Source organism: Oreochromis aureus, linkage group 14, assembly GCF_013358895.1.
Source record: "Oreochromis aureus strain Israel breed Guangdong linkage group 14, ZZ_aureus, whole genome shotgun sequence".
Lineage (NCBI taxonomy): Eukaryota > Metazoa > Chordata > Actinopteri > Cichliformes > Cichlidae > Oreochromis > Oreochromis aureus.
In genome coordinates this window covers 5,364,060-5,436,148 of record NC_052955.1, presented here as the reverse complement: position 1 = coordinate 5,436,148, position 72,089 = coordinate 5,364,060, and the positions used below count along the sequence as shown (strand labels likewise).

Here is a 72,089-nt window from a genome sequence, read left to right as displayed (position 1 = left end):
ATTGTTGCATTGATAATCGCTGTAAACACTTGTGGTGTGTCTGTGAGCAGCGAGGGTCTCGACCTCATGTCTGCTAATCTGCAGCCCGCTCCAGATGTGATGAAGACCGCACCACCCGCTGTCACGCAGAGCCACAGAGTGTCAACATCTGTAAACATCTGATGAACAACATCCTAAAATGGTGCTGCTGTCCTCGCCTGTATCACCAGAGTGATGTCATCCCACAAATCAAACTGAAACTACAAGCTTCCAGCTGGGCTTCCTGCTAATATTAGTGCGCATATCAGACGCTGGTTATTTAAACGGATTTATTATCAGCTTTAAATGTATTTTCTTACATTACATCAACACGAGAGAGAATTAAGTGAGCATCTGCCAACGTACACACCTCGGCACCCTTTATGTATTAGCTTTAAGCTAACAAGCCTGCAGACAGTCTTTATCTTTAGACCTTAAAGGCAGTATGAAATCATTGTGAGGGTGATCACAAGTTTACAGCACACAGATGTTTTTCTAAAGCACAGCTGTATTTTTTTCCATTGTGATGTTTCAGTTTTGCTTTTTCTTGTGAAAATGGTCCCCGTATCATTTTTCATTCTTTGCTCTGACTTCTTAAACAGCTCTAAAACAGGGACTTCATTTAGTGGAGTGCTTTAAAAACTCTGATAATTAAAGCTGAACAAAACACAGCAGCTCAATAATCTGTCAGTTACATGAAAACAGACAAATCCTAAAATCTGGGAACAGATATGAACATTACTGAAGCTTTTAGACGACCTATTTCCATTTAAAGTTATTTTATCAAGCTTTTCCTTATTTTCTGTTATCTTTATATTGTTACCACAGTGAATGTTCAAATTAAATAGTGAGCCAGGTTTGAAATTGTTTTATTATTATAAACACCTTACAGTACTGTCCAAAGTTCTCAAGCCACCCCTCATTTCTTTACATTTTGCCTCCAAGGGGCCGGACTTTCTCGTCAGTCTTAAACTGTTCTTGAATAATAGTTGTTTAGACATTTGGCTGCTTGTTCACTCATTTTCAGTCCAGTCCTTGTACCTGACAATTTCCAGGGGAATGTTGTTTTGTTGTTTTGTTTGTTAAGCCAATGCACACTAACCAATGAATCATTAAAACAGTTTTACAAGAACCGAACTCCAGTGATGAACCTGTGTTGTGTCTACATGTGACAGTCAGCTTAGCAAAGAAATCATTTAAAACTCTTCCCACCCACAAGCATGGTGGTGCAGTGGTAAGCATTGTTGCCTCACAGCAAAAAGGTTCTTGGTTTGAATCCACGAGCTTGACAGGTCCTTCCTGTGGGGAGTTTACATGTTGTCTGCATGGGTGAGTACTCTGGCTTCCTCCCACAGTACAAAGACATACAGTTAGTAAGGTAGGTTTATCTGGTGGTGTGTATGCCACCTCTCAACCTACGGCAGCTGGGATAGGCTTGAGGATCAGTGCCAACAGGTCTTCTGGAGTTATGAATCCACATTGCAAATTTTTGATTCAAGTAATTTGGGAGGTCAGGTGAGAGGTACAACAGTGACTGTCTACATCCAGCTGTAAAGCACAGTGGAGGCTCCGTCATGTTTTGGGCTCCATTTCAGCCAAACTTCTATCAAAACTGATGGAAATATGAATAAAGAAAAGTAGCATCAGATTTGACTGTAAAATCAGATGCAAGATCCTCTGGAAAAGCATCTGATTGGAAACGTACTCATTTTTCAGTATGATAGTTATCCCAAACACACTGCCAGGGGAGTAAAAGCATGTGAGGATAGAAGAAAACAGAATGGTCAGCCATTAGTTGGCCTCCCCAGAGCCCGGAGCTCATCGTTATTATAAAAAGTGTGAGATCATCCTGAAAAAGAGCAGAACAAAAGGCAGCCAAAGAGCTGGAGACCTATTCCTGCAGACTAATTAAATAAATGTCAAGAAAGATGCCTGGAGAAAAAAAAAAGAGGGTCATACCAAGTATCGACTTGCAAGCTTGTTGGAAATGTGCTTTTGTGTTTTTGTCTCATAAACTGTATTTTTGTGTATGTTTGCAGATGTTTCAAAAAATCCCTGCACATTATTCCGATTTTCATACTAAAGTATTAAGAAATTACAGGTGGCTTAAGACTTTTGCACAGTACTGTATAAAGAAGCAAACCCTGTGAGCTAGAAGCTCAGGCTTTAGACTGCTCCGATGCTCAAGAGAATTTTATGTTTTTACTTTTAGCTCTGGAGCTCCTGGAGTTAAAATCACTTGTGTGAAACAGGTAATGAACTAAAGGCCTGAAGAAAGGTGTAGTATAAGACAAATGTAGATTATTTTAAACTGAATCATGCAAAGCTACTCTAGCAGAGTCAAAAAGTAAAAATGTGAAACTAGAAAACAGCATAGGACCTGAAGGACACATCATTCATCCCACTGTCCGGATAAAAACTTAGAAATTAAACTCCAAACACAGAAAAATATTTATTCTTATCTTTATTGTATAAAAACAAAAACAAAAAAGTACAAAATTCATGTAGAAATTTTACAATAGAAAAAAGTTGAAAACAGCAAATACAAACTGCATGTGACTGGCCGACCGACACTGAGCTTTGCTGGTAGGAAAGAGGCGAGCGCTAAACCAGGAGAAACATCAGCTGTGAGCTCTCAGAGTTCACCGGCAGCTCCGATGACGGCAAACACGGCTAAAAGCACTGCGAGCGAAAGGCCGGACAAATATAAATATACAGGCAGTGAATGAGAGTCTACGGAGCGAGCGGTTTAATCTCTGCTCAGCTCAGTGTCAGCTGAACTTCTACGGGCTGTGGTATCATTACGACTTTATACACAAAGGCTTTCAGAAGTCTTAAAAACAAGGCCCTGTGCCAAAAACGTAGAAAACGGCGTGGCTAAGGCCGAGTGAGAGCGGCGTTTCAAACAGGCTGAAAGGCCCCACGTTTCCTGAAATAAAATGAAAAATGATAAGTGGGCACTTTAATCCAAAGTACGTTACAGTACATCAATCTGCATTCTTGAGCATGTGTAGCACCAGCAGCACTACAGCTGTCAAATAAAAACAGAAATCACACGGTTTTGGAAATAAATTTACAAAGAAAAACCGCACTGACGATTCGGCGGCCGTTTGGTTCGGCCCAGTCGATTCAAGCTGCTAAACACTGAGTATTGCTATGAGCCTGCAACGCCTGATTTCTTCTTCTTTGTGCTTTAAAAGAGGCTAAAGGGAAACTTTTTGGTACCATTTCTTCCCCATCTCATTTCATATTCACAAATGTGGCTTTCACATGGTTCAGTAATGCTCCTCACATCTCATTTTTCACATTTGCTTCATGGCCAAAGACAGCAGAGAACAGAACGTGAGTGAGGCCGTTTGTAATGCTTTCTAACACAGTACCGCTGAGAGTGTTTCTGCATGAATGAGAGTGTTTTCACTGTGGGTGATTTCTAAACCAGTCTGTTTTTTTAACTGTTACAACTCAAGTAGCGCTTAAAGTAAAGTTTTTGATCAGGAATGTGTGAAAAAAATAACAATAACATAAAAAACCCAAACAAAAACCATGCTACAGCTAGGCTACTTTTCAAAATAAATTATGGTCTTAATATGAGTAATCGACTCCCCCCCTCCCCCTCTTAAACTACAATGAAAATAATCCCACAACCAAAGGGCTCACCTGACAAACATCATCGAATACTTTCCAACAATCATAAAGATCCAAATCATTTATTTCTCTTTTGCTGACGGAATATCTTCCCAAATCCACTGGATTTAATTTCAGACTTGCTCTACAGTTACAACATAAAAAAAACAAAACATCTTCCAACTCTCCACTAAGGTTCATCCAAACCTTTGGATTGGGATAAGTTTCATCTTCCAAAAGAATATTTACAGTTGATCAAGTAACTATGAACACTGTCAACACAGGCGGGCGAGCGAGTGAAGCTGGAACGTTTGAATCTAATGCGAATGCTCGAATCCAGTGACTGCAAACAAGCCACTCCAACATTAAGTGTGTTTTATTCAAACTGTTTGTGTGTGTGTGTGTGTGTGTGTGTGTGTGTGTGTGTGGGGCTGATTGTCCTGGTGTTGGAGATTAGACCTCAACAGAGCGCCAAGCAGAAAGGCACATTGTACACTGACATGAAGCAGATTGAGAAAAAGGTTCAGTCTGTGCTTCGCTCCGTAGCGGAATAACACCCGACTTTGTTTCGTTTTCTTTTTCCCTGCGATGCAACCACAGCGCCCAGTTTTCACAGTTTATAAGAAGAGGGACACAGGTTGCACGATAAAGACACAACGGCAACACGCACACATCAGACGAGGGTCAAATCGTGCCTTTGACAGTCCTCTAATGCTGAACGCCACAGCAGAGAAACACATTTTTTTTATATATTCAGAGGGAAGAGCTGGAGAGATGCAGTCTATTGAAACTGAAATGATTTTGCATCCTCCAGCTGATATTAAAATCAAAAGATTTCCCATCCTAATTTTAAATATCAGTGGCATTTCTGTATTTTAATCCTGGAAGACCATCAAAAATCCCAAACTCTGACAGTACAGGGTTAGAATTAGGGCTAAGGCTCAGAGGTTCACATACCTCATACACTTCTAGTGGCTTTAAACTTTTTCTAAGGACCTCACAGCTTCTGTTTGACCCACATCTTCCATGTGTGCACACACACATACACTCCGACTCACATGAGCTGAGTCACACCTGCTACATAAAGAGCTGAGCCCCGAGACATGACATGGAGAAAAAAATAATAATAATTTTACAAAATATACAGGTCAGTCCGTCAGCAGCGGTCCGTACCAGCAGACGGGCTGACGGACTGACTGACAGGCAGTCAGACGGACAGGCAGGGTCCAGTTTCCACAGGGAGCAGCCTGATCCAGCTGCCGCTTTCATCTTCCCAACGCCTCTTTTGTTCAACAGATGTTTTCAGTCGCACCTCCAGGTGTGAGTGACGATGAAGAGCAGCAGCCAGTCCAGGTTGTCTTGTTCGCTACAGCAAGTCTATGTGAGCCTGTAGAGAGTGCTGAGAGTCTGGGTGATGAAGCTGAGGAGTCCTCGGCAGACGTCTCTGAAGTCGTGCCAGTGAGGGCCGCCGTGCTGGAGGGAGAAAGAAAAGACCAAATGAAGTCCAAATAAAACTCAACAACATTTCATTATTCAACAACTGACCTTTTTAGATGCTAAAAATGCGCATGCATTGACAAAATGACCCCGAAACAGCTCATAGAAGAGACTTAATCACATGGCTGCAGCTTCATGCAAGTCAATGTTGTCTCCAGATGCCCTTGTTGACACATGGAGGAGCAGCAGCAACAACAAAGTGATTGAAACTATATAAATGATGTCAGCTGATCATTTATGAATTTTCAGAGATCAAATCATATCAGCTGCAAACATCTGCCTGGTTATTTAACCCCATTTTTAACTTCTTAAGTGGAAAGGTTAACTCAGGCTCAGTGGATGCTGCTCAGAGGTAGCCCCGTGGTGACATGGCAAGAACTGGTGACGCTGTAATCGCCTAATCTCACAAAGTCACCGTGTTATTGGATAAAAATGTCACATGGTAGAACATAAATATCTTACTCCTAGGAAGAGAAGTGACCAGAAAAGACACATACATCAACCCCACTGTGACAAAGAATAACATCTACTAAAGTAATAATCTCTTTTTTTAATTCTTGAATGGACAAAAAAATATATAGATGGATTTAGATGTTTCCATGTTGAGCTATGAAAGGTGCCTTTTCCTGCTTTTTAATTTGTTCATGTTTTTAAAATATTAATAAATATATGCTTCTGAAACAAGAAGTGACCAGAAAGAGATAATGGAGAGAAAGACTAATAATGAGGAGCGCTGAGCCCGAACACGAGGAAAACAAGAGTGTTTCTGTGTGGAGGACGATGAACCTCTGTGGCTGTGGTTGTGGTTACACCTCCCTATATGCTTCCTTTGCAACCTCCATCCCTCCTTCTTCCCTTTCCTCATTGCTTTTGTTTCAAAGTGCTCGTTCAGAAAAACTGACTAGATCATAAACAACACGCACAGTTTCCTCAGTTTTCCCCAGAGACTGAAGTATCTCTCTCAGTGTGAAGACAGAGCGGCAGACAGTTACACGAAAAGCAAACCCTGAAACCTGCTGCGCTTGTCTGCAAGGAGGGGTACGCGGGGAGGGAGGCGTGCGCCTACATCCTCATAAAGTGAGCAACTCATATCTGAGTGCGAGCCAGGAGGAGGTGACGTCATCTTTGTTTGTGTGCAAAAGGCGGGATGGTGAGGGAGCGAGAGGGGAGAGGAGGTCGGAGGGAGGAGGAGGGGAGGGGGGAGGTCACTGCCAACTCCTCACGCGATGTAGAGCACAGAGGCAGGGCGGGGCCGTAGAGGGAGCGAGATAAAGAAATAACAATCAAAAGAAACAGACAGTAAAGGGAGGAGAACGCTGTCATTCAGACAAAAGGAAGAAAAAAAAAGGATTAAAGAGCTCCACGTGTGACCTAATTTCTGAATGAAAGGAGAGAAAGAAGAACGAGCTAGACGATGCAAATTCTGGAGAAACCTCAGGACTGCTGCTACTGCAGGTCTTAGTTTCTTACCTGCAGCTGAAAAAAAACAAATACTACACACAAGGCCTTTATTGTGCTTTTATTCTTCATTTATAACTAACTTGGGGCTCTTATTGTGAAAATCTGACATAATTATGACCATTCCGAGCGTTTGATATCTACAAGGGACTTGTAATTTGAAAAATCCAGAAGAATTAAAGCATCCTAATAACTTCCCATACATAACTGAAGGCTTTTATTTTGAAAACGACAACAGTTTAACAAAATAATGGGTTTTATTTTGAAAATATGAAATGCCCGATCTTTCTGATTACTTTCTTCAACTAACAGTGGCGTTTATTTTGAAAAAACTGCATATTTTAAAGTATTTTTAAAGCATAGTGCACACATAAAGCAACTTTTTATGGTGCAGCTGTTGCCTAGGCTACCATCTAACGTATCTGCCACACCCTCATGTATCAACAGTATCCTTTGCTACAACGGCTTCCCTCGCCTCACTTGCCTCAAAAGGTGAGAAAAGTTTAACTAGGTTCTCGCAGCATTCATTATTTTACACCTGCTCTCTTGTAGTTGCTGAAACTCAGTCACTACAGAGTCTTTGGGCACCAGGTTGCTCTAAGTCACTTCCTGTGTGGATGCCCCTTCATGGCAAAAAATGTATTCAAACAACTAAGGGCTTTTACTTTTCTGACATGATCTGCTAACATCCAGCGACTAACTGTGGGTCCTTCCCTGCTGCCCAGATAGAAAACAGACAACTAATGAACAGGAGCAAACAATGAATAAAAGATGGAGATAGGAGCGCACACAGTTGTAATTGATCCACTCGCTCACACTCACAAATATCGATCTCTCTCCGCTCTCATGCACACGTGCAATTACTCATTGAACTCACATCCACTTATAAACCTGATAACAGTGAAAGAGAGGGGCAGGCGAAAGAATCGATGTAACTGCGCTGCTTTCAAGGACTAGAAAGCACTTCACACTTACGTCATCATCAACTCCACACTGAAAAAAAAATCCCTGCAGTCGCCAAAACAGCTCAGAGACTTTAGGGTTAAAGGTTAAAACTGAGCCCAGGTTTTTCCCGTCACCCTCCTTACCGCTCTACGGAGGAGCGTGACGTTCAGCTCATCTCCAATTGTCCTCAGCTGGTTCGCCACCCTCCTGATCTCCTGTTCCTGCACTGCTTCTCCCACAGGAGCTCTGCGGCGAGGCGAAGCCCAGGATGGCCGCTCATTTCGGGGCAACATGTTAGACTGAGGTCGCAGACGGCTGGAGGGCTGCTGGAGCTCCCGTCTGCTCGAGTCTGCAGAAGAAGAGAAAACTGCATATAAGAATTTCTTTTTACCTTCCTCATGAACTCCATCTGCCTCTCAAGTGAAAATAAATGTTCACGTGTGAACGGCCAGAAGCTCCTGCAGAGTTTCTGGTTATCATCAATTGATTGTCAACAAGCAGCATACATTAATGGCCTCCTTGTGCAGACAGGTTAAGTCAGAGGGGATGCGTGCCCACACAGTAACAGACACTGAACTCCTCCACAGAGGAAAACCGGATTAAAAGTTACATGCAGGGGAATCATAATAATTTAAATGTTATGCATTTCAGTAGGAAAAGAGACAGAGGAGGTGGATTTTCTTGACCTCTGAGAGTAAATCAGGCTAAAAATAGACGTTTAGTTTTCTCACACAGGCCGACAAACACACAAATTTCTTAAGGAGGAGGCTGATGGGGTGACTTATCTTCCTCTTCATGGAACTTGGGAGAGTAATCTCTTAATCTGCTTAATAAGTCTGGCATAGAGAGCTTTTCTGTGTTTGTTGTGTTTACAGAATGATTTTTGTTTTGTTTTCTTGGATAAGCAGATACCTGAGCCTCCAGTCTGATTCCTCTGCCGTGACAATCCAACCTAAATCAGACCTGAATCTGTTTGAGATATTATGACTTTAAGAAAACTCTTTTCATTTACATATCTGTACTTACTTTGCGTATTTTGGTTTAAGTGTTTCTTAAATCCTTTTTCATAGTGTGGGAAAGCATCATAACAGGACAAATACTTTAACTGTCTCAGTCTTTTAATTTTGATGCCAATGAACTAATTAAAAGTTAATCAGCTGCTGGCTTTTTTGGATTTTAGATTTTGGCCTCTTTGATTTTAATAACTTGTCTCTGAAAGCTGAACAGATGCCCTCTCTGACCTCTCTACGGTACACCTTTGGTTCCCTGGCTTGTTTTGTACTTCGTCCAATCACACGGTTTCTTTGAAACGACCCCTGTCTCCGGCACAACGCCGAGCGCCCGTGGTGCCCCCGGCAACCGCAGCATCCACTTTGCTAGGAGGATTATAACTTATCCTTTAAAGATGCAGGTGACTAGACAGAGAGAGACGGAGTGAGACGGCGAGAGAGAGAGAGAGGAAGAGAGAAAAGAGAGAGCGGCGGAGAGAAAGAAAAAAAAAAACACAAACAGGAAAACCCTGGCTTGTTGCCAAGGTAACTCTGAGGCAGCGCTCCTGGAGACATCTGCGTGTGATTGGAAGACAGCGCAGAGGGCCGAGCTGCGATAGGGTGACCTAGAGGAAAGGGGGCGGGTTTCTAGATGAACCTGTCCATCTGATAGGCCGACGGGGTGACAAGGTGACAGAGAGACCCCATTGACCAGTTAAATGTGGGAGCCACTAGAGACAGAAGGGGTGGGTGAGGTGAGGAGGGGGTGGCATTAAAAACCTCAGACTAAACCTAAAGATACACTGACGGGGGAGGCAGGAAGCTTAATGGTGAGCTGGATAACGCTACTTACTTTAGTTCTGTTATTAATGTTTCACTAATATCTATAAACTTGGGATGCAACAAGCCTCCAAAACCATCTTTAAACAGTACAGCTCTCATCAGGCTAATATGGCCATAACGTTATGGGAGGATGTCCCGTGACACGATACTGTAGACTTCTGTAATGCAATGTCTTTTATAACACCCGTATAAGAAACAGATACCTGCAGATGAACCGAAACAGAGAAGAGCAAAACAGGGAACATACTGGCTGGCTATCTAGTTTATTCAATTTCCGCTGACTGCGCTAGAAGCTCTGAAACATTGTTCCCTTAACAAATACACAACCTAAGCAAATGCGGTGCACATGAGCCCGCGAATGACGTGACCGCAAAGGAGCGCATTGTACGACAAAGTAAACTATCTCATCTTGATGACAGGCTGCGAGCTTTGGAGCAATTAACTAATGAGTAAACCATTTTAAGACTCGCGGCCACAAACTTTCCTAGACATCACCTGAAAGCATAAAAATCTGACACATTATTGGTCTTTAACCTGTCAGCTTCCTGGTAAAAGATAAAGAAAAAACATTTGTGTAATGTTTGATTGCGGCGATGTGTGAATAGCACCTATTCAGTAGGGGTGCAACAACACATGTATCTGTATTGAACCGTTCGATACAGTGCTTTCAGTTCGGTACCCATATGTATTGAACGATATAAAATTTTTAATTTATTTGATCAACTTTTCTTCTGACGATGCCGTCTGTGTTGAGGGCTCACTGGATCTGCGTTCGATTACTCCGCCTAGGCTGCATTGTCGAGCGCAGATCCACTGAGCGCCACCCATATGCATTCACTCAAGTTTGCATGGCAACTGCCTCAACGCTACCCGAAATTGAACCTCATACACCGTCATTCAGATCTGGCGTTTGGAACTATTTTGGTTTTCATGTGAAGTATGACCCTACTTAAGCTCGTCGTGGACAAAAGTACAACAGTATGTCGGATGTGCCACGCAATGCTCAATTACATCGGTCGGAACACAGCGAATATGACTGCACACATACGCTGACATCACACTAGTGCAAAGACAAGTGGAAGCAGACAAAAACGACAACAAGCACGCATGCTACAAACTTTAGCCGAGTCATTTAGACAGCCGTTAGATTCTAAGAGGGCAAAAGAGATAGACAGGGCAATTGCTACTTTTATTGCTGTCGACAAAATAGCTTTTATTTTGGAAGGAGCCATTTCTCTGTAATAAACTCTCTTTTCCACAGTGATTTCTTCATCAGATACATTTATTTTTTTAATTATTTTGTTGTTTCAGCAACATTTAATTTAAAAACTGTGCTTTTGAGTTAAAAGAAATATTTATAAATTTAATAACTTAAAAAAGGCATGAACATTTTTTGTATCGAAAAAATATTGAACCGTGACACCAAAGTATCGAAACGAACTGAATCGTGAATTTTGTGTATCGTTGCACCCCTAAACCACACGGAGTACTTCCTGCAGCGACAGACCATTTGAAGCAGACTACTTCCTGCTGTAAAGCGTCCTGAACTGATCCTCCAGGAATCATCCAATGTCCATGTGTGAAAACAGTCTGACCCTCTGGTTTATTAAATAATTGGCTGACTGATGATGGCTCAATAATTATTACAGCTTTACGACTAATCGATTAACTCGGTTTCTGTGCAGATAGCTGAATAATCAACTTACCCACTCACTGAATAACAAATCCACTTGCCCATTAACTGGCTTAGTGATTGACTCATAAGCCTGCTTAGCAAACTTTTAATCTGATAAACCGACTTTTGTAAAGCGGTTTTTTAAAATAATAATAATAAAAAAAACCTAACTGAATAAATCCCTGCAGTTTTGACTCTTTGGCCTCATTTCCTGCTGGGGACACACTGACAGGCTGACCTGACTGTGCTGCCGGGCTGAGCCTCTCATGAAGAGGAAACTGCAGATTGTTTCTTTATTGCAGGCGGGGACATGTCTCAACATGCCTGCATGCACAGCTGAACTACAGCTGAGAGAGGAGGTGGAGGAGGAGGATGGTAAGATATTTGTTTACATTGCTACAGCTCTGTCACAACAGCGTGGCCCAGAGCCAGAGTTAAACCTGCTGAGCCACTTCTGCAGCCTCACCTGAATTCACCTTTCTGATAAATTTTCCTCCAGGATACAGACTCTTGGGCTTACTTCACCTGATTCCTGAATCGCCCGGAGAGGTGATTTTCTTTCTGAAGCGGAGGGCTGAATGTCTCCGGCAGACTTAAACAACCTCAGGCACAAATCAACATCTTATCACAGACACCTTATTCAGAGTGACAGCAGCACAATGAGCTTTCAGAGCTCTTTTTACTAATATTACAAAGTGGCAGCGACTCTAATGTCCCCTGAAATGAATCTGGCCTCGCCCCATAAACTCTGAGCAGTTTGAGGCATTTGTGGCACCTTGGGCAGCTTCTTGAAAGATCAGCATAAAGGCCGGCTGGCCTCAAGGTCACTCTACTAAAGAGGGACCACATGTTGATCCCTGCGACAGCTGGACCACATCTCATCTCTACCCTCCACCTGTCCCCACTCATCAGCGCTGCCCAAACAAACTCCTGTCAAGTAAATAAAGCCACAGCTCCAGTAAACACATAACCAACCGATACTCTCCTGCTAACTGATAACGCTGGTGTTTATTTAAGGGTGGGGGTCTGGAAGGCAAACACTTGTGTGTGGTTGTGGCTGAGTCACATCTGATCCCAACCACTACGGCTTGTTGTGTATATGTGCAGCTTCTTTCCTGCTGCAGTGGCTTTAAAATCAGATTTGCTGAGGCTCACCTGACCAGCCGAGACAAACTGAGACAGATTCTGACATTTTGATTTGGTACACTTTAAAAAACTCTAAGACAGAGACTTTTTCTTTTCTGGAATATGTTTAAAAACTACCTCAAATTAAGAGAAATAACGCTTCAATTAAAGCTGCAAGCTGCAATAAGATAGGTGTGGTTCTGTTGCTGCTAGATGGCGCTAAGTGCTGGTATGCAGAGGTTTTCAGGTCCGGACTCTTATCGCACATGAGAACCTGGTGCCAGACTGGACGGTTTATATGTGAATTCATACAACACAAAGTGATCAAAATTCACCAAAGTGCCACCGATACACCCTTCAACAAAAACTTGAAAAGTTCATAATTTAGCATCCCTAAAGTCTAAAGGCAGACTGAACACATATGATGACGAGCCGTCTAAATCACTAGAAGGAGACGTTTGTTAAAGTAGAAAAAAAAGAGTCCCAAAATTGCATATTCAATTCAAAATGGCAGACTTTTTGTTGGTTCATAAAAATAAACGGCACCTTTTAGGGGTGAGACCCTAATGAAAACTGGGAAAAACCTGCATCTTAAAAGGATTTATCAGGGAATGGATTGATCTGCATAAGTGTACTGCATAAGACAACGTTTAGCTTCCCTTTATACTTGTATTCACGTAGAAATAAAAGAGTTCACATGCAGGTGAAATGTATTTGTGCTATATCCCTGTCAGAATGTGCCCCACATCGCCTCACACAAGCATACTATGCCCCACATTTACTCTGTTGGAATCACCCTGGCTGTGGCTGAAAGGGTTAATGATTAACACCGCACTTGGGCTTGGTGCTACATTGACCTTCTTTTCTGCCTCCCTGTCAAAACAAGTAGAACTACCCCACGTAGTTTTAATATTACACCACGCTACAACTCACTGTGTGCAAAACTGTAAATATTAAATATTACCTGAACGTTCTCCTGAGATGTCACCGGGTGCAGGTGCACCTCTGCACCTCAAATCCCTCCGGTCGGGAGGCGATGCTGCAGGTAACTGCTGGTGAACTCGGGGGTCGTCGTGGTCGTCTGGGTGGGAGTACGACAGCGGGTACGACACATAGAGAGCCTGCATGGGCTGCAGGTGATGGTGGTGATGGTGATAGTGGTGGATGTGTATGGCACCAGAGCTGGTCCCGGAGGAGGAGGGGGTGGTGGTCGTACTATTGAGCATCCCAGGCCAGGTGTGGAGGGGGCAAGGCAGCTCCACTCGGCAGGTGTTGTGACATGGAACAGAGGAGTTTCCTCCAGCAGGGGTTTCTCCAGCGCTCTGTATGGTCTGTGCTCTGGCCATGTCAGTTGTAGCCTAATTAAGGAAGACAGAGGTTTTAAAATTTTGTGTTAATTTTCAATTCAGTTGTGTTTTTACAGTTTAAAGTTTTAGTTCTGTTTTTATTGGTTTCAGTGTTGGTTTTGGTTTTTGTTATGGCTGTCATTCATCACAAACTATAACACATATCCCAGTCTCCATAAACATAGGCACCAAAGCTTAAAGACTCAAAATTAAGACCTCTCCTATATTTTTTTTTAAAAATTATTTTGCCCATTTTTATAAATATACAAAATTATTTTAATTTTCATTGTTTTTAAAGGTGTAGATTTTCTTTTCATCGACACCAATATTATTTAGGCTTAGTTTTTTTTTTTTGTTTAGTTTTAATTTTACCAAAAATAATATTGGCAAATAATATGTGCAAATATACAAGACTGTGTAAATTAATTCTTAATAACAACTAAAAATACGTCAGACAATAATCATTTTAGTTTTTTGAGCGCACAGAGTCAGCTGGACGGTGTAAAAACAAGTAAACTGAAGATTAAAAAATAAAATTAAAAAAACATCTATTTTTAGCGCCTCTGATTTTTCCTCCTGTATATTCTGCTGTAGGCCGCTAGGAGGCACCAGCTGCTCCGTTTTCGGAGCACGAGACCTGTGTTTGTAAACAAATCCGTGCCGCCCGTGCACGAGGCAGCGTGCTCGCGAACTCACACAGCAAAGAACAGGGACGCGCGCGCTGATTTAACGGCGGAACACTTCGACGTTCGCTGTCACCGAGCAGAAAGCGGCGCACGAACAAATTTCAACAAAACCGTTTATTTAATATTTTGTCGCCACAAATGCATCCAATGTCGTTCACTTCCGGACACAGAGTCAACACTGATCATTTAAAAATAAAATCCACGAGAGGCCAAAAACACAGAAACAAAAAAACAGCGCTGACTTTACGAACTTGTCCGCACTGCCGCGAAACAAAATTAGCTTACATTTATGTTTTTACCGCCACGCTGTTAGCTTTTCGTCCTCTGACATGTCGGGGCTTGTCTCTGTCAGAGCAACGCGAACATCAGCTCACTGCACAAGAAAATAAACTCTGTGTAAAAATACACTGTTTGAGTATAAAATCTAAGAGGAGCTGGAAGTAAACGGGCTCGTTCAGCTGAAGTCTAAAGCGCACTCCTGATCCCCACAGCTGGGCAGATGATGCAACTTTGCGCTGCCAACTTCTGCAGAGAGAAATCCGGCGTGAAGCGCTTACTTGGTGGAGGTTTTCTGAAGATCCGCGGCGAGTCTGTCTGCAGGTCTGAACCTGACGGTAACAGGTGGCCATAAGATGGAATAAAAGCTGCCGAAAGAAGCCGTGGATGCGCCGGGGAGAAGGCTCCGGAGATGTTTAAAGTCCGCCCGGAGGAAGCCGTGTCACTCCATCACAGGTGTCCCGCTGTGAATGGCGTCGGTGAATTTTTTTTTATCTGTTTTTGTCTCGGGTTACGTCATCAAAACAATAATATTGATGCCGATGAGGTGAAGCGGGCAGGTAGCGGGACTATGTTCTGCCTGGCTTGCTGTCTGTCCGGGTTTTCAGTCTGTGCTGGTCCGTCTCGGCTTTTAAACCCCGATCGGTCAAACATCCGGTCTAGCCTTTCACAATAAAACCCAGAGCCTTCAATAAATAAATCTTTCTCTTTCGGCTTCTCCTTTCAGGGGGCTTACCTCCATCTCTGCATGTCCTCCTTCACTTCATCTTCAACATCTTTTGTCCAATATATCCACCATCCCTCCTCTGCAATTGTCTAAACCATCTCAGACACACAATATATCTGCTTTCCTTTTCCCAATCATAGTCTCTACATTCAATATTCCCCTCTCAACTGTATAGTCCCAATCACCCCCTCCAAACACACACCTTCCCTCTTAGACACTGGTGTAAAATCACCAGTCAAATCTAATAGAAAACCCCTATGGAAGCCCGTTTCCGCCACTAAAAAAAAAAAAAAAAAAAAAAACGATACTTAACTCGAAATGTCGAGTTATCTTTCTCGAAATTTCGACTTATTTTCTCGAAATTTCGACTTAGTTTCTCAAAATTTCGAGAAAAATTTTGAAGTCGAAATTTCGAGAAAGATAACTCGACATTTCGAGTTAAGTATCTTTTTTTTTTTTTTAGTGGCGGAAACGGGCTTCCATACCTATCCAATGATTTGTGCTTAATTTACCTTTTGCGTTTGTATTGTTCTTGCTTTAGCTTTTATTTTGATGGGTTTGTCTGACTTCCGGTCCCTCCCTCTCTCTCCACCTCCACAACAAGTGCAGACATGCTCCTTGACAGGATGCTGCTGTCTTTTACTCCACCGCTGTCCCCTCTGCTTGCCTTCTCTCTCTCTTTCACATTTTCTTTATATTTGACATTTTATCAAAACTTTTAAATCCTCTTCAGCACGTCTCCATGTTTGTTTTTTTTAACTCACACATCAAACACTCCTTCATATTTAACAGTTAATGCCCTTCTTGTGCTCTGTTTTTCCTCTCTTCCCCCCTTGTCTTTAACTTTTTTCATGCCACAGCCCCACACAGCGATCAACAAAACACCCCCCACCTACACACACCTCCTTTCCCTCACAACCCCCCAGCTCGTTTCCCTCTAATTTCCTTCTCTTTTTCAGATGCATCCTCAGCAGCTGTAAACAAACACGCTGTCTTCCTGTTTGGAGTGGAGCTGAGTCAGCCTTTAGCATACAGTAGTGCAGCTAACAACACATTCATTGCATAATCAGTGTGTGTGTGACCAAGACATTAGTGCTTCTGACTGTGGTGAGTTCAGGCTGCATGTGATTCATGCAAAAAAGAATGAACATATCTTCCGCACTAAGGTCACAACCCTGGGAATTCTGTTTGTTGCATGGGTTATCTGGCAGACTAATCCGAGTTTAGATCCAGGAACGTCACTGGTGTACCTGTGGCTTTGTTCTGACTCAGCTCAACACCGTCAGCAATAAATTCCACCTTATCCAGATCTGGATCTGTCTTTGAAATGCAAAGCGAGTGTGTTGAAAGCTTCTCTAAAAGTCATTTTGATGGCATTCATCATGATATTCCTGCAGCTAAATACTAGAAATCATAACCCTGTATTCTTGTGTTTCTCATACCCACAGTGCATCCTTTATCTTGACACATGTCTCAAGTGTTTTAATGTTGTTAATTATAGTTTTCTACAAAATCAGCAAAAAAAATAATTGACATCACTTTTCCTCGAAATCTTTCTGCCATACTTGGCTGGTTTATAAGGGATGTGTTGCCTGAAGCTGCACCTGCTTCTGAAAGCTACCAACTGTTCATCCACAGAGAGATCAGTAGGAGGGAGAGAGAGAGAGGGGGAGTATTTTGCTAAACGGGCTCCAAACATGGTCTAAAAATCCCTGGAAACAGCAAGTTTGTCTGTGGCCTGCCTGTGTGCGCCGGTTACTCGTGTGTTAAACCTGCATGTACTTCAGGATATCTCTAAATCTGCTGTGTGAGCCATGGCTCGCTGCAGAACATTGACAGCGTACAGAGATTAGAAGTGGAAACTTACAATGTCCCCTATCCTCGTGGCACAAATAGGCCAATTCCTATAAAAAAATGATGAAAAGCTGAAGGAGAATTAGACTGAAACATTCTTCTGAATATTAACACAACTGAAGGTTCACAGTTAAAGGTTATTATTCTTTTACTACCACATAGTTACCCGAGCTAAACCCTCCACCTCACAGCGATGCTCATATTTAACGTATTGACAGAAACCTGCAGTAAAGTTTAAAGTCACAACAACAACTCAGCTGTGCAAGCTTTTGTCCCCCTGCGCTTGAGAGCCCTGCATAACATTAGCATCCTAAATGACACCAGAAACTCCGTCATCTCGACCCCTGACCCTCAGATCATTGTTTTCTGGATGCACCCCTCAGCTGCAGGGCATGTGAGAGGGGGGGGGCTGCTCAGCCGAGCAGCGGGGCTGGATGTTGTTTAACTGGCTGGAAGTGGCAGCTTGAGTGAGGAACACTCTCCACCTCTTCCAGCAGCAGATTGCTGCACATGCCTTTGTTTTGGTGCAGGGGGTGGGTCTCCTGTCAGGTACATGCCCGGGCGAACACCCTCTGCCAGCTTTGACACGGGCAGACTTTGGATGACATGTGGTCAACAGTTAGCTTGTAGGGGCGAGATAATGAATGCTAATCTGAGTCGAGACCATCAGGCTGCGTCTGTTACTGGTTTGATTATGAATGCGATGAATTATTTTAAATATAATCAACTTTCTAATATTTTTCAGAAGAGTCTGAAATAACTCGATTATTACTGAAGGACAATTTCCTTCAGCTTTGTCTCCCTCTTTGTTCTTCTTCTGTCGTCCTCGACCTTTCTTCTCAGGAGCAGCACATTCACCCTGCAGCTCAGATGCACTTCTGCTTTCACCCATGCTAATTTTGTAGGAGTTTTACTGTCACACTCATACCTTGATCACAAACATAGTTAAGGGTTATGAGGGGGGGCTGAGGCCTGGATCACATTCAGGTAAACAGATGTTGTTTACAGACTTTCCATGTAGAAATTTATACAGTTCATTGTTTTTATTCTGAAACCTCCTCCGTGCTGTTCCCTGTCTAAGAATCAGGATTTTTATATTTAAACACTGTTTGTTGTACACCTAGTGCATCTGAAAGCTGTGAACACAGCAGAAACACACCTGTGTGGTTACTTCTCAAGGCAGTGTGATAAGCTGATTAGACTGAGTAAATCTAATCGAAATAAATGTATTTAAACATCCAGAAGTTTGCACTTGTGTTTGTTCATGAATGCAAGTCTAATGTTTCCTCTTTTGTGGTCTCTACCAACTCCTGAGGATGGTATTAGGCTCTCGCTGCTAAATGTTGTTGGTCTTTCTGTATAAGCAGGTCAACTAATATACTGCACTATTGTACTTTTAATGGAATAACAGCCTCTCACTGCACAGTATCCTCTGAGGTACTGCTGTTGCGTCCTTGACAGGGGGCTTGTGTCTTACATAAACTAGACTTGAGGCTCTGGTAAAGATTTTGTACCTTAATGCAGCAGCATTTTATTTTTATTCATTTATATATATTTGAAACACATCTGCACATGTACAGGAAGAAAAACATCAGGTTTAAACTTAAATTCGTACGTGCTGTGAGGTGATTTTGCTAACCTGTGCAGTTAAAAACCTTTCTGTCTTTTTCTCCTGATATCAAACCTTAAATTATAGAAGAAACAGTGCAAGCATGTTCCTTTAACAGCTCAGAAACAAAGACATACCTTTATGTTCCTTGGAAGGTTCACATAGTCACACTGAGGCTGAATAATTAGTCCCAGAAGGTTTGTGGAGATTATACCAGCTGGAAAATAGACTTTTACGACATTCCTGTTTCTAAAAGTGCACAGATGCTTTTTAGACCCCTTCCTGCTTGAAGCTGCCTACTTTCTCCAAACATGAGGATGTTAGAGCAGTTAGAATAAAGGAAGTTGGAGGCAAGTTGAAGGATAATGCTCTTTACATTATCTGAGTCTTTATTGCCAGACCCTTGACTAATACGTGACCTTTCTGATTCATAAAATACTTGTAGGCTGGTTATAATATTGAGATTCCTGCAGCAGGAGAACAAGTGCAAACTGCACGGTTCAGACCCAATGCAGGGCTCCCCAAACACCTGCTGATGCCACCTGTGATCGAGTCACCTGCCAGGTTTTTGGTTCCAAACTGCATCACCAACCTTGTTTTCTGTCCTGCAAAGCATGTCTCTGTGTTGGAGGTGTTATTTGCTGTAACCCGAGGGCAGTGGTGCAACAGAAAGACGATATGACGGCACCAGATCAGGTGTACGCACACACACTCTCTTCGCTCTCTCTGACAGGTAATCTATACCTCTGTAGCTGTGATAAGAATGTAAATGAGCTCTATCACCTCAAGTCTCATCTCGTTCTTCAGTCTAACTGAAAACCTCAGCTGCTGTTTCATAAGGTGGCTGAATTTGGTAAAGTTTCATCTAAGGGTTATGCAGCTGATTGATCCGACCTCAAAGTTAAGAGTTTAGCTTAAATGTGATTATTTTGTTATGTAAGTGCCAAATGTAAATGTGCTTTGTGTTTTAAATTTTAATCAAGAAAACCTTTTTTTTAAAGTTTACCTTTCACCTGGATGCTTTTCAAATTTCATGTAAAACACTTTGCTTTGTTGAACTGAGCTGAACAAACAAATCTGCTTCTTTTTCATTGGTTGCACGTTTGTTAGGAGACATGATGAGAGCCTTCAGACAGGTCAGAGGAATCCCCATTGTGTGTGTGTGTGTGTGTGTGTGTGTGTGTGTGTGTGTGTGTGCGCGCGCGTGTGTAGCTGCTGTTTGTCCTGCAGTAACCAAAGCAGAAGGCCTCAGCTTTTGTCCCCACAGCTGAAAGCTGAGCCACTGTTTGGGTTGTTACAATGACATCATCGTTTTAACCCTCACCCCCTCCGCCCTTCATCCCATGCCTCCTCCTCTTCTTTCCTGCATCCAGGGCTGAGTTTGCACTCGGACACAACGTTCACAGAAAGGAGACGTGTTTGTAAAATGTAAAAAGACTCAATAGCGATCTTAGAAATCACAATTATAAGTAAAAGGACTATTTAGATTTAACAGAGAAAGAATCATGTGACTGACACTTATTATTCTGACTGCTTACTGTTAATAAAGTTCATCCTGTAGGCAGCAGGAAGTCCGATTTAAATGTTTTGGCAATAGTAATTGTTATGGTATGTTTCTGTCACCCTGTTATTGACATCAGCCACAGAAAAGGTCAGGAAATCACCGCCAGCATCAGGGAAAGCCAGTCTGGGTATAGTCATACTCACATTCATCACAAAAATGCACAAAATTTGATGGAAATTCATCCAAAGAGTCAGAAACACGGCCCGTCATCCATATATACCCAGCCATACCAACACATGAAGCAGGGATTAAACTCTCTGAGGTCATCCTTTCTTTCCTGATCTGCACTTCTTTCAGCTTATTTACTTTACTTTTCCTTAGTCATCCTTCAACCCTTCCTATGTTTTCATTACCTCTGAGTTTGGGTGACCAGATGGCAACAAACTAATGTACTTGAACTTCAAGTGTTTCTTAACACAGCATGAATGGAGAGAGCCAAATGTAGGAGAAAAGCAGACAGGAAGAGTAAAAAAGTATTGAGTTTTTAATTTGAGACAGACAACCATTAACACTCACATTCACACCTATGGGTAATTTAGAATCCCTGGTTAGCCAAAAAAAAAATCAAAAAAATCAAAACATCATTACATCCATCTACTTCCTGGCTTTATCCAGTCTAAGCACATGCGCCCAGACCTCCCTCTCCACATCCTCCAGTTTATTTATGGGAACACGGAGATGTTCCCAGGCCAGCCCGAAGATCTCCAGCATGTCCTGGGTCTCCCCTGGGCCTCCTCCTCGGGACATTCAAACTTAAAATACTAAAAACAGCCATGAACATCAAACATAAAGCGTGGCTCAAATACTTTAACTAAGGAATTGAGAATAAACTCCAAACCCTGAGACCAAATGTCAGGACTAGCACATTTCTATATTATTCTTCTTTTCTACTCCACTGTATTTTGAATGCAAATACTGCACTTTCTCCTCTTTATATTTTAACGCTGTAATGCTTGAACCATGAAATAATTGCCAGAATTTTTTTTTAAGCTGAAGTGTTTATTGAACCTTCTGACAACTCTAAAATCGAAATATTAAATTAATAATTATTAAATATTTAATTAAATATAAATATGGATATATGTAAACATTTTTGCTACATCTAGCTTTTTTCTTGCAATTTATTGCTTAAACATTTATCGCACGTACGTACGTATGTATTTATTTATTTCAAAATAAATAAATACATACTGTATTTTCCGCACTATAAGGCACGCTTAAAATCCTTTAATTTTCTCAAAAATCGTCAGTGCGCCTTATAATCCGGTGCTCCTTATGTATGAATTCTGGTTGTGCTTACTGACCTCGACCCGATTTTATGTGGTACACAGCGCTCAAAAATCTGTCAAAAAATGTTTTAGTATGGCTTTGATAAGCTACGAAGCCACTGCTTGATGGATTGCCATAGTCAGGAGCTTCGCAGGGTAATCTGGGTCCAAAACTCCGTCCCCTTCAGGTCCCAAAGTCAAACGAACAGTGCGGCACACTGAGAGTTAAAAACTGTCTAAATTCTTTCATCTTTAATAAAATGATCAGCGTTGCTGCTTTACCAGGTGTAACAATTATGTTTAACATCCAGGCATCCATGAGAAACAGAATTTATTAAATTTAACTGTCGGGAGTTAGAAGTTAGCAGGACGTTAGCTCGCTAGTTTTGCTAGTTACCTAAACATGATATACCATATTCCAACTGAGAGATTTCTTAAAAAAAATAAAACGTACAGCTCTGCTATCACTTCCAACATAAATGAAGACAGAAAACTAAACAGCAGGGATGTTTGTAGGGTTACTGAAGTTGGACTAGCTGGTATATAATGATGTGCTACGTGATCACTAGCGACACAGCTATGTTAGCATAACATAAAGCATAACACAGTGAAGCTGGAGGATGAATGCTAACTTTTTTCCACTCGATGAAAGTTAACATGAGGGTTCCCGATGTTTTTTGACAAATGCAATCGCATGGCAGGATGCTGTAAACGGACCAAACTTCAGTCAGGAGAACAACTGAGATAATCTATCCACAATACGAGGTTAGTCATTAATATGTTGCAACAACATGGAAACAGAGCAGCTGTGAGAGAATTCAACATTAATGAATCAATGGTACGGAAGCGGAGGAAGCAAGAAGAATGAGTTGAGTAAAGTTTGACTTATCTGACTGTTTTGTTTCACTTAATGCGCCTTATAATCCGGTGCACCTTATGGTCCGAAAAATACTGTAAATGAAAAATAAAAATCACACTGATGATGCAGAGGGCTCCAAAACCCACAAAAACTCACATATCAAATATGATACACTTGGAATTTCAGGGTGAAAGTTTTAGTTATGCATCATTATTTTAGCTTTTAAATCATCCCCAGCCCCAACGTGATGAACAGATCAATGATGCATATATGATTCTGCACAGTGATTACTTAAGTAGGCTTATTCCAACTCGTGCCAGCATGTTTAAATAATGCTTGAAATCATGCTATATTGTACATTTGTTTACTTCCGTTTTAATACCACAATCACTGTTAAAACTGTTAACCCTCATTCCCGATGTTCTCCTGTCTGGCAATCACCTTTGGCAAACGTTTATTTTGAGGCTCCCATTGCTGACTTTTGTAAATTTGACCAGTCATGATCTCAAAATGTGAAATGAAACATAAAAATGCTGTTCCTGCTCACATTATTTACAGAAGGTGCATGTTTTGAATTTTCTGTTATTCAAAACCAGTTTCTTATCTCAGTCCCCCTTATACTGTCATTTCTTTACAAATTAGCCCCCATTGCTGTGGTGACTATCTGTTAAAGCGCCAGCAGCAGTGGGAGAAGCAGGGACCTCATCAGGTGAGCTGCAGAAAGCTGCCTGTTAACAGGTAAATGTAAAGCTATCTGAATACACTGAGGCAGCCCAGAGCTTGCTTTTATCAGATGTGCGTTGTAATGTTAGCAGAGTGCTGATGGCGTGATAATGATGCTTTGTGCCGGGTGTTAGCAGCTGTAGATAAAATGAAAAGAAGCTCTGTCGGACCTCACATTTAAAATCTATGTTGCCCTGTGAACAACTAACAACACAGTGGGTTGTAGAACTCCTTTTGCATGATCCCACTTCAGGCGAGCTTTAGCTGAGGGACAGCTATTGATACTTTGGTTTACAGAGGAGTCCATGATTGACTCAGTGACTGCAAAGTGCCCAGGTCCTGTGGCTGCAAAACAACACAAATCATCACCCCTCCACCACCGTGCTGACAGTTGGTATGAGATGTTTGTGCTGATGTGCTGTGTTTGTTTTTTCCAAACGGTGCATTATCTTCAAACATCTCCATTTTGGTTTCATCTGTGGCTGCCAGGCTGTCTCCTGGCAACCCTTCCAAACAAGACATTGCATGAGGATTGCATAGTCCGACCTTGGGGTGAATTCACTGGAACGTCTCTTTTGAGAAGATCGTGACATTAACACACACCTCAATGCTCCAGAATGCAAACTGTCAAAACATCTGCTTTTACAGAGATGTTCACAGTTACTGATGATCAGTTAGTCTTGATTATCAGCAGCCTAATTCCTGTATGTGGACTACAAGTTAATTCAATTTCACATGACTGTAAAACCTTAGAAAGGGATAGAGTAAATCTCCTTTTCTGTCCCTGCAGCTACAACCTACATAAATGGACCCATTAGTGCAGTCAATAGGCATCCAGTTGTACTCCACATGATGACTGCTTCATGAGGGAGCAAAACATCACCTGTTTGTCCAACTACTACCTTAACTCAGTCAACTCAGTTGCGACGTCACTCGTGGCTCCACCATCAGACTGCTCCACAGTAGTCAGTAAAATTAGGAGGCAACATTACATAATTACAAGTATAATTAAAACAGACTCAAATTGAAAAGATTAGTTTTTGGCTGAGATTTGAAAACTGTTTGTGAGGCACGTGAAACGGAGGGTGAGTCTGCCTCAGAGCTGCGACAGACCAATCAGCAGGAAGAGCCTGTCTGGTGTCTTAAAGTACTAACAGCTGCCAGTCAACTGCCCTAAGCATTCAGCGTGGGGTATAAACCTATAACCCTTCTGATAGGCCCTTAGTGGCAACCCAATGCAAGGACTTATAAGTGAATAAACAAATCATAAAGCCAGTGTAACGATGCCAGCATGGGTGAAATGTTTCCATCCACTCGTCAGGAGTCTGTTTACAAGCAGCATTTTGGAGCGAGTGCACAAAAGTGATAAAAGTGCCTCGCCCAGTCTGATGTATAAAGAACTGCAGTAATCTAATCTGGAGGCGATAAAAGCATGAATCACCTTCTCAAGGTTATTTAAAAAAGCTAAAAGTGAAGAGCTTTTCTTTTTCAAAGCTAAACTCTGCAAATCTAATTTCAGAAAGGACTCAAACGTAAACCTGAGGTTCTTCACAATATGAAACCAGAGATCAGACAAATATCTCCCTCGGGATGAGTACTGCACCTGATGGTACCTGCGTACATATATGTTTCATATTTCATACATATTTTGTCATTTTTCTACACCATTCTTCTAGAATTTTAGGATTAATATCAGGACAGAGTATATCTGTAAAATAGAAAAATGCATTTTGTAAAATTTAAATCTTACGTTTTTAGGTTTATTGATTATTAAAGCCAAATAAACAGCATCTGATACATTTTGACACGTTTCAGTCTGTATCTGTGTTTAGCGTGGTGGTGCACAGGTTAGCATCTGACTTCAAACCTTCCTCTGTTGTCGAGGTCCACCTGTAGGTACAGATTTAAACCACATCTGTGAAAATAAGGATCCCTATTAAAGGTCCTACAGCAGTGTGTTAGAACTGCCACAGGGAGAAGCTGTGGTACCCCTAAAGGTGGAATAAAGCACCTTATTTTCTGAGAGTGTGCACAATCAAATACCTCAAACTAAATCTGTGGCCACAATGAAATCTGTAACCTCTCTTAACGTATTATTTTCTTCTTCTTCAGTTTGGTTTTGTTTGTTCAGATTAATAAAAAGTTCCAGTAAGAACTTTTCCAGATTGCATCCATGCACAGTAAATCGGAAATATCTGTTTATGTGTCGAAACAACAGACACCCAGTGTTGTGCTTTAGGTTGTTTTTGTCCAGGGGCTGGTTTCACAAAGACACTTTAGACGGGTCTGCAGCCTTAAACCAGGCTTTGCTCATACATTCATCTAATGGAAGTTAGATTGCTTGCTACCAATGTTATGGAGAGAGTAATGAGAAGGGAAAGAGCTGTCAGAGACCGCAGTAACAGCAGGGAGGACATCGTCAGCCATTATCTTTGGTCAAAGCAAGCTATCCAGAGGAATTCACAGAATTCACAGGCTGAACAGGAAGTTTCCTGCACATTTTACTACCATCGTTACGCCCTTGACTGACCTTTCCAAGTAAAATCTCTGATTCATTTTTCCAAAAGAGAACCATTTTTTTCCTTTTGGATCTAAATGGTGGGCTATTTTTTTTCTTTGAAAAATTAGTCTTCTGCGTTTAAGTAGGTAATTGATGCAGGAGAAGGACAGGCGGCTGCTCAGATCACCTTTGTCACGTCTATATGTTTTTTCTGACGTCTGAATAACTGTGAAGTTGTAACTGGGCAAGAAGGAAACTGCTGCCCTGCACTGACATGTCCATCAACTGTTTAATTTTGACAAAGACACGCGTCGTTAGCAGTAGCGGTTTCTACATTAACAGGTAGTGACACCTACCTGTTAATGTCGTTGGTTGCATTAACAGGTAGGTGTCTCTGTGTCTGAAATGCTGAATGTGCTCTGAGCTGGAGAGTATAACAGGTGTTTTAAACATGGAAATTTTTACTTTACATGTGTTGATAAGTGAGAGGATTCCTTGTAGATTGAGAGAAATTCAACCCCTTTCAGCTGAGCAGCACGGTCTGATGCCAACATGGTGTAAGTTTACAGAGATTACAGAAGGAAACAAAGAAAACAATACAGAGAGAAAAAAAGTGCTGCTGCGTATCAGGAAGAAATCTGAGAAATCTGACAGGTTTATGAAACAAGAGAGCAGGAGGGGGGATCAGGCTTCTGAAGAGCAACAGCATTACATCATCCGTTTCACCTCAAACAGAGTCGGACAGATGGACCTGGTGTGTGTGCATAAGCACGTAAATGTGTGAGTGTGTGTGAGCCTGCGAGTGTCAGCCAACCGAATCCCTGTTATGATAAGTCGAACCAACACAGTGTGGAGGAATGTGCATCTGCAGCACATCATGTCTGTTCACTCATGGATTTATTTCTCCCGAAGCAACGAGGCAGAATATGAGGATGGGGGAGATTTGAAATAATTTAAATAATGACAGGCTTAAATTCAGCAAGGTCCAAAAAAGGCATCAAAAATCTGTCGTATTTTCACGTAAACCTGGAAATAATCAAAACATTTGAGCATTTAGAAGCTGAGAATGAAAAAAAACAAAAAACAGGGACAGTATGAATGACAAAGAAAAGCTCCTGCATTGTTTTCAGGTCAGAAATCAAATGTAGGTTGATTATTGCCACTCGCTGAGTTAATGTGTTTATACAGAAGGTCAGATTTCCTTCATTTGTATCCCGTCCACTGAAGCAGGTGTTGAGATGTCTGGCTCATGGCAGGTCGTGTCAAGTCGAGCTTATTAATAGAGCGCAAAACAACAAATGTCATTTAATGTGCTGTACAACTGTTAGGGAAACACCGCGAGGTTAAAAACGGAAAATAGACACACAAATGTACACACAGCAGACACATCTTAAATGTAATAATAAGAAAGCCATTGTGACATCGTTTTGAATCTTATTAATTTTTTTTCTTTTTTGTTTCTCTTTATTTAGACTACCAGACTTTGTTCTTGGTTTCAGGTTATATTGTATATCCCCAGTTTCTTTGTAGTCCTGTTTTCCCTGGTTGTGTCTCCGTGTCTGGTTTGTCAGTCTGTCCCCATGGTTGTCTGGTTTTCCTATTTGGTTGCATCAAGTTAGTCTTGTTTTCCCAGTCAGTCATGTCCCATTGTCTGTGTCAACTTCATGTGTCTAATTCCCGGTCTCTGTGTTGGTCTAATTTGATAATATCTTGTCTCGTGTACATATGTTTGCATTTGGTTCCCCTCTCTCATTAGTTAGATTCTGTTTCACCATGTGTGTCTGCTAGTGTCCTTTGTCAAGTCCTCTCTCTCGGTTGTGTGTTTTCCTGCTCTGTGGTTTCGCCTCTAGAGTGATAGTTTTCCCCACTTATTTTTTATTTTTACTTTCACTTCCACCCACTGGTTAGAGTTACACACCTAAGACTACTATGGCCAAAAGAAGCACAGCTCTTTCACAAACTGAAAGAGCTGTCTAACTGAGGACCCAGGTTAGGGTCCTCAGTTAGGTGCATCAGGTGCATCAGGGCACACATGCCAATGGACACCTTGCTTGTAAATTAGCCACATCAGCGACTTTGGCAAAGCGGTACTAATTCATGCACTGGGGTGAAAACAGGTTGAAGAACTACATGTGGCACTTTGCCCTAAAAAGCATTTCAAAAGACATTTATTATGCACGTATGAGAATTCTGCAATACGTGTGCACAATTTCACAACATCAGAGCGTCATTAACAGAAAAATCCAAAGTGCTGACGTTACCCCACACATCTGACACGGTGGTTAACTTCTACTGTTTGCGTGCATCAGAGCAACCTGGTTGGCTAATCTGTGACATGTATTTTGTTGGACTTTACCACAGTCTTTAGGGAGTCTGTTAAGGACTCTTTAAGTGCTCATAATGTCCATACTGAAAGTGAACACACTATCAGACTGCAAAGACTGCAATCTGTCACAAGACGGCCTGAGGTGTCTGTTGAACCAGGACTGACTTACAAACTCACAGCTACAAGACTTAATACTGACACATACACACACACACACACACACACACACACACACACACACACCTGGTCATCGACATCAGCAAGTTTCAAGGATACACCAGAGTTCATCAGATTAGCATGCGAGCTGCTTGAAGCCCTCACGTCTCATAAAACCATGTTATCCCATCTGATCTGATAGTGTTCCACAGAGCTCCATCTGATATCAGGCTGTTTGTGTTTCTCTGCATTTTGGTGCACTTCTAAACAATGGAGAAGTACTCTTCATTGGCAAGATGGAGTCGTGGTGGTGCAGGTGTCCAACTCCAGAGTCAAAACAAACTCCAGACTTGAGTTTTGCCACATATCACTGTGGGTTTGATACACCACAGTCTCTCTGTCTCTTTCCAGTTCTTCTCCTTACGTTCACCCATCTGTTACTGCCAGAAATCTCAGATCAGCTGATAAACGCTGGCCTTTTTTTCCACTCTGAGAAGTCGTTTAGAGACGCTGTTCTCGTTCTCTGACACCACATCCAGTAAGTAATCCATTATTTCTCACACAAAGCTTTAACAGTTTTCTACATGGGGAAAATTACAAAATAGATTATTATGAAAAAACTTAAAATTTTTACTTTAACTTTAAACAAGATGTTCGAACTCTTGGTCCTTCTGACTTTAAAATCTGATGTTGAAATAGAACTGAAACTGTTAAAAAAGGGGTATATTAATGAGTATTTTGAGCCATCACCCCAGCTCACACCCTATATGGAGTCCTGACACGTCTGTCTAGTCTGTTGAACATAAGTAGTTGATAAACTGTATGAGTCTGTCATTTTCATTTTCATCCTGTCTCAGGATGTAATGCAGTATCAGTTTATTTTTTATGCTGTAGCATGTTTAAATGTCATTTTTTATTGTGTTTTTAACTAGTTTGTGCATTTTCAGTGTTCTTGTAATTTGTATTTTGCATTTTTGTGAAAAACACAACTTTAACTTTGTCTTGTTTTGTTTTCAGTGCCTGGCCTACTGTTTGCATTTAGGCCCCTGTTTTTGTTTCTTTGTCAAAACCTTTTCAAAACAGCTATATCAATTACATTTGTACTATTATCATCATTATGGTGAACCAGTGTCAGGCTAATTTGAGATAGTAAGGACCTCTTGTGTCATTTTGGGGTCTTTTTTGACCGGGTGAGGTTTCAGTGCAAAGAGAATGAGACAAATATTGTGTTTAGTGTTGCATTGCTCGGAGGACAACTGCAGGCATTTTCTAAATTTCCCAGAGGAAAGTTAACGACGTCTCCCCAAACAAACTTCAGCAGTAACCTCTGCTTGAGTCACTGACATTGCCATGTAAACCCCCGAGTGCCGGGTGTTTATATCAACACTAGAAACCGTCGTCACTTTCCTCTGTCCGTGATCAGAGCCTCGAGGGAGCTCGTGTTATCCCCGGGGAGGCTGTTGTTTGGCTCTCACAACAATGAGCTCATCGCTGACATTCCCCCTCCCCTCACTTCATCCATGCTCAAAGTGAAAGGGGATCCATGTCTCTGTACTGGGCCACCAGTTGAAAGATGGAGCACTTTTTAAGCTTAGATGGGTTGGCGCTGACCTATATGACAGGGAAATATAGCATAATGATTCCAGTTAATCAGCCAGGAACATTGAAGACTGTGTAGCATGTGTGAGCATGTGAGGTCTGATCTCCCCGGGTTATTAGGTAACACTATGGTAACACTTTAAAATACAAACAGCTGATAAATGTTGATCTGAGCTATTAAACTTTAAACTCATATTAGTTGCAATAATAACATAATTGTCCTGACATCAGCAGACATAACATTTTCTATACTGAGTTATATCTTAGCTATCCTTGTTTTGTAATAACACCAGCAAGCCTGTCCTCGGTCTCGGGGCCTCAGTGTTGTGAAGCATACGACCTGACTTGATGTCAGGTGGGCAGGACCAGTAAAACCATTGCACAATAACCTATAATTCATAATTGCATAACAACCTGGAAAAAACACCTCCACATTTTCCCCTTCTGTTTAATGTAAAGAAGAAGTATATTTTGAAAATGTTCACATCTAATGAGCAATGTACTCATTAAACAGATGTTAAACAACAAGTTGAAATGGCTTTAAAAGTGAAATTTCTGCAATATTTCCCCCTTTTTTTTCCACATTTAGTCAGTTTGCTGAAGGTACAAGGAAGCATTAGTGCCATGAATCAAAGACAAGCATCAGTACGGTGGTATGGCAGGCCATACAAAAATTGCTGTGGACCGGACACCTGGACCAGACAAAGTTAGAGATTTGGACAAAACTCTTGTGATGATCTGATGACTTGCAGCACGATGTTTAATGGAGAAAAACACAGCACAAACACCAGAAATGGTGCCCTCCTTCTCTGCATGTGTTCAGCCTTTAAATAGCCATCCAGTGTGCCAGCTTCGGACCTTTTAACAGCTGTATTTTGGCATGAAATAGTGCCGCACAGTTTCCTTTACTGCTCGAGCAGTGACATATGTTTTGGAGCACTTCTAACTTAAACTTCCAACTTTAACCACAGTCTTTTCCCAAACCTCAACCAAGTATTTCTGGTGACTAAAGCTAGCCAAAGAGTTGGTAAAATACAGTAAAAATCCAGAGCAAACAAAACTGAAGAGTTCCCCGTCTTATGATTCACGCCACCACCACTCGACCTGCCTGTTTATACCTTTTTAAAACAATCAGATTCAGTTTCTGTCACAACTTTCAGATAATCACAATGGTCATAAATGTTTTACGAAACAATTATTAACCAATTTGTAAACAAGTTTAATGATTTTATTGTAAAGTAGCCGTCAGATTAGATTATGTCACCTGTCACATGACATATTTCCCTACTGTATGTGATGTCATGTGACATCATGTTACATAAAAATTGATTACACCACATCACATTGAGCTCTATCACAGGTTTGTCACAGCACATTATGTTCCATCATTACCATGATTATATAACCTGATGTTGTGTTACAGTCTCTGCAGAAGCACCTCTGCAGCCATCTTGATACGCCTCCGGGCACTTATTTATGTACCTAATGTGAAGTACTATCTAAATTAACTCTAATTCTGGGGGCACTGGGTCATAAAAACTGTCCAGTGTCAGAAATTAGATATAATAAAAGCATCTTAAAATATTTTGTGACTTTAGTTTTGTTGGAAGGTTTTGTTGAGGCAGACTTCTTTGACCTCTCTCTCTCATAATATCTCATCTTACAGTCCACTAAGACCACCGATTCTTCTGGGTCTCGTATTGTGTAACTGATGCTGCTTTTCTGGTGTTTCCCTCCACCTGTCTCTTAGTTTGGCAGCAGTTCTCCTCTGTATGTGTTCCAGGGATGGCTAGATACACTTGGTCTGGTTGCAAGATCTTATCAGGTGATTAACAAATCCTGTGTGGTCATTACTCACTCAGCCTTCTGCCTAACAACAGAGGAGCTGTTTGTTTTGACTGCATGCACTGAAACTGGGCCACGGCAGGATACTCTGTCATATTTGTGTTCGCTAGACAGAGCGTGTGAGACGGCACATGCTTTAAACGTATACTGCTCATATGAAATGATCTTTCTTCAAAATCCTTGAAAAATAAAGCACATAAACATACCTGTGGTCTCCTGGGGAAACATTAAACGTAACCAACTCAGCCTTATCTCACCTGTGTTATTCTGCTCAGACTAACGAGACAGAAAACAGTACGTCATCCAGGCTGGAGATCTCTGAATGTGCTTAGTCACTGTAAAGCTGGTTGATCCCATTACCTTGTGTATTATATCCAGTTGCATGTTACAGCGACTACAGTGAAAATCCTGCTTTAAAAGCATGCCGGTGTTATGGTAATAATATATATAAACAACAAAATTTACAACATTATAAAGGACAGTTAACCCCAAATTCAGATCCTCTGGATTATGTATTGTTTGCATCAGAAAATATACCTATGATAAACTGCAGCAGTGTCTCTTTAAGAAATTATGTAACTACTAAAAATAAAAAATAAAAAAATCCACAAAGCTTGTTTTGGGAAGCTTTGTGGAGGAACTATTTTCTGTCTACTCTCTCCATCCACCAACCAAAACAAGGGTGCAGGTAGCTAACATCAGGGTCCTGACATCAGCTCATCAAAAGGTTAACTCTTTCATTCTCCTTCATATTCCCCACGGGTGAGAGGAAGAGCTTCTGTAGGGGTTGTCTACAGAAAAGAGTGTATTCCTGCTTAAACATTATTAATAGCTCTGGTAAATAGGTTCTTGTAGTTGGTGTCAACACATAAAATCATTAAAGGGCAAAGTCAAAAAGTGTTGTCTGGGTACATTCTGTAGAATTACAGGAAGTGAAAAGAACATCTCCCTGAGACTCCACATACACTTGCAGCTCCGCTGAGGGTGGATGGCATTAATGTTTACACCCTCATCACAGGTCCATGGACATGTTCTTTTGGTGGGTGTTGTTCATTACAAAGAAAACTGTTTTTACAAGAAGCTGTTTTTAAAGTAGACTTATGGTCACAGCTTCATGAATAGGAAGTGACTGTTGAGTTATTTTTTCTTTGAGATATTTTTTTGGCACTTTGAGGACCACGAGATGATTTAATTCTATTATATTCAAGAGAAAAGCCGGCCCTTTTCTACAGCTGATTTCTCCAAATGTGGGCAACGCGTACCAAAATAAAACTATATGTTTAAATAGTGCTGTAGGAGAGAGGAAGAGGAGGTCAACTTGATTTTGGGGTGTACTGTCCCTTTAAGAGCTACACCTTTATCAGGACTTGTAAAGCAAATTTAAAAGTCAGATAAAGGGAGTCATTAATTTAATTTGCTTGCTTTCTGACGTATTCTTGCCGATAACTGTTGTGAGTGTGTGACACTGGGCTGAAACATAGACCAGATGTTTTATGAACAAATGAATAAAAAAAAATAAATGAAAAATACAAATAAAAGTATAAAATATAAATCTTGTGCCCTTTTTTCACGTGATGTAATTCTATTCTCTAAGTGGTATTTTGAGATGATTAGAGTGACCAAATACTAAATATTTTTATATTTAGAACTGCATATAAAATGTGTTTATTGTATTTCTTTTAGCTCATTTATTTTACTTTATTTTTCATATTCAGATAAGCTTTTGGTTTTCTATTTTTTACAACAGTAGTTTTGTTTGATATATCCATCTGATTTTTCTGTAACACAGAAAAATAAAATACATCTTATCTATTTCATCTAATTATATTTAAGAGAAATCTGAATCTGTGAAAAATATTTAGTAAGTACAATCAAAAAGAGTAAATGTGTGATATTTTCTGTACAGCTATAAGGAAAAAACATTCACCTTTATGCTTGAAGTAGGCAGTGCACTTTGTTCTCGGTTATTTTCCATGGGTAGATTTCCTCAGGTTCAAGGTTTAATGACAAATTTTTGTGTGTTCAGGTCAGATTACTGCGGAGTTATCAGGTCATGTTAGCTGGCTGGCTGCTGGTGCCATCTCATGGACGGTTTATGAATTACATTTGCCACAATTAAAGAAGGAGTGACATATATATATATATGTTGTACTTTGGAGTATGGATCAACAACAGAGAATAAATTTTAACATTATTATTGGAAAAACTAAACTGATAGTCGAGTTAGGTTTGGTATAACAGAAGATTGATTCATTATTGCACACAGTAGTCATATGTGATGAGTAATTATTTACACATATTAGTAAAATTGATAGTTATGCTTAACAGACTATTCACTTTAATATATGGCTCAAAAATCTTTGATGGGTCCATTTATTGGGGCCCATTTATTTATTTATTTATTGTCTATAATATAATAGATACTAAAGGTTGCAGATTCCTGATATGCCTGGTTCAGAACGAACAATTAGATCCATAATCTAATTGTTTGTTCTGAACCAATACAACATAAGTATTGTACTTTTGGTTCTGAAGACCACCACCACAGTGGATTACGTGGGACTTACAGCCATTTTTAAATATAGTTCTTCATTTTCGGAAGCTCAATAATAATAACTGGACTGTGACATAATTTTATGTTATGAAAAGTGTTTGCAGTGACTGCCTGACTGAAGTCTGGAATCTGTGGACAAAATGCCGTTTCCTCCATGTAGATGTTCTGCCAGGTGTTTTGTATCTAATAGCTGAAAAGCTGTTCTGTTGCGTTGACATCAGTGCCATTGAATTTATTTGCCTTGAGAAACTCTTGTGTTGTTTTTTGTCCACTTCAGAATTCATCACATCACCATTAAACACTGGTGACCTGCTTCACCTGGCAGCCATGTGTGCCCATGCTGTTCGATTGTCTCCATGTTTGACAAATAATGTGGCCTGCTTCAGACCATGTTTCTCTCCTTCTCCATACTTTTGTCTTACAATCTGCCTCCCTGAGAGTGTTCTCAGCTTGGTTAGATGTTGTCAAATTGTTTTCCTTAAACATGAAAATAAATCTGTGATCATGAGCTTTTTCAGTCTTCTGTGGTCTTTTAGACCTTTTATTAGTTTTTATAAATGTCTGATTGCTGATTTGGCCACGGCTACAGTTTTTGCTCTCTCTTTCTCTATGCTGAGGATTTTATTTATTTTATTGTTTTGTTGTTGTTGTTGTTGTTTTGTTTGTTTTTTTAGCTTAATGGCAGCCTTCCTCACTTACACTGCCATCTCTTCGTGTCTCACATTTAGCCATAAAATACAAGTTGAACTTCAGAATATTAGGTGTGCTTAATTTCTCATGAAATAATAAATGGACAGGTGTCACAAATTAATTTTCAGTCAGTTGTCCAATTATCTTTAAGCCTCTAAAGTTGGAGGCTCTGTATAAAAAAATGTCTAGTTCCCAGACATTTTTTTTGTAAAGCCCGCTAATTTAAAGCTGGAAGTCTGTACTTCAGTCACATCCTGATGGTTTGGTTTAAAATCCACTGTGGTGGTGTGCAGAGACTTTTCCAGCGAAAATCTGCTGGGCTCGTTTTGCGCCGTCAGAAAGTGCACTGTCTCTTTAAGAACCGGGAGGCGGGATTTATTTGGCAGGAAGTTAGCCGCTGCTAACAGGAAGTGGAATAATGAGGACGGACTAAGGCGCAGGAATTGGCGAACAGCAGCGAGTTCAAACATTGACCCTTATAGCCTTTGCAACACTTCCCTCTGAAACAGGTAACGTGAACGGACTGTAACTTTAGTGCGTGTAAACGTTCATCCAGGTGTTCTTCTGCACGTCGTCTCTGTGTTTGCGGTGGTCTGTTTCCACGTCTCGTGGGCTCCTCGCGGCTTTGTATCGGCTCAGACAGCTCAGACATGGCTCAGTGTGCTTACATTACCGAACAGCAGACCAGGGACAGACAAAAACACCAAAGCAGTTCTTTATTGCAGCTCAGGTGAGGCTAGATGTACTAAAATAGCCTCAGGTATGTGTGCCGTGGTGCTGTTCCTCAGGTGACATATATACATCTTGTCTGCAGCTCTGAGACACTCACTGAAGCTTTTGAAATGGTTTTCATCATATACCTGGCTGTAAACTCACCTGTGATTACCTTCAATAGTGTAATCAATAGAGAGGAAGGGTGAAACAGCAGAAGGGAAAAGAGGGCGGTACCCAGTCACCACTCAATTTCTGTTACTGAATAAACTCACCTTACTCATGGTGTAGTATCTGTATAGTGGAGGTAAAGAAACGGTAGGAAGCTCCTCATCCTCTACATCTTCTTTACAGGTGGAACAAGCAGCCAGCCACCAGTGTACGAAGAACAGCCAAAGGCAGCTATGGTGAGTAAAAACACTGCAGACAGTGTCTTGATGTTCTGTGTAGGTTACTTAAAACTTTCAGGAGGACCAAAGTCTGTCTAGAAGGAAGTTTAATCCTCTCACACTCATCCTGGTAACAGTTTCAGGCTCGTATTTTGGAGAGTCATATCAATTTTTAGGGCTGTTCTTGGTTCCTAACATCCTATATTTAAATTAAATTCATCCCAAAAGTGCACAAAGTTGTTGCCTTCGGTCCTGAGACATGTTCCTTCTGTCTGTAGTTAAACTTGGACAGAGGGCGTTCATATTTGCGGCTCCCGCCTCCTGTAAAATTCACTTAATGTTTCCCTTTGCCTTGAACTATGCAGCCATGTACAGCCTCTGTTGATTGTACACCTGTCAGTCTATAGAGTCCACGAAGTGCTATGACACACAAGTGGCAGCAGATTACTGAATTCAAGCAGAAAGTCAGTCATAAAACTGAATGAAAAATGAGAATGGAAGAAAACCTCACGTAGAAAATAGAAAACCCGAAATGTTTAGCGTTACGACAGAAAGAATTCATGAGCATTAAAAACATACAGTTCAATAATAAAGTGGTAACATGAGACAGAAGGACAAAGACGAGACAAGTGTATAAAAGTATGTTCTGCTACTTCTACTGCCATCTTTATTCTTTGTTATATAATTCTCCCATTGATTTCAGTTTTGCGTTCTTTGAGCGCAATATCTCGCGTTCTTTCTCTCTCATTTAATATTTGCATATGTGTGTCTTATTTCTTTCTCCTCTGTAATAAAAGCAAAACAATTATTTAATTAAGCTGGGACAGCTGATGTATCTTCATTGTGCTTAGTTTAGCGCTGCACATTAAAGTAATACAGGCCAAACTGGTCTTGTCGCTTCTGCTTTCCTCCTCTTTGCTTCAGTCTTCAACGGTGGATCTCAAGACAAAGGAGGAGAAGGATGCAGAGCTGGACAAGCGAATTGAAGCTCTGAGGAAGAAGAATGAAGCTCTGATGAAGAGGTACCAGGTATGGAAAGATTTTACACACTAAATGTATCTTTAATACTACCATCTTCATGTTGATAACTGTCATCACCGAAGAATGATGACATCCCCAGAATATCTCACAACACAACGATTCAGTTCTACATAACAGCAGCTTGTTTTACTACATTAGTCAAAGTTTATACTGCATACTCAAGACGAAAGCCAAGACAAATTAGGACTGTGGTTAAAAAATATTTCAACAACTTTTTTTTTTTTTTTTTACAAGTTTGCTTAATGAACTCAAGTTTGAAATACCTTAAAATCTTAAGTGGCCTTTATAAACATTCAGTGGAGCCAATCATGCTGTGTGTGCACCAAAAGACCTGTTTTGAATCAGGAAACCCTGAATAACTGTTTTTTGTTTGTTTGTTTTTATTTGTTTTTAAACCATTTGTCTCTTCTGATTTCATTTATTCATGGCGAACTCCCTGCGTTTTCATCTTATTTGTCAGGATGTTGAGGCCAGCTGATGTTTCAGGATTTACTGCTACTCATTTCTATTTCTTAAGAAATTCTTCACTTCATGAAGCTGAATGAGCAACATGGTCTCGTCAAAAGATTTGGGAGTTAAATAGTTGTCATATGTTTTATTTCATTAGATTTGTAACCACTGAAATATGATGAGAAATGTTTAGAAAACCATATTGTTCTTTTCAGGTCTCAGATAAGATACCAGCACAGCTTCTCTTGAGCTTTACATGTACAGACTGAGAAATACAAAAAAAAAAGTGTCTGAAGGATGAAACACAATATCATCAGTTCAGAGCGATCAAAATAATTTTCTTTTTAATTGGAAAATAGATATTCTTTTCCCGTAAACAAACAGTTTTTATTTTCCCCGATATTAGTAGCTGTCGTATTCCCTTTGCGCATTGCATTGTGGGATAAAAGTGTCCATCAGCTGCACACAGATGGCTACTTCACTTAATCTTCTCACTTTTGTCGTATGAACACAGAACACACCCCAGACCTGTTTGTCTTTGGTGCATTTCTTATTAAGCATTGGTCTCACTGGGCTCCTGTATTTATTTATTTTTTAACAGGAAATAGAGGAAGATAAGAAGAAAGCAGAGCAGGAGGGCATTGCGGTGACAACACCTCGTAAGCCCCGCCCCCATGAGCCGAAGCAGGAGAAAGAAAACTTCACTGTCACAGTCGACCTTTCTAAAACAACAGGGGTGAGAAATCAAGTCGAACTGAACATCCTTTGTTTAGTGGCGCAGGTTCAGATTATGTTGTACTTCCATCACTATCAGACACATCTCTCATTTAATTTGTAAAGCACAGCATAAAACAACAGGGCCGACTAAAGTGCTGTACAGTCAAACCGTGTAAGAGATGAACGCGTCTGGTCTTCTGACTCGAGAGAATGTCACAGGCCTTGTGCGTGCAGCAGTTCAGACAGATAAAATGGAAAATAAAGGATTTTAAAATTAATCCGTAAACTGGAAGCCAGCAAAGAGAAGCGAGCTGCTCTCGCCCGCTCGCACCAGATAAAAATCAAAACAGAGTGTACTGGTGCAGATCTGGTGTCAGAACAGAAGGAAAGTGTGTTGTGGGCAGGTGCTAGACTCTAACTGGGCCACATATGTAGGAACTTCAGTCATCATTACACACAGCTATTTTTCTTTTTTATTGGATTTTCTGGAATTTAAAATGATTAAACATATATTTCACTTCTTTGACACAAAGTAGTGATGGAAGACGTTTACCTGTTTTTACAAATCATGGCAGGGATTCCTACTGATTACAAATCTGTAAAGGTAATTTTCCTCTAACACTCTTCTGCTGCCACTTTGCTTTCAAAGGCCTGAAGTACTAAGCCTAGGATGGCTGGAGAGAACAGTGAAGCAGCAGGCATAAAATTAGAGCACAGCACACACTAAAAATACCCAAAGTTACCCTGTGAGAGTTCATGAGATGAGTTTTCTCTTTAACGTGGTTATCCATTCATGCAGCTCTGCTGGGCAAAAATGGGATTTTAAAAAAGCATGTCAGGTAATTGTCTGGAAACAGAGCTGAGGTGATTGTACCTGCTGTACTAACATAATGTTGTTAACGGCAGATGTTTGTGCAGAATGAACTTTAGCCAGCTTATTAAAGTAGCGATCATACTGGAGAACTGTCTGTGTAATCGGTTTATCCAGCTCTTTCTGCTCAGTATGCAGATCATCTCTGTTTGTTAGATCTATCCTTTTCTCCTGCAGACAAACAGGATTTAAGCGTGCCTTGTGAACACAAATTAGACAAATTGGATACATTTGTCTGAAAAGGAGAAAAAACATGGATTGCATATAATGGATGGATGTAGCCATAGCGACATTGACTCAGATTTTTCTGAAGCCTGCATTTTGGCTGCCAGGATGTTGGGGGGTTTGTTGTTTGTTTGTTTTTTGCTTGTTTTTGAGCCAAAGGTTTCCTCCTTTGGGGTAAAAAGAGTGCAGTTCTAAATGATCAGCTAAGCTTGCCAAGCTGCACCTGTATATTGTACAGGTGCACCAGAAAAATGCCCAATAATTAGTAACAGAGTAACAATACTTGAATTGACCTCATGGACACATGGACGGGTGAACTATTCAGAGACTAGATTTCATACCAGGCTGTAAACATGTTTGCTTCTGCTGTAAAGGTGGTCATTTTAACGCAGGGACTCACTTTAGGGTGCAGCCTCAAGTGGTCAGTAGAGGAACTGCAGGGAAGTTAGGAAAAACCTGCATGTAATTTATGTAACTGGAACAATATGTCAAACCTTCTATAGAACAACATAATGATTCTTGTAGAGCTGCATTCATGGCCCATTGGTTAAAATCAGGGTTTTTTAACGCTCTGTTTTTGGTCACATCCAGTTCCTGAGGGAAATCCCCCCCCCCCCATTAGCCATTTAGTTTGCCACGTTTCTAATTAGTCTCCTGTGGGCTGAAGAAGCTGCCGGTAAGCAGATCCAGGAGGGATATAGGTGTAAGAGTGGAGTGAGCTCCTGCTGAGATCCAGATTGCCTCAGAAAAGACTACCGATCACTGCCGGCACCTAGATTTCAACCTGAAAAGGTTATAAGACAGAAAAAAAGGCCAGGAGAACAGCAGGGGGCTGACTGCTCCTCACGAGCGCCTGTCTGACTGGTTAAAGGGTTAATCTGGGCCCATTAGTCTGTTGGACCTTTTCTGAAGAGGCCTTTGAAAACCTGATGAACGACTGTGGCCTCTTTCTGTCTCATCACTCAGCCTCTCAGAGTTCATCATGTTGTAGCTCTTTGCATAATCCATAGCCCAGATTAGCCTTTACTTCATGTGACATTCATTCATTAGATTGAGGAGATGGAGTTGAATTTGTAAGTGTAAGAGTTGAGCTGTTCCATTTCCTGAGTTGAAGACATTATTTGTTTTTTGAAGATGATGTGGTGTTATAATCTTCACCCTGTAAGTCCTTTTATTTCCTAAAAATTACCTCATGCTATTGCTTGCACTTTTTTTGAAATATTCTCGAAATATTAACATTTCTGACAATACTGAAAAAAGTAATTGCATAATGTAATGTATTATATTACGTATTACCATTATTACACCATTAATATTATGTAATAATGGTGTGTTTGCAGGCAGCAGCAATGAAGGTCATTCTCCTTCTTTTCCAATGAGCTGCTGTCAAGCTGTCTAATTTAAAGTGTGAATAAAATGTGGCTTTGTCTGACTTCTTATGAGCTCTACTGCTGATAAGTACCCTTTTTAACTCATTTAACTCAGATTTTTTTGACAAAAATCTAAATGAAAAACTTCAATTTTACACCATAAATCAGACAAACGTTTATTTTCTTTTGCCATGCGCTGTAACTCTTCTGGCACCACAAAAATTCAAAATATATCCAAAACAGATCTTTCCCTCACTCGTCTGTTGGAAGTTAGATCTTATCATTTATTGGTAGCCAAATATAACTTATAGGGGTGGCTTATATGGGTAACTAATATGATCTAAAAGTTGTTACTGATCCACATTATAACAGGCTAAAATGGACACTTAGGTGTTTTAATTAGTCAGAGACTCAGAAATAAAGATGGTGTTTTTAAACTACCACATATGTCATGTTGAGCAATCCCCTCAATGCTCCGTCCTCAATGAAAGTCTGTGTGTGTGCTGCTTACAGGAGAAGAGAGTTGTGAATGAATGGAGACCGGGAACTCCTCGCGGCCGGAAGACATCAGAGGAGAGCGACAGCCACAGAGGGCAGAGTGATGGCCGCAGCCCCCCCAGGAGGACCGGGTCTGGGCGAATGGGTCGGGGAGGTCAGAGAGGAGGTGGTGGTGGTGGAGGTGGAGGAGGAGGAGGAGGTGGTGGTGGTGGTGGTGGTGGTAGTGGTGGTGGTGGTGGAGGAGTAGGACAAGGAGTAGGAGTAGGAGGTGGCAGCGGGGGTCGCCAAGACAGGAGAGACCGGGAACCGAGAACACCCAGAGATGGAGAGCCTGGTGAACCAGGTGGCCATGGACGCAGAGGAGGAAGGAGAGGAGGAGGAAGAGGAGGAGGAGGAGGAGGAGGAGGAGGAGGAGGAGGAGGAGAAGGGACACCAGGAGGAATAGACAGGAAATCCAAGGTGGGTGAGGATGAACTGTCTGAGGGAGGTTTTCACACAGGATGCAGCTGCATGCTGCACGATGCAAGACACTGAAGATAATACATTTAGAGTGTGACTGTGTGGTATACGTGGTAGTGTGAATACTTCAAATCATGTATCAATATCAGTGAAGTCTCATGGGGCTTCATTTATTAACTGTTAAAGTCAATTCAGAGCTAGCTCTATGTGAGGTATGAGAATGTGTCACTTTTGTTGTCATATATTAACAAATTCATATTTGCGAAATAATAAACGAAAGATGACTTGATGATCTATAAACCGAGCTAATCCTTATCCAGTTATGTGTCTTGTTTAAATCATAAATTCGAGTGTGCGACCTGTGAATGTTCAAAGCTTGTTCTGTTCTTGTGCTGTTTGAGAATGAACACGTTTTACCGCTTTAAGCACCGAATGTTGAGTTTCAGTATTAAACAGCAGCTGGGAGGATTTCAGTGAGAAGGGAAAAACATGATACAAAGAATTTACATGTGTGCGAAACATCTACAAATGTATTGCTGTAGCCACGTCACATGTTTTAACTTTGGTCCCAGCAGTTTTAATTTTTTAACATAAAAGTACTAAAACTGGGATTTTTGGAAAAATACTGCAGAAAAAAACTTTAATCTGGCTCAAAATCTGCTGCAGTTACTTCCTGGTGGAGGACTTTGTAACATGGACGATGCAGTCATTTTCCAGTGTTGTTAAAACTGCTGTAACATTAACATCCTGTTCAATAATAACTCAAATGTCACAAACTTGCTGACAGGAATGGGAGGAGAAGAGACGACAGAACATTGAGAAGATGAATGAAGAAATGGAGAGGATAGCAGAGTATGAGAGAGGACAGCGGGTATGAAAGTCACTGTTTTTATCAGCTGCCATGTGTCGTAGCGGGTTTGATTTCCTGATATGGATATTACAGACAAGGCTCTGAAAGACGAAAACTATCAACATTATAATAATAATTTTTCTAACCACTCATTTTTATTGGAGATTAATTTACTTAATATAGCAGAGGTGATGTGTAAATGCATAAATTATTGTCCAGTGAGAGGGCACAGATGGATTGTTATGACTGTACACACACCAGATGTGCTTTTTTAATAAGTTGCCATGTTTTTTTTATTTTTTATCCTCTTAAATTAGTATAACATAAGATTCCTATAAGATCAAGTGTTATGAAGCTAACTGTCTCTGCTTTGGTCTCACATTTAAATCGTGTGGTTCCTCTGCGCAGTCTTTTTTTGTTTTGTTTTGTTTTTTTAAAATCAGTTTTTTACTGATTCAGGCTGAACTGAACAGAGTCATTCTGTTTCACAGCAGGATGGAGACAAACCGACCCGTAACTTCCTGGATGACCCGAGACGTTCAGGTCCAGCCCCGGACACGGACCGCAAGGAGGGCAGCCGGAGACATGTACGAAACTGGGGGGGACTGGACTTTGACAATGTGAAGACAGGGTCTGAGCTGGAAAAAGAGTGGACCGTGAGTACTAATTTAAAAATGGAGATCAGTGGTTCTGTTTTTGAGCCTTACCTTTGTGTTTATTTAAACTCCTGTGGTGGAATTATTTACTCTGATTTCTCTGTTCTCTGCAGAGCCGGAGACCTGGTCCCAAAGGCTCTATGGATATGACAATGTCTATGACCGGCCGGGAGAGAGCAGAGTACCTGCGCTGGAAGAAGGAGCGTGAGCAGATAGATGAGGAGAGATTAGCACGCCATCGTAACGCCACAGGCCAGTGGAGACGAGAGTGGGACGCGCAGAAGACGGACAACATGTAAGAGTCTTTGTCTTTTAAAAGTAAACTAAGATCCCATAATTCAAACTGCAGAACATAAAGATGCCAGGAAGTCTTAAGGCAGCCTCTGCACATCCATTCATCCCTCTAGTCACTTTGGTAGAGCATTGAGGGGGCAGGAGCCCAAGCAGAGAAACTCAGACCTCCTCCTCCCCAGCCACCTCCTCCAGCTTATCACAGGCCTCTGCAGAGCTATGAGATAAAACTGTGGCAAAGAAATGGATCAAAAACTGTTCAGAGTCTGAGAGTCGGCACAGTATTGAAGTGGAAGATGCTAACAATCTCATGAAGAGGTGACCAGAAACCTGACAGTGACTTTGATGGAGCTTCAGAAGTCATCTGCAGAGTTTAGAGACTGAGCCGGAGGGACGATCATCTCAGCAGCGCTCCATCAATCAGCCCTTCACCGCAGAGCAGCTGGACAGCTTGCTTGGACTTTGTCAGATGGCATTGAAAGGAGATGCTTCTCAGTGGCAGGGGCGCAGTTCAAGGGAGAATAAATGCAGCAAAGTAGGACGGAGTGTAGTGAGCTGCAGCATTCATAAGGCTTCAGGACAAATCTGACTGTCCTTGGTTGGTCCTGCAAAAGTCCAGACTTAGAAACCCTCCATCTGTTGTGTGTCTGTGGTGAGAAATATTATTAAGTGTCTGAAATAGTGCAGCTTATGTTGGGTCTACTAAAGCTGTGCTACAGAACTTTAGTGACTTTACAAAGATGGAGGGGGAGGAAGAGGTGAGCACGATGGAAGCGTCTGCTGGGATAAAGATGGCGACAGACTGACGTGGCAGAGAGGATGCTAACGTTTGATGTTTGTGTAACCCTGTGGCTGTTTTCACAGGTTCAAAGAGGACCCATATGCGGCCACTGAGGGCATCCCATCGGAGGGCGGCAGGAGAGGCAAGTACACACAGACGCGCACACACACCCATCGCATGCTGTTGCACAACAGCTGGCAGCACAACACAGCAGCTGACCCTGGATCCACCTCCATGCCACGCCTTCGCTCGTCTGACACGATGTCACTCTGCTGTGTTGATGTATACACGTCAAACACCCCACTCTGTATGAGAGGCAACACAGTCGCCCTCCTGAGTAATTAACCTCGTTATGTAAATGCTCGCCGTGTTTCCCCGGAGTCCAGATCAAGCTCGGAGTTGAGCCGCGGTCGTTCCGTTCCGAGGAGTCCGGATTTTCTTTATTGTGCTAACTGACTTTGACCAACATACAAAGCTCAGTGCATGTTTATTTTATTTTTCAAAGGACTGAAGACTTTATTTGACTAGGCAGAGATTTTAATGGTCTTTACTCTGGCTTAGTAGCAAGATAAATGATGTTTACAGAGTTGCAGTGAGTGTTCATGTCAAAACCTTATTTCACAGATAATGTTTTTGGTGTGTGTGTGTTTGTGTGGCAGATGTAGTGTAATGTGTTTGTGTGTCCTCTCTGCAGCGCGGGGGCATAACTCTCGTACAGAGCCTCGGGGCAGGGCCTCAGGTTAGACCACAGCATGGGCCTGAGTCTGAGTGTGTCTGTGTGAAGCAGCTGCACCCAAAACCAGCCTCACCCCTAACTCACATGCCCGACTCACCCTCATGATGACGCAGCCCTTAATGATGTTATAATGACAATCAGCTTAGTCCACTATTGATACCGGCGTTTAATTTCACTTTTTTTAGCTCATGTTAAGACCCGGGGCCTGTAACATTAATCTTTTTCTTATCAGGCTTCACTCCTTAAAGCTGACTGTAGTTACAGCTGCAGTGTGCAGGGTCCAGTTATGTGAGCAGGTCGTTGAATACAGGCGTTCCTGCAGAAAGGTCGAGGCTTAGGTGCCCAGTTTAAAGATTATAGGACTGTTTTAGTAGTATGTCATCGTTTAATGAACTTTAAGAAGCAATACAGTTGGATCTTAAGGATCTTTCTGTTATTGATTCACCAAAGAAAGATTATTATTATTATTATTATTATTATTATTATTATTTTTTAAACTAAAGTCCCTCATACTGTCTGAAATGGAAAAGCACAGGATCCCCTTTGGGAATGTTGTTTTTCCAGAGAACTGATTGGTCAGTATGCAGTAGTTACCATGATCCACCTCCTTAACCTGGAGTTAAACCTGAAGTAAACATGCTTCATGTTACAGGCCCCAGAATTTCCAAACCAAAGGCAAACTGTCTTCATTCAAGGCACTGAAATTAGAAGAATTGTGTATAACTGTGAGAATTAAGCAACAGTAGTAGATCATGTTTTTAATTTTAAATGCAGGTTAATCTTGAGTCTTTGGAAATATCCAAATACTCTGAATCTGTCTCAATTTAACCTTCGGGGACTCTGATGTAAATTTTGACTGCTCTGATCTCTAAAATCACAGACATTGTGACAGCTCGGAGAGGTTTGCCTTTGTGTGAGCAGCTCTAATCTTTCTGTGGCTGGAAACACTTCAGATGCTCCTGCCTGCACACACAGCAACCTCAGGATGTCCAGTGTTTGTGGATGGTCCTCAGTTTTTGTTGCCTTTGGCTGCATGCATGTCTTCACTGTGATTTATCCTTCAGTCCTCTTCAGTCTTGTTGCCTACATCCTTTGTCTCCTCACTGATCCCTTCTTTTCTTTTGTACTTGTATCTGTCTCTTTCTGACCTTTTAATAACATCCTCTCCTCTCTCCCTGTTGAGTTCTTATCCTCCTCCCTCGTCTGAGCTTTTGGTCTCTGCTCTTCTTCCCTCTCTGACTTTGACTCTTTTCCAAATTTCCACATTTCTTTTTTTCCATAAAAAGTCAGCCACATCCTTAAAAAAAAAAGGGAACATGCGACCACCCCAAAGTCAGCTTTTTTTTTTTTCTTCTCTCTTTTGTCTTTTAATGTGCGACACATGGAAAAATTTTGCCTTTAAATTGACTATGAAAGCGTCGGTACCACTGAACATCACCATGTGTTAATGTGCCGCTGGCCAAAACAAGTTAAAGCATGTGGAAGGTCTTCTTTGATACTTGGTTGATCTTCTAACTGTGATTCTTTGTGTCAAACCAGAGTCATCAGATTGAGCATCAACATGTTGGGACCAAAGTTGGTCATAAAAAAAAAAAAAAAAAATGTTATAAAACAAACATTTTGGCTTCAGTTTGACACTGAAAACTCAGTGTGGATATCTCCTGAGACAAAATACTGGAAAAAATTATTTTTTACCTTTTTTCTCCTCCTTCATGTCTCCATTAGCTGGTCACCTAATCAACACCTTTCTTTCACCTTCCGAACAACATCCCTTTTCTCTTTCACTCAAATTTCCAGTTGTAACACTCTAAAGGAGTCCAAAACGAGGTGGCTTTAAAATTTGGACGTTCTCAGTTTTACTTGTAGTCATCCCTCTTCTCTACATCTTTAAAATATTTTCTTTCTCTCATGATATGATTGATGGCTTTCTCAGAGCCATCAATCATAATACACATCTGGCCTTGTCCCAGAGCTCAGACGCACTCTGCAGGAGGCTGACACAGCGGGACAGCAGCTGTCAAGCAAGTTATGACATTAACTCGCAGACCGGAGCGGAGGAATCAGTGGAGGCAGTTTTTATTGAAATGTTTTATTTTTAACATTATTAGATGGACTTTTACATGCCTGGATACTTTCCATCAGACAGCCAGTGGCATAAAGACATGTTTATGACACAACATGTGCCCCCCTCTCCATCTTGAATTTTTATTTCTTACTTTAAAAACCCACACTCCTGTGCACCACTCCTGAGCAGTGATGATGAAACAGCCATCACCTGCTTTCTGCTTTTTTAGATTAAACATCACAGCAGTAAATACTTTGATTTATACTCACCATCGATGTCTCCTTTAGATGACAGTAAGCGACCTCCGAAAGCGCCGACATTCGGCGACTTCCTGTCCCAGGGCAGGAGCCAGGGGCCGAGGGGCGACCGGAGCAGAGGGAGGGGCCGAGGACAGAAGCAGAGCTACAGGTAAAACTTTTCTCACCGTCAGCTGACAGATCCATTTATTTTATTTATTTTAACTTTTTAATGTAATTAATTCCTCATCACAAAGCTGTTCTACAGTGAAGAAACTGAAATCTTAAACACTAAAATGACTTTTAAACTAGTTGTACTGTAGATACTTTCTAGAGACTGTCAGTGAATATTAATATTTTTTTAACAAATGTTCCTCATTTTTCCTTTTTAATAAACATTTTAACAGCTCTTGTTGAGAATTGCGATATTTTTCGGTGCATTTCTCACGCTGGTGCGATGTCCACTGAACCTTTTATTCTGAAACTTTTCACAGCATGCATGACAACCGCTGGGAGGGAGAGAAGGAAGAGGAGGACAAGGAAAAGGAGGAGAAGGAAAAGGAGGAGAAGACGAAGAAAGAAGAGAAGAGTAAAAAGAACGATGAGGAAGAAGAGAAATCTAAACCTCCCACAGTACAGAAGGTAACGGGTTCATCTGGACTTCTATGAATAATAAAGTATCTGTCATGCTGACCGTTACTCCAGAAAAATGGATCCTTTTTCTTTTTGTGAGGTGTGAATTTCTTTTAATTTCTGAAGTGGGACATGAGAACCGGTGCCTTAAATGCTCCTGCCACTCCAACCAAACAGCCCCAAATAAGGCATTTGTTGCAGGATTAAAAAAAAAAAAAAAAAAAAAGATAACTTTGTTTCCATCTTTCCTTAGGTGGAGGAGAAGAATGGAGAAGGGGATGATGATGAATGGGAGGATGCCAGCGATGATGGGGAATATGAGGAGGTGAGCGACTCTGAGCAAAACTCCAAAGGCGACGAGAAGAAGGACATCGGAAAGGAGAAGCAAGCGAAGAGCAAAGAGTCCTCCCCAAAAACTCCCAAACCTCGTTCTCGTCAGACGTCAGCAGGAAGCCCCAAAGATCAACGGACTCCCAGGCCGAAGGTCCACATCCCGCCCCCAGCGGCCGCTCAGGAGTCCCCAGAGGGAGGCAAACCCCTCAGTCCCTTCTCCCCACTGGACGGCCATCAGCCCGTGTCAGACTGGGGGGAGGAGATGGAGTTGCTGTCACCCAGAAGCAGCATGGGAGGCGAGAGCCCGCCGAAACCCTCCAGCGTTGATTCCAGCCCTCCACAGAAGAAGGAGGAGGAGCAGCAGCAGCAGGAGGAAGAGATCAAGAGCCAAGCTGCCAGCTCCAGTGAACCTGCCGAGTCACAGAGCGAGGAGCATGCAGGTAGAATTGTTACCCCACACTGAGACCATAACAGGGAATTATTGTAGCAATTTTCTGAAGCTGCTGCACATGTGCTATACCACTGTTAACATCAAATAATATCCCAGGTGGCTTAAACTCAATAAATCTGATAAATAACGTGGATTTATCAGTTAATAATGCAATAACATTTTCTGAAAACCATTTGTTAAAGTTAGCATTTGTGCAGGGCTATAAAGAGAAGAATCATTGATGCAATTTTACGTGCGTTAATGGGAAATCGCAGAGGAGCTGAAGTGTAAGATGGGAAGGATGGAGAGCTGTGTTAGACCCTCATCACAGGAGAGAAACAGCACTCCTGAATGTAAAGCTTGCGGAGAGTTTTGCATGTCCAGGAGGAGGCCCGGGACACACTGGAGAGATCACGTCTCTCGGCTAGTTTAGGAACGCCTCGGTGTCTCCTTCCTGGCCAGGAAGGAGGAGGCAGCCTCTGCTCGACTCGGATAAGTGGCAGAAAATGAAGCATTTTTACTGTGTTCACAGCAGAGCCATTGAGACACTTCAGTAAATGCAAATATTAACTAAGCGAGCTTAAACTGGGAGCTTGTAAAGCTTCAAATGCTGCAGAAGTGATTGACATTCTGTCTTTATTTCTTTGCTTCGGGCAACTTTAATGTTGTTCTGAAGGCTGAACTTTTACTTCTGTGTCAAGTTGGCGAACATTTCTCCCAGTAGGTCGGCAGAAGTGTCTCAACATAGGACTTTGGGACCATTTAAGCTCTCTGTTGTCCTACAGGAAGTCCCGCAGCATGTCTCCCTTCTGCACAGGGGTGATGCTGCTGCACCTGTGACCCGTAGTGCTCGGTGTTTCTCAGAGACCTTTGGGGATGATTACATAACTTTTTGTTATTTATGGAAAAAAACGGCTCATTTGAAATAATTTTAACATTAGGGAAGGTCACTTTCAGGTTTTAATCTGTTAAATGGACAGCCTTCAGATTTTCCCTTTGTTTCTGTCAAAGATTCAGTCACTGAGGGGAAAATATTCACACCTCTCTCATTTTCTTACCTTGTCTCTTCTGATTTCTCTTTCTGCCTCCGCCCCAACTCCTCTCTGTTCTCCCTTTTGTTTTCCTCCCCTCATCTTCACCTCTTCTCTCCATCCTCGGTGCTCAGCCGTTGATGTTTCGTCTCCTCCGGAAAAAGCTGAAATCCAGGAGATCCAGGTGATGGTGTCAGAACCTGATTCGGCTCCTAAAGACTCACCTACTGCGCTGCCATCTGACCCCGCCCCGTCTGAGGTGAAGGTGGACGAGGATATGCCTCCAGTCCCGTCACAAGGTAATAAAAAATTAACCCCTCAACATAAAACGCACCAGGCTGTTTTCATCCACTGCAGCCTGAACTTTTCTAGGACTCGCCCAACAGACTTGTGTGAGAGTGTAATATCTGGATGCTGTTGTTTTGGAGGAAGGAAGGTTCAGGGTTTAAGCAGTCATCAGTCATTTGCAGGTTTTGTCCTTTTATTGGATAATGGGTAAAAGAAAGACACATGGACTGCTCTCTTTAAAAAGGACATAAAGTATGATTTAAGTCACTCAAAATAATACATGAACTCAGGAGACTCAAAGAGAAACTCACCTCAGCTGCCGCCCCATGTGGGAGTGAAGAAAGAGTGAGGGGTAGGTGAGTGCAGTCCTTATATAACGAGTGACAGGTGAGTGCAATTAAGAGCAAGCACCACACCCAATCAAAGGTGAAGAAAAGAAACAAGGTGCATCTGGTGAAGTGAATGTACTGAAAGGTGAGCCTTTACAACAGCTGTATTAGGACGTTAGCTGGACTTTTAGGACCTCCTACATGTTCCGTCCACACATCTGCTTCACCAAAACCACACAGAGCTTTTCCGATGGTGCAAACGCGTGTGAGAAATGACAGCTATGGAAAATATTCTGACCTGATTCTCCTGAAAATGTCTAAAAGTCACATGTGGAGATTGTCTGCAGCCACATTTGTGACGCTTGTATCTTATTGACACTTATCAGTGTGCAGAAAACTCAAAGAACATCTGAGCCCGAGGTGCTACAAGAGTATTTGGAGATTTTCAACTATTAATTTTTTTTAATTAAAGCTACAGTCGCACTAAGACAACAGTGGTTGGGGACAGTAGCATGAGCTCAATTATGTCAGTCCTGTCCAACAAACTTGTGATGTTGTTGCTTTTGAAAATCTGCAATTACATACAGTCCTTTTGTGATTAATGCAGCAACTAACTGATGAATTATGCTGAAAATCCCAGAGACTCAGGAAACTTCCAGTGATATTAAATATAACCTGAAAACAACCAGCTGGCAGAAAGTTGAGTCCTCTATTGCAGATGAGCCCAGAGTGACTCAGACTGAGGAGTTTGCAAACCTTCACCAGTCTGTATGAGAGTGACTGCAGCTGCCTGCAGACGGGTGTTCTCCTGCCAGCCGACCCGTGCAGTCACCTTTTGATTGAAGCTGGTCACCCAGAGGTTGAGGATGTTGCATCCTCAACCTCAGAATTGGTTCAGTGCATCAACCAGGCTACAGTTTTTTCCAGGCACATAAAAGTTGCAGTCTTATTTTTGCTCTAGTGTGACTGAGACAAAAACAAAGACGTGCACATATTAAAATGACTGGTTATTTCCGCTGCTTTAATTTATCCTAAATGAAGAACCAGAACATTAGAACCAGATTTATTATAGTTTGTTTTTTCATTAATCTTTCATTAGTATTTAGCTTTGTAATTTTCAGAGTGGATTTTCACATTTAAATTAAGATTTTGTTGTTTCAAAATGTTTTTGAGGTTTATTTTTTATAAGTTTCTAGGATGATATAGAGCGACAGGAAAGACGAAGTCAATTATTAATAGTTCAGTCGCAGTAACGTAGATGTCTCAGTCTTAATAAATATCAAAAGAATATCCTTCACATGCTGGGTGTATTGGTTTATTTTATTTAGTTAATACAACATATAATTTCAGTCATTTTACATGTCTTCTCTAAATCTTAGTTTCTGTTACATTTAACTAAAAAATACTTTCTTTAGAGAGTAGAAACATTACACGCTGACAGTCCTGTGGTGTAGTGAGGATCAGCAAACCACATCCCAGCAGCAGCAGCTCTAATCCAGCTGCATCAGGAGGATTAATCCAGGTGCTTCTAATCTCCCGCTTGAACTAACCCAGCATCTGAAATCCTCCCGCGTCACTTTGCAGTTCAGCTCATTTTGAGCTAAATTTTAACTGATGTTAATCTCGATTCAAGTAACGCCTCCAAAAACTGCAGAATTTTTAGCTTCTCACCCAACAACAGCTGATTAGATGCACGCTGGATCCTGCAGTTTATTTATCTCTAATTGCAAAACTAAATATAATGAGACTGATGAGGCTGTGAGAATTTTAAAGGCTGAGTCGAGAGCACTACAGGACAGGATTTTTACTTCATCACAGCTGCAGTTATTTTATCTTTCTTGTGACAATAAAATGGAGGAATTAATGTTGTGGATGCAATGAAAGTATAGGAAACAGGAAACTGCACACATCAAAGGAGCGGAGGAGAAATATTCTCCTTGTGTTTTTCCTAATATAGCACCACGCTGAATGACGCTGTGTTGCTTTGCAGTGGAAATGAGTGTTTTGGTTTTTTTCTGCACTTGAACATCTTTATTTCCCTCCAGATTGCCTTTGAACATAAGCTTTTATTTCATTCTGAATCGAGTGTTGTTGCCTTTTTCTCTCTGACAGCAGACAAACCCGACTCCCCGCCCGCCCCCTCCGTCCTGGAAGCTGAACCAAGCTCGCCTGAACCTTCAGCAGAAAAAGAAGATGACGCACCGCCTGCCGAGAGCGACGCTGCTCCGACAGCAGGAACAGAGCAGTCCTCAGAGCAGCCGTCCTCAGGTGCGGTCCTTATCACTGACTTTGAGACGGTGGCTTACTGTAAGAAATCCCCTGCGCACCTCTAACGCCTCCTCACGCTGTGCTCCTGCTTTTTTTTTTTTTTTTTTTTTTTTTTTTGCTTTTTTGTGATTGTGCTGGTTTTCATTTCCCTCATGGTGTGGCTCTCTCACTCTTTTTGTCTTCGTTCCCTTATAAATAAATCATGACGGGAGCTGTTTGGTGGCCTGACAAACCCAAAGATAGCTTTACATGCTGCTTTTTAAAAAATCTGACCTGCAATTCTACCGCCTCCTTCAACTGATCAGGACCCACTTCCTGTTTTGAAACTCCTCCCGGCTGTCTTCCTGCTCCTCCTCTGATGGACTGAAACTTTTAACTCCACCTCCTTTGTTGGATGTACTCCCCGTGTGCTGTTCCTCCTCCTCTTCCTGTTCTTCCCCAGCATGTAAAACCTTTTGTTTTCATTGTTTTTATGGCTGTAATGAAATTGCTGCTGCTTGATGCACTGCCTGCATTACCAAACCTTTTACTCTGTCTCCTCCTCCTCTTATTTTTTTTGTGCTGATATGAGTGTGTTAATCAGATGATATGATCAGAGTGCATTTGCTGTCTTGCCTGTTTTGCACTCATGGCATCTGTGGAACCAGATCATTTCAGTTAGATCGCTTATAAAATGTGTTTTTAAGTCAAAACATTCAAACTCATAAGTATCCGTTAACGTGCTGCTCTACCCATCAAGGATCTCAGGAGGGAAATCTGCATAATTCAGGCCTGAGGCGCTGAGTTGTTGGTGAACGCTGTGAACAAATCTGGACTTTAGATGGTACACACACTGAGAAGTTGGTGTCTCAGCCAACATGGAGGACGTCTTGTATGTGAGCAGAGCCAAATGAGCTCCATTAAACTCTTTGAGGGTCTTCTTTCTGCTCTGTGGATGGTTAGTTTTTAGCGTAATAGCTTCGTCTGATCAGGTTTGCTCCGCGGTTTTATTTTAGAGTAAAATTTTGTGATAATTATTAGATTAATTATGTGCAAACATGCAGCTAAGTCGTGCATGCTTTGACTTTTTATCTGGTGCCTCTGAGAGAGGTCCACGTTTAATTAGTTAAATAGCTTCCACTTGTCATATACCATCAGGTCAGGGTTTTATCTTGATTCTTGCGGTACTGTAGGCTCTGTGCTGATGCTCATTTGTCTACAACTACACATTTGTTTCTTAAGTGATCTCCAAGGGTCTATCTCTGTAAATAGGCAAGGGGCAAGAGTTTTGTACCTTTCTGGTTTCCGTATATAATCCGTTTGTACTATGTTGGACAATAATGTTTAAGCAGCCTTTGGTGACGTGCAGACAAACGTTCAGATATATATAATTTTATGTATTTGCATTTGTAAACGATGCTGAAATCTTGATATTTGCTTCAAAACTGGAAAAGTGGTGTTTTTAATATGCACGGAGGATGAAGAAAACAGTGGGTGCATAGACAACTGAGCAGTGATATTATAAACCACAGACATGATACTTAAATCTGAGATGTCAGCAAAAGCAATGATGATGATGTAAGAGGGGAAAAGTGGGGTAAAAAGTTTTTAAACCTTATTTTAGGGCAAAGTCATCGAACGTTTTAACCAGTTTCTATCTGATTGGTCAGGTGATTCTATACATGTGCTTTTGTTTTATTTTTTTAAGTCCAAGTGACCACTGGAGTTAAAGTTAGATTAGATATTGCTCTGAAATTAAATTCCCTGGAGGCGTTTTAAGGCATTTTAATTTTGAAATGAATAAACAGCCACTTTTGTATTCATTTACTTTTTAAAACATCTGCATAAGCCCAGAATTTCACAATCCGTGCATCCATACAACAAAGTTCCCCTCAGCCTTACTTATAATTTGTGTTTGGTCCTAATTAATCTCCATGAATATACATGAGACAAGCTCAGAGAGTATTCTGCTGATGGGTCATGTTTGAGATGGCATTTTCTGGATGCACAGAGTAAATACTCCCAGTCTGGGATCCAATCAGCTATTTTCTGATGCTAATAAAACCTGATTAAAAAGCTGTTGTTATTAGTTTTTCTTTTTAATAATCTGCATCCATAAACCCTGCCCCGAGTACAGAAATGGAAGTCTTTCCCCAGATATCAGCTGGCTGCACTGGAAGCCCAGAAAAATTGGCCACTAACTCCAGAGGCCCGATCATCGGAGTATCTGGGTTCTCAGATTATATCCTAATGACCACATGCTTAGCCTGCCTAATCTGCCCAACACAGATTGGAAACTCAAAATATAAGCAGCTCCTAGTCTTGGTGAAGATTATGGAGAGTCCGGTGTGACTCTGGCTTTGAGCTCTGATGGTTCCTTTTGCCATGAATGTGCTGAGCGCCTGCTTCACAACTGGTTTCTGTTTATGTTGCTCATCTCTGTTTAAACCAGCGGTTCTCAGCCTGTGAGGCCAACCTTTAATTTACTAAAACTGAATCGTGGATCTCTTTTTGTTGTTCTGGTGCTGGACGTTGAAGAAAAAAGAGAACAACTGGTTTAAACTTGTTTTTTTTTGTCTGTGTCTCTGAACAACACTGTGCTCCTTTATGCTCCTTTTCTTCATTTGTTGTGACACGTGTCATTACTGCTGGGGTTTATGGGAGTACTGAACTATAAGGCCAACCAGCCCTTATATAGGTGATAGCCCATTATATTACCACTTGTGATTATTTGGATCCAAAGCACTTCATGGTGCCGTGAGTCATGCACCGATGGAGTCACTCACCGTGGTGTGAATCGATGTTTTTCACATTTCCGCCCGTTCGTCTGTTTTTCTGCACACTGTGGTTTAAAAGAGAGCTAAGTGGATAAACCACAGGCTGGACGAAGTCCAGTCATTAGCACTCTCCCTGTACCCATTTATCATGTGACTGGGGTGTTATCACTTTGGCAAATGGCAAAGCTTTAAATAATAAATATTTCCTTTTCTCTGGAACTGTCATAATATGGAAACAGAGATTGAAGTCAGCGTGAGTTGGGCTTAAATTCAGATGGCATGATAAAAGCTAGAAAGGCGATCTGTGGGCGTGGGGTTAATCTCATAAAGTAAAACCAGAGGAGAACCAAATAAAATGGTGCAAACTGAAGGAGGCCTGTTATGCTTCTCCTGGCGCATATATCCTGATACGATGTGGGACGTTAATCTTAAAAATGGCCAAAGTTTCAAAAATTGAGTTGCTTGTTTTTTGGTAAGAAAGTATATGATCATGCTAGTCACAGAAGCTCCACCCATTTTTCTTAAAGGTGGTAGAAGCTAAAACAGGGTCTTATAAATACAGATAAATTAAAGTGTGAGTCATACTAAGCTTCTTTTTTTTTAAAGTCCAGAAATAAACATGGAGCTGGAAATGAGGAGAATAGTTCCACCTGACGGAACCAAGATACCAAGGCTTTAAAATCATAATAATAATAATATGTGAACACACATATTCAACAACATTTTAATTAATCTACTCTTAAGGTATAAGTTAGGTTGTTGCTGCAAAGGATGATTAAAAACAGCAGCCATAAAAAAACAAAGGTGAACGGAGGTTGTTTGGACTTTCGCTGGAGCAAATTTTGACTTTTATTCTTTTATTGTCATAATTTTCTTTTTTTTTTTTTTAGTGAAGATTTGTTGCTTTTCTCTGTCGTTTAATAAGAATAAACCATACATTTTTGGCATTTGGCACAATTTTGACATTTGTATTTGAATTCCTCCATTCGTTTACAATTGAATCGAAATGATTAACACAGAAGATTAGTTGATAACAGCTGCTTGTGCGTTATCTTTATCCAATTAGATCTGGGCCGTTTAAAAACAGACTTTTTTGTTAAATCCAGTTAAATTTTTACCATTTGGACAGAGTACAGCAGTTTTAAAGGATCGCTGCTTTCCTTCTGTTCTGATATAAAAATCCACAGTAGCTGCATTTACACCTCTGATGACTCATTCATGATAAACGGCACAAGTCAGATGAGCTCATGTGGGCTTTGTGTGTCGGTGGTAGTGTGTGTGTGTGTGTGTGTGTGTTGGCGTCAGGGTGGAGATCAGGAAACCAGGGAAATTAGAGGCACAATTAAGCTTTTAAAGGCTTTTCAGAGGAAATGAGCTACAGCCTGCTGGACAGATGATAGGGCTGATACAGTGGAGTCCGTTTGAAGTCTGATTGAATTAAATCGTGTGATGTTTCTGAGGCTCCAGTGTGGAGAGGCTGAATTGTGTGAATCACTCAAGTATTGGCAAACGTCAACATTAAAACGCAAAGATATTGTTATAGCAGTGTTTGCAGAAAGTGCTCAGCAAATAGTGGAAAGAGGTGGCTGTACGGTTTTAAAGAGAAGCTCATGACTCTCTACCAACGCCACTAAAAACCACGTTGAGCATTCTTGTTCTATTTATTAATATGGAGCTACCAGTAGGTAGAATTAGCTTAACAAGTCATGGAAACAACATTAAGACACGGGCTGTTTTGCACTCTTGGTAATGTTTATGGATTGTTGGAAAGAGTCACATGGCTGAGTGAAACCTCCCGTCTTCTAAGATTCTCGAATCCTTTAAAACCTTTTTATCTATTAATGTTATTAAAAGGTAAAACAGTCTAATGTCATGATGTTTTAAAATTCTCAACCAAATGTGAAGAAACAACCTCATTAGGGAATGGAGAGAAATATCAGAAGTTAAACCACGGATGAGAAGTAAACAGGAATACCAGGAGTGCTACTGCATCCCTCAAACCACGCTGCTCATGAGAGGGAAAAATAAATATTGCGTCTTTAGCTCGTGGATACTTTAGCCCCTTTTCCATTAGTACCTACTCGGGTCGGGTCGACTGGTTTTCCATTGCAATTGAGTACCTCCTAATGTGCTTGGCCATTGTCATAGCAACACGTCAGAGCGTCCCACAACGTAATTAATATGTGACGCGAATGCTACAACAATGGTGAACGTCCAGGCAAGAATATACCTGCTGCTCAGTCTGTGGCTTTTCATCAGACTCGGGGACCACGGCGTTGTTTTTTGTAGCCGTTTCCCCTCATTGCCCGGTTTCCAAAAATGGCGGTTTTGATTTTTGTGAACAAGACGCTTTAATGACTCATTGAGTGATGCTGCTGACCAGCCAATCACTGGCATGCAGTCTGATGACATCACATTTTAGTACCTGCTCGGATCGTCTGAAACCCGGGCGAGTAGGTACTAAGAAAGTACCTGGTACCAGGTAATATGACCTAATGGAAAACCCTGAAAACCGTGGTGAACCATGGCAAGTCGTGCTGAGTAGGTACTAATGGAAAAGGGGCTTGTGTGGTTCAAAATTTGTGTTAGATGATATTTGTTGATATGTTTAAAACTAGTTTTCATTTTTCCATTGTGACCACAACTTTATTGACATCTGCAGTATCGGAGGGTGGTGCAGGAGAGTGGCGAGGTGTGTGGTGGGAGTAACAGGTGGGTGATCATCCTCTCCGAGCCCCTGTTTGTTTGCAATGGCGATGGACAGGCTGACAGTTTAGGACAGATAGGAGTCATGACTTTATGATCGTAGTGACAGTGGGGAGCAGGTGGTGGTATGCACAGGAGAGAAGAGGAATAAAGGTCAGAGGCAGGACAGAATAAATGTGTGCGAATAAGAGCAAGACGATGCAACGAGGAGAACATGTAGTGAAGGTAGATGAGTTTAAATACCTGTGGTCAATCATACAAAGCACAGGAGAGGTGAAACGGAGTGCTGGTGGGTGGAGATGCTTTAGACATGTGCAGAGGACGGATAGGAGCTGCCAGGCTGGAGGAAGAGCTCAGAGAAGAATAATGGCTGTAGTAAAGGAGGTGATGCAGAGGGTTGGTGTGACAGAGGATGCCAGAGAGCGATGATCTGCTGTGATGACCCTGAAAGACAGGAATGAGAAACGAGGAGGAAAAAAGAGGTTTACCGACTGTGTGTCTGTGTGGTGACATCATTTCCTGAGTGGTTGTTCCTCCATGGCATCAGCTGGAAGCAACATGAAAAATGAACTCGCTCGATATTAAAATGTATTAAACTGCCTCTCAGATTTAATTACTCATTAACTAAAAGCTACAGGACGCCGTTCCGGATCTTTCCAGCCTACTTTAACCCCTTCCCTTATCTTTCCGTCTTAGTGGGAAAGTGCCACGCCGGGGACGTGAAATCAAACCGCTGTTTGTGACTCAGGGATCAGGATGTGTTCTGATCTGCTCTGTGAGGCTTTCTGCAGCTGCGCGAGTTCATATTGATCACCAGCTTCTGTGCATGTGATAATTTCTCCCATTGAGCCACAGAGTGGCTGAATACGCTCGGTGATGGCTGCAAATGTTCAGCCTTTATGGTAGTCTGAAGTGCTTTGGGTAAAAGGCACGTTCTCTAGGCCACACACTTTTAAACATCCTCCTTTTGTTTGTATCAACAGACTGAAGCTGCAGCACGTCTGAGGATGGATGGAGGAGGAGGAGGAGATGGATGCATCACACTACTCATCCGTGACCACTGCATATCTAAATTTGTTTTAAAAAACAGGAAAAAAATGACTTCATCCATGATAAGGAGGTGGAGGAGGAGGAAGTGTGCATCGCCTCCACGGACCAACCTCTTCTTAGTGCTCTGAGCTGTGATCAAACACCCCCTCCCTTTGCTTCACCTCCCCTCTCTCTCTGTAGTACTGAGACATCAAACGTAAAATGTCCATCAGTGTCTTGGTTTAAAAATGGCGACTTCTCTCTACAGACTCGTTTTCTCTGCTCTGAGAGAACATCTGTGTTCACGTGTATGAATGTTAGCACAGGAGGTGATTTAAGACATGCTAAAGGGGGAAAAAGTCACTCTAACACTGCCCCGAGAGCCTCACAGAGGTCGTTTCTGCCTCAGAGATTCTGCTGAAGTTACAGATGGTAACGTGGATTACTTCACTGCCTGGATTACTTCAATGCTTCACTGCATCCTTTTTGTCCCGCAGGCTCTCATCCCCATTGATCACCCCTTAACGAAGAAGCCGGCTGCTGAGCCCAGCCTGTATAAGGTCGATGTGGTCTCTCCTCTCAGGACCAGGAACCTGAATTTCTCCACGGGAAAAAGACAATCATTAACCTCCAACTTCCTCAGTGATTGATTGATTGGCTAATAAGATGAGTGAATCCAATCGTCCGCAGAATGGGGCGATCGCCGTCCTGTTTCTAACACAGTTACAGGAAGCAAGAAAATGGTGATTGACACAAATATTGACCACGCTTAAACTGATATCCTGTAAGAGGATCTCAGCCACATTAATCAATGAAAAACAAATCTGCCTTTTCCTCAATTATATTTTCTTGATGCTGTTGAAATGAAAAGGCAGGACTACAGCTGCCAGACCCAGTTAATGTTGAGCTTTAAGCAGAGGTGACAGGTGTTTGCTAAGCTCGCTTCTTTCCGATCACAGTTTCCGTCTTTTCCATCACGGTGATTCTAGCTTTTCCGATCTGTCCCAAAACGTCACGCTGCAGTTTCACCGCTTCATTTTTTTAAGGTGGCGGCACAGATGACGCAGATTTAATGAAATTTTAATTGATCATGTGATTCAGATTCAAACTCGGCTCTATCATTTAATTTTTCCATCGGCTCATTTTGTGTCGAACGATATCGAACATAATAATATCATATAATGAATTGTTGTTTGTAGTAGATGGTGGCAGTAAAACGGCGCCCTTTTTACTTAATGTTTTTAAATAATGTTGGCGTTTTCCATCCATAAGTCTATTTTCTGACGCTTATCCAGGTTCGGGTCACAGAGGCAACAGACTGAGTAAAGAACCCCAGACTTTTCTCACCCCGACCATCTTTTCCAGCTCATCCATGGTGACACAGTCGTTCCCAAGCCAGCCAGGAGATTTTATCAAGTTTTTATCACTAAATATGAATTTTAATCAACATTTAAACAAAAATGTGTTGTTGGAACTGCACAGACTCACTGTGCAACAACATAAGTGGTATCTTTGAATTATTTGGGAAGACACTTTTCATAAAGATTAATTTATTATGTGGATACCTTTTTGATCAAATCTGAAAACACAAAAATTTCACTTCAGAATTCTGTGAAAATCACATTTTTGTGACATTTTTACCCTAAAGCTGAAATTTGTTTGTCCTCAGAGGCAGCAGACATCAGCAGTCTCTCTTCAGTCGTGTCACTATGTTGAGCGTAACACTGATCTGAGTTACAAAGAGATTCACATATTCAAAACACAGGAATCCACCGGCTGTATAGTTGCGGTGTTGCTGCAGGCGTAAAGCAGAGGGGTGTTTAAAAGGCACAGCATCGAGCCGCCACGTCTTCATCTGCATAAAGTGGAAGTTTAGGGTTCTTTGTGCAAATCAGGAGCGTTCACTCCAACACGAGGTCTCTGGGAAGTCGTGGAAAATTGTGAAATTAACCCCTGTGAGTCTGTAATGAAGACTGATTCAGCAGGCATCATTCTCCCTGCACTGGGTGCAGACGACTCGCGGTCTTGATTTTGGTTTTAAATCCAGGACTGTGGAGGTGTTCACCCCTTTTCTCTATCGTTCCATTGAAAGGCCGTCTGTGAGTTTAAATATCAGGAGGTAAGGCGTGCAGTAGAGGGTTAAAGGACAAACTCCCAACAAGACCTCAAACCTCAGTTTGACCCATTTCTGGACTCGTCAGCGAGCTGCAGCATGTTTTAAGTGTCCAGATTAAAATTAGTGAAACTGAGGTTTGTCTGCGTGTTCCCCACGTTTCGTTCCTTTTTTTAGTTTTTGGTCTTCAGGACTGGAACGCCACCACAAACGAACCCTTCCTGTAAATGTTAATCAGCTGCTGCTCACCTGCTTTACCTGAAAGAATCATGTGACCTACTCGGGTCTTCTCTTTATTTCAAATCTATCAAAATCAGTTATGTACTCAGAAAAAAAATCACTCCAGTTGATGATTTGATTATGTCATTCTCTCTGATATTGCATTACATTTAGGCGACTACACTTTGCCCGGCCCTCTTAGGACTCGCTGCCTCCAATGTATGAAGTTTGTTTTGTTTTTTGGGATTAAATGCAAATGTTTTAAACAGTCGTTTGTGAATGAAACTGTCTCCCTCTTTTTGTTCTGATGGTTTATTTTGGAGTGAATCTGCTCTCTCATACCTCAGCGGGCCAAGGGCTTCAGAGTGAGTTTGTTTTCTCAGCTCGCATCAGCCGGAGCGTTGAACCTGTGGCGTTTAAACACACGTGGATGAGTGGGGATGCTTTAATGTTTTATGTATTCTGTATCCGAGGAATAAAAGTGATGCCTCTGGGTTGAAAGAAAACTGCAGTATGTACAGTTTTATAAAAGGAATTGTTCCAGCATTGAATGTCTGTGCAAAATGCAGCCTGTGATCCCTGAAGTTTCCTCGTCTTCCTCTTCTCTGCGGTTTGAGCAGGTCGTGGTTGTGTGTGTTAGTCCGGTCTCCATCACAGTCCAGTTCCTTTATCGGCTGTTCAGATTCATATTGCTGCATCTTAGCACGCATGTTTAGGTAAAGCCAGTTTCAGTGGTTCACCTCCTGAGCCCAGCAGGCAGCGGATATCTAATCACGTTTTACTGTCCAGCGTTCTCGGTCTTCGCCCACCTGCTGATTCTCTTGCAGCAGCCTGTGCAGCAGGGGCGTCTCCGGGCAGGTTTTCTCCTTCTCCGGGACGACTGACAGGAAATCAAAATAATCAGAGACGCTGTAGGGAACTAATGGAGAGTAAGCTCTGCGTTCCCCGGCTCAGGATCTGCTTTGTCAGAGGAGGTGATTGCCTCTTCCATCCAAGATCTGTCTGAGTGTGACTCTGAGAGCAAGTTTCACCTCATTTTTCTGAATCCCAAGTTCATCAAGCTTCTCTGAAAACACAAATGTAGAAGGCATACAAAGAGATGTAGCTTCTGTTTTTTCTAATGTTATGAAAGACCTTGATGAGAAATGTCCACATCAGAGAGGGAAGGAGCATCTAGACGCTTGTACAGCTTTTAAAAATGTGTTCCTCAATGAAATGAAAAGCAAACTGTTGCTTTATCTGTTTGTGTTTTATTCATTCAGCCAATAAATGTTTTCTCTCTCTGAAGTCTAATGTGTTTATTCTGCACGTGAGGAAATGATTAACAATGCTGGTAATATTTCCTACATAACAGAATCTGGATCACCGACACCGTCTCTGCTCCGTTTGTCCGCCATCAAGACGCATGAATTCAGGTCCTGCTCGCAGACACAGTCCCGCACTGAGAAGCCGTTCTGCCTCTGCACATACGAGCACCAGAGCTCTTGTTTGAACCTTGTGACCTTGCTCGCTGCAGGACAGGAAGACAAACGGTTCCTCCTCATCCTCAGTTAACACTACATAACGGGGGCTACAACCCCCCTCCCCCCCTCAGCTGCCTGTGACTCATCTGTGCAGAGAGGGTTTATTTATTTATATTATTTTGAGGTTTCAGATGTCTCGTTTTTTTGTTTTGTTTTTTACAGTCTCTGTACAGATTTGTTTAGGCTGGAGGAGAAAATCTGAGGCGGTGATGATTTGTGGATGGAGATGGCTCTGCGCCTTCTGCTGCGGGACGTTTCTCTCAAACTATGACCCAATCGTCGGGTGTTGCGTACTTTGAGCTCCTCCTCGTCCACAGTTGCGTAAAGACGGGCAGAAAAAACTCGGAGGGCCACCGGAAACGTTGCAAAAATTCCTTCACAATAAGAGAATTTGTTTTCTTTTGGCCTTGAGAGTAACTGATGACAAAAGAGCATCTCAACATCTCGACCTCGAAAGATTGCGATGGGTCAACAATGAAGGCCGCAGTGATAAGACACCAGAGTTAGGTTAGGGTACCACAGCTTACAAATAATCCACCCGCGGGGGTGGAGGGTCCAAAACGGGTCCCTGCTGAGTTTGGCTGGACTGGAGCTACAGTCCGTGCGCAAGTGTGACATGAATGAAGGATGAAGTACGTCCCGTGTTAACTGGTGTGTTAGCTTCAGGTTATTTATTTATTTATTTACAGTTTTTAAGACTTTGTTTCCATTTTAGAGCCGCTTCCTTTAATCCGTTACATTTATCACTTTGCTCTACAGGGAGTGCAGAATTATTAGGCAAATGAGTATTTTGTCCACATCATCCTCTTCATGCATGTTGTCTTACTCCAAGCTGTATAGGCTCGAAAGCCTACTACCAATTAAGCATATTAGGTGATGTGCATCTCTGTAATGAGAAGGGGTGTGGTCTAATGACATCAACACCCTATATCAGGTGTGCATAATTATTAGGCAACTTCCTTTCCTTTGGCAAAATGGGTCAAAAGAAGGACTTGACAGGCTCAGAAAAGTCAAAAATAGTGAGATACCTTGCAGAGGGATGCAGCAGTCTTTAAATTGCAAAGCTTCTGAAGCGTGATCATTGAACAATCAAGCGTTTCATTCAAAATAGTCAACAGGGTGGCAAGAAGCGTGTGGAAACAGCAAGGCGCAAAATAACTGCCCATGAACTGAGAAAAGTCAAGCGTGCAGCTGCCAAGATGCCACTTGCCACCAGTTTGGCCATATTTCAGAGCTGCAACATCACTGGGTGCCCAAAAGCACAAGGTGTGCAATACTCAGAGACATGGTCAAGGTAAGAAAGGCTGAAAGATGACCACCACTGAACAAGACACACAAGCTGAAACGTCAAGACTGGGCCAAGAAATATCTCAAGACTGATTTTCTAAGGTTTTATGGACTGATGAAATGAGAGTGAGTCTTGATGGGCCAGATGGATGGGCCCGTGGCTGGATTGGTAAAGGGCAGAGAGCTCCAGTCCGACTCAGACGCCAGCAAGGTGGAGGTGGAGTACTGGTTTGGGCTGGTATCATCAAAGATGAGCTTGTGGGGCCTTTTCGGGTTGAGGATGGAGTCAAGCTCAACTCCCAGTCCTACTGCCAGTTTCTGGAAGACACCTTCTTCAAGCAGTGGTACAGGAAGAAGTCTGCATCCTTCAAGAAAAACATGATTTTCATGCAGGACAATGCTCCATCACACGCGTCCAAGTACTCCACAGCGTGGCTGGCAAGAAAGGGTATAAAAGAAGGAAAAACTAATGACATGGCCTCCTTGTTCACCTGATCTGAACCCCATTGAGAACCTGTGGTCCATCATCAAATGTGAGATTTACAAGGAGGGAAAACAGTACACCTCTGAACAGTGTCTGGGAGGCTGTGGTTGCTGCTGCATGCAATGTTGATGGTGAACAGATCAAAACACTGACAGAATCCATGGATGGCAGGCTTTTGAGCGTCCTTGCAAAGAAAGGTGGTTATATTGGTCGCTGATTTGTTTTGTTTTTGTTTTTGAATGTCAGAAATGTATATTTGTGAATGTGGAGATGTTATATTGGTTTCACTGGTAAAATAAATAATTGAAATGGGTATATATTTGTTTTTTGTTAAGTTGCCTAATAATTATGCACAGGAAGTGTCACCTGCACACACAGATATCCCCCAAAATAGCTAAAACTATAAACTACTTCCAAAACATTCAGCTTTGATATTAATGAGTTTTTTGGGTTCATTGAGAACATGGTTGTTGTTCAATAATAAATTATTCCTCAAAATACAACTTGCCTAATAATTCTGCACTCCTGTATGAGAGTAAGAAAGAAAAGTATATCTTTGTGTCCACCTTTCTCTGTTAATGCCCTACCTGGCCCCTGGCAAAAGCTTTGCTAGATCCGCCCCTGCACAGTTACCAGCTGTCAGCTACACAAAAAAAAATGAGCTTGGTGTTTGTCTCTCAGAAACAGTTCATAACTTCCCTTCAACTCATTCATGTCACCTAAGGGTAAACCTGTTTCTCCATCACCTGTTCAGCTCTGATGATTCAGTAAGGATATCTGGTTTGGAACAGCCGTTTTTACAGCTGTGGCTGCAGCAAACATCAGCTGATACTAGAAATTAAAAGCAAATGAATTCTAACAACAGCTGATCAAGCTTAAACGTGCTGCTGTTGTTTAGCGCGATAAACAAACAAGAAGCGAAAAAGCCGATCATTGATCAGTTTCATGACTGAAGTTTCAACAGGCGAGAGAATGACAGGGAGGCTTCGTAACGACAGAATAAATCGTAATATTTTCTCTGAATGTGGCACGATTCCGTTTGTACGGCAACTCTGAACTAACCATTATGAATAAAATAAAGTCCAACGTCAGTAACTTAGCGCGCACACAGCTGTATATAAACTCCGTCGTGCTAGCTAGCACGCAGTACGATTGTAAAAAGTCAGCACAACGAAAATAAACTACACCTAAACTCTGTTTATATCTGACCCAAATAGAGTGCAGGTCATAACTTCCTACCTGAAATTCAGTTCACCTCACGCTCCTGCCTTCGCTTTCCCTGATCCATGATTGACCACCGCGTTAGCAATCGCCTGCCCGGCCTCATATGTCTCGTTGGCGGCATGTCCTTTCTGTCACACACCGTGGGTAGCTGCCTCTGTTGTAGCTCCACCACCAAACAACTCAGTTATTTTTTCCACATCCAGCTGTAACTCCGATTCTGTCACGAGCATTTGCGAGAGACCAGGGAGGTGAAACGACAGAGAGAGTCCCTCGCTATCCATTTGCAGCCAAGTGCGGCAGCTAGCTAGGTAGCCAGCTAGGTAGCCAGCTAGCTGTCAGGCAGGACCGACGTAGTCAGAGCACTGTCGCTAAATATGGGATGTCTTGATAAAACAAGCAGATATTTGAAGTTTACACACCTACATTCTCGCCTGAAAATATCTTAAAAGCTTATTTTGTGACCTAGAAACACGAATAAAAGACATATAAAACGAAGTGGTGGCGCCATTGTTCACTCTGTAGAGGCGCTATGAATTGTGGGATATGGAGTTTTCAACACAAGGATAAAATCTTTTCGGCTGTACTACTCCCGGTATACCACTAGAGAGAGCCAAGACACCACAAATGAAGTCTGTTTCTATGGTGCCAAAAGCAGAATCTTTCTCAGGAGCCTAGAAATTGGCCTAAATTTGCACTAAAATCTAAATATTTCAAAAACTATAAAAGTTATAAACACCAAAAGTCACACCATACTAGCCCAGCTCCAGCCGCACAAAAATGATGTAACATATGTACCCCTATTGTCAAAACTGTTTGGCAGAGGAGCGCGGAAAATTTTCACTAAAATATTAATATTTAAAAACTATAATATTCATAAACACCAAAAGTCATAGCACACCATTCCAGATCCAGCCGCACAAAATGAGGTAACATATATGAAGCTTGTCCAAAAACTGCGGGTCGAGATACACTGCAAAATTTCAGGCGGAAAAAGGAAAATAATAATAACTAGAAAAATTTGCATTTCCTGCGAAAATGCAGTGTGGATGCTGGAACGCTGAAGCTGTCAGCTGAAACTAGCTGAAAAAGCTGAAAAGTTGCAGAAATTGTAAAAACTTTGCAGAAGCAAAGGAACGTTGCTAAAATGTAGTAACTTAGCAGAACTGCAATATCTTAGAGGAAACATAATACTTGGCAGAAATACAATAGCATAGCAGAACTTAGCAGAAACATTGTAACTTACCAGAAACACGATAACTTCTCAAACATACATGAATTTAGGAGAAATAGTATAAGATAACAGAAAGAATATATTAAGCCAAACATTCTTAAACATTACAGAAATACTATGATTTAGAGAAACAGTACAACATAGCAAAAATGCTGTAATTTGACAGAAATACTACATTTGGCAGAAATACTATGTTTCAGCACAAATACACTGGTTTAGCACAAATATTTTAACGTAGCAGAAATACAATTATATAGCAGAAATGCTATATTTAGAAAGAAAAATATAATATAGTAGAAATACTATGATTTAGCAGAAATACTGTAATCAGCACATATACTGTAACATGACATAAATTCCTCCGCTTAGTAGTAATACTATAACATAACACAAATGTTATGATTTGGCACAAAACCATAATTTGGCAAAATACTATGATTTAGCAGAAATACTATGATTGAGCAGAAGTACTAAGATGTAGTAAAAGTACTTTGATTTAAGAGAAATACAATTATGGAGGAGTAATACTTTAAAATGGGAGAAATATTGATACACACACACATACACAGAGCCTAAAGGGAAGAGTATTTGTGCCATGGAGTGTTAAGAAGAAACTGAGGTCCATATTAGAAAAGCTGGTAAAAAGTTTTCAGAATTGTAATAAATGATGAATATGAATTAGTGGTCTGTGATAGTGTATTAATTTGTAGGGCAAAAGATGTTGACCAAGGTGGACTTGAACCCACAACCTTTGGGTTGCAGACCCGTGTCATTACCAGCTGCGCCACTGGGAAAGACAGTGAGCTCTTGGGAAACAGGGTGATGAGCAGTCAGAATTAGATTGCGGTGAGAGGCGAAGAATGCCATTTTTTGGAGTTACAAAATGTCGTGTAACTCAAAAGCTAGGTGGACTAGAAGCATAATTCTTGTACTGAGTGAATCAGCGGACTTTGGTGTACTTTTGACTCATGATTTTCATTGCTCTTTGTACATCCGACGCAGAGATATGACGAGAGAAGAAAGGGCAGACCTCAGATATGATTGGCTGGCTGGGAAGCCGTGCAGGCCCTGATATGTAAATTTGAATGTCTCAGTCCTCAGAGGATTGGCTGCCTGGGGACCTGGCAGAAATATATAGTAATAGTATGATTAAGCATAAATACTACATTTAGCAGAAATACTGTATTAAGCACAAATCCTATAAAAAGCAAAATTACTATATTAAGCACAAATCCTATAAAAAGCAGAAATACTATACTATGATTTGGTAGAAAAACTATAATTAATCAGAAATACTATATTTGGCAGAAATAGTATATTTAGCACAAATCTTGTAAAATAGCAGAAATAGTATGATTCAGCACAATAGTAATAACTTAAACAGAAAAATTGGAAAAGCAAAATGGACAGCTGAAAAAATGCTGATCATGCTAAGGATCCTTCAAATGTACTTGTTAAATGAAAAAAAAAAACTCAGCAAAAAAAAAAAGAGTATAACAGTCACACAATCACAAATATGGACACCTATGGAAACACACATGTACAGAGAGACACACAGGATCAAATTCAGTCAACCAGTCTAAATATATTGAATTTGAATCTTACAATGAGATCATCCCATAAAAGGCTCTCTCTCTCTCTCTCTCTCTCTCACACACACACACACACACACACACACACACACACAGAGGAGAGAGAAGAAACTTTCTAGGTCAGTCAAGCAGCCTGGGAGCTGCTGAATTTGAATCCACCAATCAGAGAGGCTGTGTACTTTTCCCGCCAAAACAGGTGCAGCTGCTTTTACGTATTTGTGCCAAAACATAGTGTTTCTGCCATATTGTGGTACTACTACATTACAACATGAATACGGATTAAAGATGAAAGAAACTGGCAACAAATTCCTCCACTACAAACCAGTCTGATACCACTTCTTTGCAGTGTTCACGCTTACTAAGGCACTACCCAAAAAGGCGCCACAAGAGGGCACTCCAACACAACAGATGACCTATGTACACTGATGCACTTAGTAACAGTCAGCCTCCTTGAATTGGCAGAAATACTGTGATTTAGTAGTAATACTATAACATAACAGATATACTGTGATGTTGCAGACATAGTATGTTTTTTGCACTACTCATTTGTAGTGAAAAAATTAGCAATATAAATTACAGGTCTGTGAAAGTGTATAAATTTGTAGTGAAAAAAAAATGTTGACCAAGGTGGGATTGAACCCACGACCTTTGAGCTGCAGAGCCGTGTCATTACTGATTGCGCCACCTGGAAAGGGTGCGGGCGGCTGAAAACAAAGACATCAGCAATCAGAAATAAAAGCGATTTCGTTGAAAACACCTGAAAAGCTGGGATTTGTGCTGAAAAGGGATGAAAAAAATGAAAATTTTGCTGAAAAGGGGTGAAGAAGCTAAAGTATACCAAATCAAAGTATTTGTGCCAAAACATAGTATTTCTGCCATATTGTGGTATTTGTGCCACAAAAGTTACCACATTACAACTTGAATACGGATTAAAGATGAAAGAAACTGGCAACAAATTCCTCCACTACAAACCAGTCTGATACCACTTCTTTGCAGCGCTCACGCTTACTAAGGCACTACCCAAAAGGCGCCACAAGAGGGCACTCCAACACAACAGATGACCTATGTACACTGATGCACTTAGTAACAGTCAGCCTCCTTGAATTGGCAGAAATACTGTGATTTAGTAGTAATACTATAACATAACAGATATACTGTGATGTTGCAGACATAGTATGTTTTTGCACTACTCATTTGTAGTGAAAAAATTAGCAATATAAATTACAGGTCTGTGAAAGTGTATAAATTTGTAGTGAAAAAAAATGTTGACCAAGGTGGGATTGAACCCACGACCTTTGAGCTGCAGAGCCGTGTCATTACTGATTGCGCCACCTGGAAAGAGGGCGGGCAGCTGAAAAACAAATACATCAGCAATCAGAAATAAAAGAGATTTCTGTTGAAAACACCTGAAAAAGCTGGGATTTGTGCTGAAAAGGGTGAAAAACTCAATTCTGCTGAAACGGGTGAAGAAGAGGTGTTGGACTGTTGAGAAGAGTTAAATAAGTTGAACAGATATGTTTGGGTACAGATACTATGATTTGGTAATAATACTGTGTTTTAGCACAACTCCTGAGATTTGATTGAAATAATATGATTTAGAAGAAATATTATGACTTTGTACAAATACAATGTTTTGGCACAAATACCATGATATGGCAAAAATACTATGATTTAGCAGAAATACTATGATTGAGCAGAAGTACTAAGATGTAGTAAAAGTACTTTGATTTAACAGAAATGAAATTATGGAGGAGTAATACTTTAAAATGGGAAAATATTGATACACACACAGATACACAGAGCCTAAAGGGAACAGTATTTGTGCCATGGAGTGTTAAGAAGAATCTGAGGTCCATATTAGAAAAGCTGCTAAAATCATAAAAGTTTGCAGAATTGTAATAAATGATGAATATGAATTACTTGTCTGTGATAGTGTATTAATTTGTAGGAAAAAGAAAATGTTGACCAAGGTGGAATTGAACCCGTGATCTTTAGGCTGCCGACCGCGCCATTACCAACTGTGCCACTGGGAAACAGAGCAGCGGTTTGGAAAACGGGGAGATGAACTGTCAGATTTAGATCGCGATGAGAGGCGTAAAACGCCGATTTTTGGAGTTACAAAACGTCATGTAACTCCAAAACTAGGTGGGATAGAAGCACAATTCTTGTACTGGGTGAATCAGCAGACTTTGCTGAACTTTCATGGCGATTTTCATTGCTCCTTTTACCTCCGTCACGGAGATATGATGAGAGAAGAAACGGCTTCATTTTCAGAGTTTGAAAAGTGAGAGGAGGACAGATTTCCACCCCTCAAACAAACGTAATTTATGGCTTAACAGTAAGATGACTGTAAAAACTGCTCTATGATTTACATGAAATACTTTGATTTAGAAGAAATTCTATAATCTAGCAAAAAGCACTACAGCATAGCAGAAGTTATATCACTGAGCAGATTTACTAGGATTTAGCACAAACACTATGATTTGGCTCAAAAATCTTTATTTTGCAGTTATATTATGATTTGGCAGGAATACTATGAGTAGTAATAATATAACAGTACATAATACTGTTATTTTGTGGAAATACAATGCTTTATCACAAATACCATGATATGGCAAAAATACTATGATTCAGCAGAAATACTATGATTGAGCAGAAGTACTAAGATGTAGTAAAAGTACTTTGATTTAACAGAAATGCAATTATGGAGGAGTAATACTTTAAAATGGGAAAAATATTGATACACACAGATACACAGAGCCTAAAGGGAACAGTATTTGTGCCATGGAGTGTTAAGAAGAATCTGAGGTCCATATTAGAAAAGCTGCTAAAATCATAAAAGTTTGCAGAATTGTAATAAATGATGAATATGAATTACTTGTCTGTGATAGTGTATTAATTTCTAGGGAAAAAAAAAGATGTTGACCAAGGTGGTATTGAACCCGTGATCTTTAGGCTGCCGAGCGGCGTCATTACCAACTGTGCCACTGGGAAACAGAGCAGCGGTTTGGAAAACGGGGAGATGTACTGTCAGATTTAGATCGCGGTGAGAGGCGTAAAACGCCGATTTTTGGAGTTACAAAACGTCATGTAACTCTAAAACTAGGTGGGATAGAAGCACAATTCTTGTACTGGGTGAATCAGCAGACTTTGCTGAACTTTCACGGCGATTTTCATTGCTCCTTTTACCTCCGTCACGGAGATATGATGAGAGAAGAAACGGCTTCATTTTCAGAGTTTGAAAAGTGAGAGGAGGACAGATTTCCACCCCTCAAACGAACGTAATTTATGGCTTAACAGTAAGATGACTGTAAAAACTGCTCTATGATTTACATGAAATACTTTGATTTAGAAGAAATTCTACAATCTAGCAAAAAGCACTACAGCATAGCAGAAGTTATATCACTGAGCAGATTTACTAGGATTTAGCACAAACACTATGATTTGGCTCAAAAATCTTTATTTTGCAGTTATATTATGATTTGGCAGAAATACTATGAGTAGTAATAAT

The 72,089-nt window shown here is 41.2% G+C and overlaps 2 protein-coding genes and 1 long non-coding RNA gene across 3 annotated transcripts; 1 reads left to right on the top strand and 2 right to left on the bottom strand.

Annotated features, from left to right (window-relative positions):
• Positions 1-3,720: 3,720 nt before the first annotated feature.
• LOC116320372 lies at positions 3,721-15,118 on the bottom strand. The gene is made up of 4 exons (XM_031739967.2): positions 14,764-15,118; positions 13,139-13,532; positions 7,686-7,891; positions 3,721-5,115 (listed from the first exon to the last, which is right to left on the bottom strand). Exons 1-4 carry the CDS (start codon positions 14,833-14,835, stop codon positions 5,020-5,022), a joined length of 768 nt encoding a protein of 255 aa, XP_031595827.1. The 5' UTR covers positions 14,836-15,118; the 3' UTR covers positions 3,721-5,019.
• A 20,027-nt stretch (positions 15,119-35,145) lies between these two features.
• ccdc9 (coiled-coil domain containing 9) lies at positions 35,146-62,524 on the top strand. Its single transcript, XM_039622817.1, has 17 exons — positions 35,146-35,265; positions 35,822-35,874; positions 36,781-36,885; positions 37,949-38,083; positions 41,044-41,194; positions 41,318-41,487; positions 42,275-42,358; positions 42,829-42,993; positions 43,107-43,288; positions 44,149-44,207; positions 44,760-44,804; positions 47,154-47,274; positions 47,597-47,744; positions 47,989-48,508; positions 49,664-49,828; positions 52,259-52,414; positions 58,860-62,524. Exons 2-17 carry the CDS (start codon positions 35,872-35,874, stop codon positions 58,862-58,864), a joined length of 2,214 nt encoding a protein of 737 aa, XP_039478751.1. The 5' UTR covers positions 35,146-35,265; positions 35,822-35,871; the 3' UTR covers positions 58,865-62,524.
• Positions 48,346-49,983, bottom strand: LOC120443652. The gene is made up of 3 exons (XR_005615566.1): positions 49,864-49,983; positions 49,557-49,693; positions 48,346-48,478 (listed from the first exon to the last, which is right to left on the bottom strand). It is a non-coding gene; the product is annotated as an uncharacterized LOC120443652 (long non-coding RNA).
• Positions 62,525-72,089: the final 9,565 nt, after the last annotated feature.

Coding starts and splice junctions, on each gene's coding strand:
- LOC116320372 (XM_031739967.2), bottom strand. CDS start 14,835: ATGGCCACCTGTTACCGTCAGGTTCAGACCTGCAGACAGACTCGCCGC. Junction 13,533..14,763: donor CTTCAGAAAACCTCCACCAA/GTAAGCGCTTCA, acceptor TTCCTTAATTAG/GCTACAACTGACATGGCCAG. Junction 5,116..7,685: donor TCACGCTCCTCCGTAGAGCG/GTAAGGAGGGTG, acceptor TTCTCCCTCCAG/CACGGCGGCCCTCACTGGCA.
- ccdc9 (XM_039622817.1), top strand. Junction 38,084..41,043: donor ACCTTTCTAAAACAACAGGG/GTGAGAAATCAA, acceptor TGCTGCTTACAG/GAGAAGAGAGTTGTGAATGA. Junction 42,994..43,106: donor AGCTGGAAAAAGAGTGGACC/GTGAGTACTAAT, acceptor TGTTCTCTGCAG/AGCCGGAGACCTGGTCCCAA.